We start from the raw sequence: 72,089 nt of genomic DNA, 5'->3' as shown, positions 1-72,089 counted from the left end.
AAAGAGAACATTTGCACTGAAATGAGAATTGACACATTGTTGGATGAACCATTCGCAGAAGTGTACCCGTGGAGGCCAATCAGCTGCTGATAGTGCCTGCACACGCTGTACATGGTACGGAAACAACTGGTTCTCCCGTAGCACACTCCATACAGTGACGTGGTCAACGTTATCTTGTACAGCAGCAACTTCTCTGACGCTGACATTAGGGTTATCGTCAACTGCACGAAGAATTGCCTCGTCCATTGCAAGTGTCCTCGTCGTTCTAGGTCTTACCCAGTCGCGAGTCATAGGCTGGAATGTTCCGTGCTCCATAAGACGCCGATCAATTGCTTCGAACGTCTTCCTGTCGGGACACCTTCGTTCTGGAAATCTGTCTCGATACAAACGTACCGCGCCACGGCTATTGCCCCGTGCTAATCCATACATCAAATGGGCATCTGCCAACTCCGCATTTGTAAACACCGCACTGACTGCAAAACCACGTTCGTGATGAACACTAACCTGTTGATGCTACGTACTGATGTGCTTGATGCTAGTACTGTAGAGCAATGAGTCGCATGTCAACACAAGCACCGAAGTCAACATTATCTTCCTTCAATTGGGCCAACTGGCGGTGAATCGAGGAGATACAGTACATACTGACGAAACTAAAATGAGCTCTAACATGGAAATTAAGCGTTTCCGGGCACATGTCCACATAACATCTTTTCTTTATTTGTGTGAGAGGAATGTTTCCTGAAAGTTTGGCCGTACCTTTTTGTAACACCTTGTATAGTTCACTAAAGGTAATCTAGTACATGCAGTCATGACATTCCTGCTACCCACCAAGTTAACTTTATGCTACTGAATGTAGGGTGTTATAGTTATGTATTGATGAAATGCAGGTAATTTGCTACTGAGTTAAGTTGCATCAAACTTCTAAAATAATTTTATCTGTCATATCTGATTTACTGCACATGTAAATAGTTGGGATATAAAGAGAATCGTTTCGTTTCATGGCTGTAGCGATTCTGAGTCAGTGACAGGATGTGATGAGGTTCTGTGACCGCTACACATACGTTTCTCGAGACACAATCAGCAGAATCGACGTTCTATATTCATACATAGTCGTGTCTGAATAGAGAGATGATTGTTGGATTTTGGGTGCTCGCCAAACAGTCCTGAAAATATTACAAATGCATCTGCCATTTAAACTCATCATAAACTCCTCGTCATCAAATAAAAGTTCCTCATCCCGCCAAACGATAATAATCACGAAAACTTTTCGCAGTTTCAATCCGTAAAGTAAAATTCTTATTGGAAAATGCTACGCATTACGAGGTGGAGTCTACGTTTTGTGTGTGAACTTCGGGACGTATCAATGCCATTCGTAACATTTTCATATTGAGTACGACAGAATCGACTCTAATGTATACCGATGAACTATTAAACAGTCAGTCCCATTTTTGACGAAGCGACAGTAAATCAAATATATTTTTGGATTTATGTACAAACGATTCCGCTTTGCTCGAGATATTTCGGCATATGACTTAGAAATCCAATGGAAACGTCTGCTTAAAACATGTTAAACCTTACAATGAAGAGAGTAAGTGTGAGAAAGTGATTGTGTGCTTCCGCACAATGGCGAAAAGAACGCCTGCGCGCCACTGAACTGTATCGATGTCTTCCTGAACTGATATGAAGTGTGGTGCTGCACAACGATTGTGTGGCATGGTTCTCCTCCGGGCTGTGTGGTCTAAGTCCTGCTGCGGCTGTGAATAGGCAGAAAGGCAGTCATTCGACTGTAACCACCTTTCTTTCTCAAATGTGCTTGATACATCGCTGCTGAATATAAGACCAACAAATTTACAGCAAAACTGGGGTTACAGGTTATGAGCATAGCTTCCATCATAGCTGCCATCCACCCTACAGAATTTTATAAACGAAGAACCTGTTTTTCAGCTTCTGAGCCACTAAACTAGTCTTGTCAGAAGAGGATAAGCTTACGCCTCCCTATTTTTTGTATTCCCCCTACACAATGTATGTTTGGAGCATAGATCATTTTAAACTTAGATGAATTTTGAATTTCCCCACCACTTTCAATATGGGAAAAGCTTAAGAGTGCTTCTTGCATTTCAAATCCCCCCTCCCCTCCTGCTGTCTTAACTTAGGGTATTTAGGATGTGAGAGCAGCACCATCACAAACAGCATACTAGTGGCAGGTTTTGTAACTATTATTCTGCACTTCGCATCAGGCTGCCAAACTGGCAGGTAAGGCGACCCTATACAGCATAGCACTCACGATGTGTGGTATTGCGCAGCTGACAGCCCAGCAGTGAGCTATGCAGCTGCGGTAGGTGGTTCTTCCCAGTGTGATGTTTATTTAAATACTAAATATGCAATTGTTTCTTCCCTACTCCCACTACTCACGATAATGACAATCACGTGTTTTGCAGCAGTATGCTTTACATTTTTAAAATTAGGACAAGTCAGCTCTTTATTGGTAGACTTAGGGTGAGAATTGTTTTAAACTGTGATGTTGGAGGGGTGGGGGAATTGCTTAAAAAGGGCACAAGTGAAGTTAAACTTAGATCGAGGGAACTGTAACATCAGGAGTGTGGAAAATCGATGACTTTTTAATTTCTCACTATTTTAAATTTGGGAACCGAACTCTGTACTCAACACAAGTGACCTGACAACCCTAGAGGCTGTCTCAATATCCCTAGGTCCGCCATCTTGGATAATGATGTCATACAGGCTTGTCCAGTATCCCAGAGTACTTCATTCAGGCTCACCGAGTATCCCAGGGTCACCATCTAGGATTCTGGCGTCACACAGGATGGCCCAATGTGGCAAGGTCGCCATCTAGAACTATGACGTCATATAGGCTGGCTCAGCATCCCAGGGTAGTATCCTCAGATTACAGATATCCGGTATCTCGCGCAAAATTTCATAGGTCATTTCATTAATACTGGTTATTTCAGTCTGCTTTGAATGACAAAAGTGGACTCTAGTAGAAAGCATACTGCCTAATAATGGAGAACATTTTATCTTTTTGTACATTACCAAATACATTATGCGATCAAAAGTATCCGGTCAGCTGGCTGAAAATGGCTTACAAGATCGTGGCGCCCTCCATCGGTAATGCTGGAATTCAATATGGTGTTGGTCCACCCTTAGCCTTGATGACAGCTTCCACTCTCGCAGGCATATGTTCAGACAGGTACTGGAATATTTCTCGGGCAATGGCAGCCCATTCTTCACGGAGTACTGCACTCAGGAGAGTTATCGATGTCGGTCGGTGAGGCCTGGCACGAAGTCGGCGTTCCAAAACATCCCAAAGGTGTTCTATAGGATTCAGGTCCCCAAATTGCTCAACAGTGGGACGCAAGAAGCTGCTTAAAACATCATTGTAGGCCTGTGCTGTGATAGTGCCACGCAAAACAACAAGGGGTGCAAGCCCCCTCCATGAACAACACGATCACACCACAAAATCACCGCCTCCGAATTTTATTGTTGACTCTACACACGCAGGCAGATGACGTTCACCGTGCATTTGCAATATTCACACCCTGCCATCAGATCGCCACATTGTATACTGTGATTTGTCACACCACACAACATTTTTCCACTGTTCAATCGTCTAATGTTTACGCTCCTTACATAAAGCGAGGCGTCGTTTAGCGTTTTCCGGCGTGATGTGTGGCTTATGAGCAGCCGCTCGACCATGAAATCCAAGTTTTCTCAACTCCCGCCTAACTGTCATAGTACTTGTAGTGGATCCTATGCACTTTGGAATTCCTGTGTTATAGTCTAGATAGAGGTCTGCCTATTACACATTACGACCCTTTCAGATGTCGGCGGTCTCTGTCAGTCAACAGATGTGGTCGGCCTTAACGCTTTTGTGCTGTACGTGTCCTTTCATGTTTCCACTTCACTATCACATCGGAAACAGTGGACCTAGGGATGTTTAGAAGTGTGAAATTCCCGATTACAGATGTATGACACAAGTGACACTCATACACTTGACCACGTTCGAAGTCCGTGAATTCCGCGGAGCGCCCCATTCTGCTCTCTCACGATGTCTAATGACTACTGAGGTCGCTGATATGGAGTACCTGGCAGTAGGTGGCAGCCCAATGCACCTAATATGAAAAACGTATGTTTCTGGTGGTGTCGCCAAATATGTGTTTATAGAGTCGACGCTATGACAAATATTGAAATAAGCGACGGTGATATAGAAAATCAACCAAATTCACTCAGCAGAGAAGAGGCGCTTCCACATAGAATTTGCCAAAGAATATGCTCCACTTGTCGCAGCAGGTCGCTTGGGGGAATGAGAAGTTGCAAAGAATTAGAAAAATGCTCAGGTGATGCGCAAAACTATAGGCATACGTCGCTGACGTCACTCTGTTGTAAAATTTTGGAACACGAATTATGTTCACGTATTGTGGCATTGCTGGAGGCCAAAGACCATATCCGTTGGAACTAATAAGGATAACGCAGAACAACGATCGAGTGGAATCATGTCCAAGAGACTCAGAAGGCAGTAGCAGCCGAAGGCAGGTTGATGTCGTGTTCCTTGACTTCTGGAAGGCATTCCGCATTGTGATCTAATGAACAAAATACGAACTAGCAGAATATCAGACCATGTTTGTGGTTTCTAATGATATCTCGATAAAATAAAAATGGGAACTGGAAATTGAATTGAAATGCTAGAGCTGCATTCTTCCGAAAACTTATTGTCCAGAAGTCGAGACATCACAGTGACCACAGCAGGAGCAGAAAATGGAACGACGTATTCAAATATTCTCAGTCTTGAATGCTTTAGTCTGCTTGCGGTCGAATAAATTCAGTTGGTTACGTGTTTTAGTTGTCGTCGTCAGACCCAGTGTCTTCGTTGGCGAGCAGGTAAGTTTGGTGACGGCGGACCGTGTTAACACGACGTATAATGCGATAAAACGTTTTGAATTATACTGTAAATACATTAATCGAACTTCTTAAAAGAAATATAGACTGCAAGGTCCGAATTTGGTGACACGAAAAACTTCACAAATGGTGCTCAGGTAGCGCGCAAATCGGCACGTTACCAAACTAATTGCTTCCCAACGTAATTCGAACTGAAACACACAGAATTGATGGACTTTTGATTAGCAGAGGATGTCAAGTGATTAAAATAAAATGAACAACGTATTTCAAACTAATTATTATGAATATTATTCAAATCAACAAGAGTAAAATGAAACTTTGTCCTTACATTGACATGGACAGATGAAGACAGACAAAAACTAGGTAGCTCTCCGTGCCTCATACATTTTTACAACTTGTTCAAATGGTTCAAATGGCTCTGAGCACTATGGGACTTAACATCTGAGGTCATCAGTCCCCTAGAACTTAGAACTACTTAAACCTAACTAACCTAAGGACATCACACACATCCATGCCCGAGGCAGGATTCGAACCTGCGACCGTAGCGGTCGCGCGGTTCCAGACTGTAGCGCCTAGAACAGCTCGGTCACCACGGCCGGCCTTTTACAACTGAAAATCGAATTTAGGCTCAGAGACTTTATACAGTGATAGCTTTACATAAGACTTCGCATCTTTGTTTTACATAAGACTTCGTATCTTTGTTTTGCTTACAATAAATTCATTTATTACAGATTGAACTGAAAAGTTCTTAACAAACAGACCATAGCACATTATTCATTACGGGGAGGGACCTTCAGACGAAAAGCAACAAAAGGCGTACCGCGAATGAGTATTACACGACCATTGCTTTTCCCAATACATGTCAATGAGGTAGTGGTGTACGTCGGGAGCTCCGTGAGGCCACTTCTGGATGAAGCTGTTGTGTACGGAGAAGTCGCAACGCTAGAAAATTGTAGCGAAACGCACGAACACTGCAGGGGACCGACACTTGACTCTCAACATAAACAAATGTAACGTATTACGCATAAATAGCCACGAATGTCCGTTGTTGGTATGATTATCGGACAGTCATCCTAAGCAGTCACATCCATAAATACCTGAGGTATGTGTACGGATCGACGTAAATTGGGACGACCCATAAGAATAACCGTTGAAGAGGCAGATGCCAGATTGGGATTCATTGAAAGAATCCTCGATAAGTGAAGTCCACCCTCGAAGAAGGTGGACTACACCAGCGATGGCGGTTATAGCTGAAACAATCGGTTTTCGGTTATAACGTCTTTTTCCACACCATTTTAACCTGAGTGTTAAAACCGATCTAAATAACCGGTTTCTGAAATAACCGATTTTCGGTCTTTTAGTCCTATTATTTCCTGTAATAAAGGTAGAAATCAAACAAAGATTAACAAATTCTGACTCAGTTTCAAGATACATAAAATCCATACAGTAAACTAAATATGTAAATAAAAGAAAGCTTTGTTCGTCCACTGCTCGCTGCTTTTCTCGAGTTCGTTGAATGCTATAAAAAATCACCAGTGTTCGCCTGTTGTGTAGTTTCTTGAAACTCTGTTCGAAAATCGCGTTTGGGAATTACGAATAGCCACAGCTAAACGGCGAAAACTGAGGTTGAAGAGCTCTGTTTTCTGCATTAATTTTTCTGTTCTCATGGGTTAAAAGCAGATAAAGGCGTACTATATAGACATAGGTAATAGATCAGCTACTTCCTATTCTTATAATATACTATGAATGAATTGTTAAGGTTTTAATTTATTACTGTTACCATAATTTCGTTCCTCTTTTATTATTTCATAGAAATATCAGACAAATGTTTAATCTTTTAAAGCAAATGAGGCAGTGGCGGCTGCTGCTAAGAGCACAAGAGCATGTGAACACCCTAACTTTCACCTTCTTGCGGATTTATTGGTTATTTTTCTTTGAATGATGGTAAACGTAACATAGATGCTGCAGTCTGAAAGATATGGCACATAATCTACCACGCTATTGCTGCTCTAGACTCAGTGAAATTTGGCAACAGAATCGTGAGCATACCTTCAGTTGTGCATATTTTAGGGAGCTTTTGCGCATACGCAATTGCGTTACAGGCCAAATACATACGAATCTGATAAACAAATGTGCACGGTTCACGAAGCCCCTGTCACTCAACTAGAAGTTTATCTCAATGCAACACGATGGTACCACACTGCGGCAGACTTTTATCCCCACTCGCTCGGCACAAATCCTGCTTGGTAATAGCGCACTCCTCAGATATGCTAATTCACTCACTGTATACTGTTGCAAAATTAGATCGGGTGTCAGTATATATTAAATTTGTACTGACAGTAAACCTATTTTGTGGGTTTCTGAGTGGGTTATAATATATTAAGTTACGAAATTTTATAATTCAGCAATCCATTTGAGGCGCTGAGAATTACAAGGGTTCGTTTAGTAAGGGCGAAAGTGTCACGGAGATAATAACCCAACTCCAATGGCAAACGCTACAAAAGAAGCATTGTACATCACGTTGTGGTTCACTGCAGAAATAGTGAGAGCGTACGTTCCTAAACGCGTTAACCACTATATTGCTCCGCCTAATGTTTATCTCGCGAAACTCCCGTGAAGGTAGAATTACAAAGATTAGAGCTCACACGGAAGCTTTTCAACAATTGTTCTTCTCACACACAGTGTTCGTGATTGAAAGAGGAAAGGGCTGAAGAGCCAGTACGTACAGAAAGTACCCTCGGTAACACACCATGAAGTGTGAGGAGTAGAGATGTTGATGCAGACGCTAAAACGGCACAATGAAGTACAGTAGGCCAGAAGGTGGGCCTGGCCGTATTGACTACGTCCGTTTTGCGCTGGCGACCTACGAGCAGATTTATCTGGACAGGTTTGCGACATCTTCTAATCCGTGCCCCCTGTCGTATGCTTTTAGAAGGCTAGCCGCATTACAAGATCAATGCCTTGTCGCAGTTAGCTTACTGTATTTTTAGCACGACCTCCTGGTCTATTAACGGCGGCGACAGAAGCTAGGCGTTTGTAAATGGCGAAAGAGGATGCCAGACATTGGCAGACGGGTGTGCGAGGGAAAAAAAGGATCTAGGCGCGGGAAAGCGACAAGCGGCGGCGTTTGGCATAAAAAAGTTTCCCGGTGGCTCGAACGGTGCAGTAAGCGTGGAGGTCACCCTCATGCTATTCGAAAGTCGCAAGCTCTGTGCCGACTCCGGGTTTCAGGCACTTTACTCCTCGGGATTAATCTTAGCCGCCTACGCTAAACAGTTATTTAAGACACAACACGATTTGCAAAGGGAAGGTGACCAATGGGAGCAAATAAGGGGTATTTGTTGTTGGGTGGTAAAACAATGAAAAACACAAATTGTGCGTCTCCTCGGTATTAATTTATCTCGTGGCCTATACCATTGTACAATAACTGGCTAGTATCTTCAAAGAGGATTAAATTCTCTCTAGCGTATGTAATTTCAAATATGTTACCATTGCACTGTAAAAGTTTTTTGTCACCACAGTCAACACATATAATACAAACTACATATATAATACCTTTTTCAGACTTGTTCACCAGTATTCTATCCTCTTATTACGTTATATGATCATAAACTACAACATGAAAACCAGTTCACGAAATATTTTTGTATCGTATAACATTCACAGTTTGTGTTTTTCATTGGTACAGTATATCACATCTAGGTGGCTTAGTCCATGGCAGCCAACATATCATACATTCAAATTTGATTCACAGTGGACAAAGTGTTATTTCTAACGGTGGTATTTTTTGTCTTACGTCTAGGCGGGCAGCTTTTATACTTTCAGTTTTTGTTTTTACGTTTTTGCAGTATTTGTGTGTCAACTCTACATCTACATCTACATCTACATTTATACTCCGCAAGCCACCCAACGGTGCGGGGCGGAGGGCACTTTACGTGCCACTGTCATTACTTCCCTTTCCTGTTCCAGTCGCGTATGGTTCGCGGGAAGAACGACTGTCTGAAAGCCTCCGTGCGCGCTCTAATCTCTCTAATTTACCATTCGTGATCTGCTCGGGAGATATAAGTAGGGGGAAGCAATATATTCGATACCTCATCCAGAAACGCACCCTCTCGAAACCTGGTGAGCAAGCTACACCGCGATGCAGAACGCCTCTCTTGCAGAGTCTGCCACTTGAGTTACATCTCCGTAACGCTATCACGGTTACCAAATAACCCTGTGACGAAACGCGCCGCTCTTCTTTGGATCTTCTCTATCTCCTCCGTCAACCCGATCTGGTACGGATCCCACACTGATGAGCAATACTCAAGTATAGGTCGAACGAGTGTTTTGTACGCCACCTCCTTTGTTGATGGACTACATTTTCTAAGGACTCTCCCAATGAATCTCAACCTGGTACCCGCCTTACCAACAATTAATTTTATATGATCATTCCACTTCAAATCGTTCCGCACGCATACTCCCAGATATTTTACAGAAGTAACTGCTACCAGTGTTTGTTCCGCTATCATATAATCATACAATACAGCATCCTTCTTTCTATGTATTCGCAATACATTACATTTGTCTATGCTAAGGGTCAGTTGCCACTCCCTGCACCAAGTGCCTATCTGCTGCAGATCTTCCTGCATTTCGCTACAATTTTCTAATGCTGCAACTTCTCTGTATACTACAGCATCATCCGCGAAAAGCCGTATGGCACTTCCAACACTATCTACTAGGTCATTTATATATATTGTGAAAAGCAATGGTCCCATAACACTCCCCTGTGGCACGCCAGAGGTTACTTTAACGTCTGTAGACGCCTCTCCATTGATAACAACATGCTGTGTTCTGTTTGCTAAAAACTCTTCAATCCAGTCACACAGCTGGTCTGATATTCCGTAGGCTCTTACTTTGTTTATCAGGCGACAGTGCGGAACTGTATCGAACGCCTTCCGGAAGTCAAGAAAAATATCATCTACAGATAGAATCCATACTTCTCTGTGTTCTGGTGGCTTTTATATTTTTATTTTTCGTGTTTATGTTTCTGCGGCATTTCTCTTATGACTGCAGTGAAGCAATCCCTCACGCCTCTCTGTGTTCTGTTAACGCCTTCATCTCTGCATATTTATAACAATTTCATCTGCTCCAATAACATTTCCGTCCGGTGTCGTTCCACTGCCGAGGAACTATTCTTGGACGTATAGCTGCTGAGGTACTGGGGTCACATTGGTGGTTCTGGGATTCAAATCCTCGTTCGAGACTTCAAATTTCATGGAATTCACACCCTCCTTCCTCCCTTAGCACATATCTCACTACGGCTTTTCGTTGGATTATTTCTCCTTATATTCTATCTGTTCACTTCATTTTAAACCCTCTTCTGTGAAATCACACTTTAAACTGTTGTGATTTCGCCTTTCCAGTTTCCTCAGGTGTCGCTGCATTGCACAAACACTAAAATGGAAAGTGAATAGATGTGCAGAAAACAATGAAAAATGATTAATTTGCTTTCATTTGTGGACCAAGCCCGAATGAATGTGGAACTTCATGATTCTAGTGGCCCGAGGGTACACTTTCTCAGGCAAAAAAGAGAAGTTAAATTACTGGGAGTATTTACAATTATACTAAATTATCCTCTCCGGAAAGAAATGACCCGTGCTCCTGCATTGACGATAGAGTTTGATCTTAAAGCCAGGCGTTTTGAATAGCTCGTAGGAGAGAGACGACACGTAGTACCTTTGGCGCGTTGCTACAGCTGCAGGTGTTTAGCCAAGACCTTAAAATATTAACACCGGCCGCCAAAACACACACATTGCGACGGCGAACGTTCTGCTGGTGGCCGAGCTGCTCATGCAAGAGAACGCTGTCGTGTCACCCTCACAAATGACGCTTCCAAGTAGAGGGGCACTTCTCTCCCTCACTGCCACACACACACACACACACACACACACACACGATCATCAGTTCAATTTTTGATCATCTGCATCAGTAAGATAAACTAAATTCCGTAATAAAAAAGATGTCTTTCGCATTAACTAGGGAAGATTTTAATAATATGGAGCCTCCACGGTGATGTTTAATGGCTTTCGTCGTTTACCTTCGAAATAGGCTTCCTAACTTTTAAATTTATATTTAATGTCAATAAATTCCTCTCTTTCACAAGTGTTTTTTGTGTTATAGCCAGTCTACGTTTTATGTCCTCATATCCTCTTTACTTCTCCTATCATCAGATTTTTTTCTGACCAAATAGCAAATTCATCTACTACGATAATATCTCATTTCCTAATCTAATTTCTTCAGCATCGCCTGATTTAATTCGGCTACAGTCTGTTACCCTCGTTTTACTTTTGTTGATGTTCATCATATAATCTCTCTCCAAGGCACTACCCATTCCATTCAACTGGTCTTGGGGTTTCTTTGCAGTCACTGACAGAACTACAACAGCATCGTTAAACCTCAAAGTTTTTACTTCCTCTCCCTGAACTTGTATTCCGTTTTCAAATTTGTCGTTGGCCTCCTGTACTGCTTGCTCAGTGTACAGACTGAATAACATTGGATACAGATTAAACTATGTCACACTCCCTTCTCCACCACTGCTTCCCTTCCATTTCCATTTACTGTTATAACGATTGTCTGGTTTCTGTACAAACTGTAAAGAATCTTTCGCTCTACTTTCTTCCTGCTACCTTCAGAATTTGAAAGAGTGTATTGCAATCAAATACGTCAAAAGCTCTCTCTAAGGCTACAAATAATATAATTGTGGGTTTGTCTTTCTTCAGTCTATATTCTAAGATAACTCGTAGAGTCAGTGTTGCTTTGCGTGTTCCTGCATTTCTGCGAAGCCAAACTTAACTTCCTGGTCTGCTTCTACCAGTTTTCCCATTCTTCTGTCGAAAACTAGTGTGTTTTTTGCAAGCTTGTCTTATTAAACTGATCGTTCGGTAATATCCACAATGTTTAACACCAGCCTTCTTTGGAACTGTAGTTATTTAATTTTTCTTGGAGTCTTTATTTCGTCTGACTACATCTTGAAACCTTGTGGAGTAGTTTTTTCATGTCTGGCTCTCGCAAGAATATCAATGATTGTCAGAGACTCTCATCTACTCTAGAATTACAGACCTATAATTCTCAACTGCGAACATAATGTTTTCAACTCAGTAAATTCTGCTCTAAGAAATTTCATACCTATGTTTTCAGCTATAGGGGGACGACCAGGGTGACAATCGATTTTCGAACCGATATTCATGATTTTTTTCAATAAAATAAGAAAGAAATTACAAAACTGATTTGAGACCTGTATTGTTCACTCATAAACCTTTATTATGTATTTTATAAGTAAAAAACTTGCACACCGAGGACACTGCACGACGTCGACCAAAGGCCTTTGTGGAGAGCGTGGGCGGTCGGTAGGAGCGGTGAACGCCACAGTTTTCAACCCAGCACAAAATTTCAAAGAGTGCATTGAAACCGATGATACTGTATATTGTAGTATGTCAAGACATTTAAAAAAATGTTTTGATAAAGCCGCGGCACTCCCAAATTAAAGTCAATTTTGTTGACAAATAAGTCGTTAAAACGCGCACCAAAAATCGAAATTAAAATATATCGTAAAAATCCTACCTACTACAGTAGAAAAAACGATGACTCACAAGTTACATAAAGGTATGCTGCAATGGGATACATATTTCGCGACTTATAGCGCCAGGAAACTTGAAAAATGTTGTTTTGAAAAAAATAAAATAAAAAAAAACAAGTATTTAAAGTTTCAATTTGTGTTTTTTAATACTGAAATTGAAGGAACCATTAATCGGTAATGCCAGCACCGTACAGTTGGCCTTTCTATCGCCTATGTCGAAACATAGGCCTTTTGACGAAATTGTATCGACTAACTGGCTTCCGCTTACCAATCGAAGCGTTTTTTGCATGATTGGGATTACTTTTCGAACCCTTTTGTACCATATAAAAACGGTTGTTTGTCATTTTCAAGCACTCACGTTTTACTTCGTACAAAAAACAAGCGAAATGACAAGTTAAGCACACGCGAAACAAGAACATGCTTTCAGACTGTTTACCGTAAACGAATCAACGAATTATTTAGGCGCTGACCGGAAAAAGGCAGGGGCGTCAGAATCAGAATCTTGTTCTTGTTGGCTACAGAGTCTTCACCTCTAGTACTCTCGTACAAGGCAGAATTGTAATTATAACGCCGTAAATATATCTTAAATTCATTCGTACGGAAAATAAACATAGTTGTGAAATTCAGGCGATAAAATAAAATGAACGCGTGTCTTTATAGTACACACAGGAACAAAGCTACCGGCCAAGGAAAAAATCCTCCCCTCCTCGTTCGGGTCGGACTCACGTCTCTCAGATGTCCATCAAACACCGAACGAGATGGCACGATGTTTACTACACTGGACTCGCATTCGGGAGAACGACGGTTCAAACCCGCGTTCGGCCATCCCAATTTAGGTTTTCCGTGATTTCCCTAAATCGATCCAGACAAACGTCAGGATGGTTCATTTGCTAGGGCACGACCGATTTCCTTCCCGATTCTTGACAAAATCCGAGCTCTAATGACCTCGATGTCGACGGGACGTTAAACGTAATCTTCCTTCGTCCGTCATAAGCCTGCCTGCTATTGTATGCAGTGGTACCAGAATGCGCCCCTTGCTGCCACCTTCCGTGACGCAGAATGTGCGTGGAACCACTCCCCGATACTGAAAACCGGATCGAGTAGACATATGCTTTTATGATCTCTATCAGCCAGGAAATGATGTGTTAACGCCATAGAATAGGAATATCGATTAAGTGAGCATAGCACACTGTTAATGCCACCGACATCAAGCCGGAATTTTGTAATTTCAGTATGGCACTGTTTTGCTTACATTTTAAACTTACTCCGACAGTTCAATATTAGACGCACTCACCCCTTTATACACATTTATTTATTAACAACAGCAATGGTGAACAATTATTGCTGCTTCTGACTGAAATAGAAATACATGAAAGAAGGAACAGGACTGAAATAGAAATACATGAAAGAAGGAACAGTTACTCTTAACAGGCAAGTACCGGGTGATCAAAAAGTCAGTATAAATTTGAAAACTGAATAAACCACGGAATAATGTAGATAGAGAGGTTCAAATTGACACACGTGCTTGGAATTACATGGGGTTTTATTAGAACCAAAAAAATACAAAAGTTCACAAAATGTCCGACAGATGGCGCTTCATCTGATCAGAATAGCAATAATTAGCATAACAAAGTAAGACAAAGCAATTATGATGTTCTGTACAGGAAATGCTCAATATGTCCACCATCTTTCCTCAACACTAGCTGTAGTCGAGGAATAATGTTGTGAAAAGGGCTGTAAAGCATGTCCAGAGTTATGGTGAGGCATTGGCGTCGGATGTTGTCTTTCAGCATCCCTAGAGATGTCGGTCGATCACGATACACTTGCGACTTCAGGTAACCCCAAAGACAATAATCGCACGGACTGAGGTCTGGGGACCTGGGAGGCCGAGCATGACGAAAGTGGCGGCTGAGCACAGGATCATCACCAAACGAAGCGCTCAAGAGATCTTTCACGCGTCTAGCAAATTTTTTTTGGTTCTAATAAAACCCCATGCCATTTCAAGCATGTGTGTCAATTTTTACCTCTCTATCTACATTATTCCGTGGCTTATTAAGTTTTCAAATTTATACTGACTTTTTGATCACCCGGTACTTTGCTGCTCTTTGTAAGGTCTGGTGATAGCTTTGATGGCTGGGGGAACTCGAAGTGCAGGTTCTGCCGTCTAATTGGAATGGTTTTGTGTATTTAAGTATAACTGATAAGTGTAAGTGTTGTAACACATGTGTGTAGTGTGGCGTCATGTTTGCACTGGTTGATGATGATGACAGAAGAGAGAGGGTGAAACCCAGTGGCGGCCCAAAGCCCACTCCTTTCGAATGATGTGAATTTATCAGGGAACAGATTAAATTTTAAATCACTATTTAGACCTTAAGTCACTGCCGTAGAATTCACAATCTTAGACGCGTTTTTACTTCTTTGAACACATACCCGATTTCGCTTTTAGAATCGTCATCCGTCAAGTTTAACGTTCCCATCTGATGGATGGAAGACGACGGAAAGTGTCCCGCACTTCTTGGGACACCGCGGGGAGGTTTAGAACTTAGCCCAGGACATTGGCGCAAAGTCTGGTCGTAAGGAACTACACGCCACACCACTCATACCCTTTGCTCTAGAGTCAAAGGGAAAGCAGTCAGCAGCTCGTGGTGTACCCAGACGGTTACCGATCTAAGTACTGGCCACTACCGATGTTGCTCAACTTCGGTAATTTGATGAGAACCGGTGTATTAAATGAGGCAAGGCCATTGCAATGAAACAATGATTTATGAAATGTAACGCGAACCTTTGGCTGAAACTGGTGACTTTGATATCTAAATTAACACGAGAATTCACAGTCTCTTTGTTACGACTACGTGACTTTTACTTTGCTGGTCTTTGTAGGGTCTGATGTGGCTTCATGGACGAATTCGGGTAACTGTTCAAAGAAATAAAAACGTGTCTAAGATTCTATATGCTATGGTAGTGAATTACGGTTCCGTGAGAAATTCATATCATTATTTGAAAACAGATTTCCGCCTAAACTAATCATAAATGACATTAAACAGTCACGTAAAACAAAGGCCGTGATTCACATGAGGGATTAAAGTATCTTGTGAAAGTAAAAGGGAATTCTATCTGTTGGCAAGACCAAATAAAGATGCTGCAGTAGCTGCACACTACAGAAACTAATAAAAAATAGTAAGAAAAGTTGTTAAAAATCAAGGAACATGCATATTATGTCAGAAATCTTTAATTCCGACAGCAGACTTACGGCTACATGGACTGTAGTGAAACGAGGGACGGGAGAACCGGTCAGAACAGGATAACATCACTATTAACTTAAATGGAAGGGGTTTAAATGTTGAGTCACCGGTAGCAAATGTTTTAGTAATCCTTTCCTAAATATAATAGAAAATTTGGGGACGAAGTGTTCAAGAGAAAGAGCACAGCAATCTGTTGAAAAAACAACTCTCCAAAAATTCAGCCATGTGAATGTATCACCACCTTCTCCCTCTGAAAATAAGAAAATTATATACTCCCTCAAAAGTAAAAGCTCATATAGACTTGCCGGTTTTTTCAATAGAATATTAAATATTTGCTGCTATATAATAGACCTGACATATCTGAAATATATAACACATCACTTACTCAAGGCGTTTCTCCAGAGGGATTGAAATATCCCTCAGTTATACTCTTTATAAGAAAGGTGATAGGAGGGATGTCACCAACCTTCGAGCTGTTCCACTGTTGAAATCATTTTTCAAATTTTTTGAGAGGTGGTGTATTCTGGAATAGCATCCCACCTGAACAACGATAATATCCTCAGCAAATCATAATTTGAATTTCACAAGAGTAGTTCTATTGAGAACGCCATTTACGCTTTCACTCACCAAGTTTTGCAATACGCATACACAGTTTATGCCGGAGAATGCGGCTTCTCTGATCGACTGTTTCGCGGCAATACGGGGGTCGTTTGTGCGCCGGCTCACGGTGCTAGATGCGCTGAAACCTTTTACGCATGCGCGGAGCGAGCTTTGTCGACCAATCAGCGAACAGTTTGAACGTGACGTTGATTGCTCTTGGAGGAAGGCAGCTCCAACGTGTGAAATGTCAAATACAAAGTAATTTTAATCTGGCTATAGTGTGTTGAAAAAAGAGAGTAAATCCACTAGCAAGTGTCTGGATACAGTGGGAATTCAAATTGGATCGTTAATTTCAAATTGTTTTCATTCATCTCTAAACCAAAGACTATTCATACTTCGGGGGGAGGGGGGGGGGGGGGGGAGGAGGAGGGTGTCATTTGGAACATGGCCTTGCATTAAGAAGCTTTCAGTTCCTATGGGTTTCGCTCTGAAAGTTAAAGTTACTGTGCTCTTAACTGATTAGGGGTCCGCCATGGATTTTCTACTGAAGAAGGGGTCCACCAGCTGAAAAGGTTGGGAAGCCTTGCTCTAAGTCTACAAATGCTAGAAACGTGGGTTTGCCTTTCCATAATCTATTTTCTAAGATAAGTCGTAGGGTCAGTATTGCGATATGAATGTAAAATGACTCGTTCCACATCATTACGATTTATCCTGGAAAGGATCCATGGAACATGAGACTAACTGACAGTTACGTCTATACACAGGAGCAGCATGTACGTGCAAGTGCGCTCGTAGGCAAGCTGGAGACGCATCCTGCAGAGTACTTTGTAAAGCTTGCTTCGTGCGTGCTTTACTGAGTTCCCATTTCGCGTGACCGCTGCTGCGGACGTTCCCCACGAACACTGCCGCACGCTGAACGAAAGAGACAGGCAGGGGCGGCGGGTGGTCGGAGCCCTGCCAGGCGTCTGTCACCGCCCTGTCGCCGTGCGTTCTACCGTGGCCGGCTTCCAAACGGACGGCTCTGCACTCGCCCTAACTTACACCCCGATAAACACCGGCGACGCGACGCGAGAAACAAATCCCAACGGAAATACATTCCATGAGGACTGTCGGTTTTATTACTTGTATTAACAGTAGTGAGCGTGGAAGGAGAAAAGTTTCACAAATACTGAAAGACGCCAACCTAGCTAGACATGTCTTCTTGCAGTCGCAATGATCCCCATCGGTTGGACCTCGCTATACGTAGATCCGTCCCCACGGATTCAGACGCGGTAAAGTAAAGTGTCGGGCATCGCAATAACGACATGAAATGGATGCTCCTGACAAATGAACCCGACCGTTGGTTACTTCAAAAAGCATTAATAATTTCGATAAAAGGGGCTTAATCAATCTACTGAAATAAAATATTGGTCCAAATCGACTTCAAAATATTACAAAATCTCTTCGCCAAATGTTCATAAAGTTTTCACGATTTCAAATTTGAGTCACACACAAACTAAACTCGAAACAAAGTTGAACATTTTACGCGAGGAACAACATTTATTCAAGTTTTCCTATGAAATATTATGTCGGACAAATGACGACCATTCGCGGCCAGACAATACTCTGAGGCGTTTCACCCAGTTTTTGAACATATCATTGGTAACTGCTGGAGGAATTCTGGAAATTTCATTGTGAATTCGTCCTTTAACTGTCACAAGCTTTTCGGCCTGTCGGTATATTCTTTCACCTTCTAATTACCCTGTGGGTAAAGGTCTGCCACGGTTAAATCAAGCGAGTGAGGCGGCCATTCGACACAAGCGCACTTGCAAATTATGCTTTTACTAAACGCTTCACGGAGAACTTGGAAGGTCTTGTTCGATGCGTGGCACGTCGCGCCGTCTTGTGGCAACCAAGTCTTCGTAAAGAACGACGGGAGCTTTCCTGTAAATTACTACGCACACACGTTCGATGTTCTCGGGAGTTCGGACGGTTTTCGGGGACCGGTTGACTCTCACTCCCACTTACTGGCAGTTGTGCGGAAGTTTCTTACCCAGTTCAATATTGTTCCACGAGCAGGAATTAGACATCGGGGCTGAATGTTGAAATGTTCACCAAAGGCACGTTGCACGCGAACGACAGTTTCGCCGTGGCGAAAATAGTACTCCACCGCGAATGTACGATGTTGCCTAGACCAGTCCGACATGATTACTGACCTGTATATGGGGTGAAACTTGACACTCCGCACTACTAATACACTCATGCTCATAAATTAAGGATAAATGCAGAATGTGGTGCCACACAACGTGGCACTACACAAAACTGGCGTTATGGATGTATGTGATGTCCTTAGCTTAGTTAGGTTTAGGTAGTTCTAAGTTCTAGGGGACTGATCACCTCAGATGTTAAGTCTCATAGTGCTCAGAGCCATTTGAACCATTTGAACACTTACACAATGCGCACAATGGGTTGGCGTACTCTGGATCAGGAGGTCGAGCAGCTGCTGGGGTATAGCTTCCCATTCTTGCACCAGTGCCTGACGGAGCTCCTGAAGTGTCCTAGGGGTTTGAAGACGTGCAGCGATACGTCGACCGAGAGCATCCCAGACGTGCTCGGTGTGGTTTAGGTCTGGAGAACAGGCAGGCCACTCCATTCGCCTGATATCTTCTGTTTCAAGGTACTCCTTCACGATGGCAGCTCGGTGGGGCCGTGTGTTATTATCCATCAGGAGGAAGGTGGGACCCACTGCACCCCTGAAAAGTCGGACATACTGGTGCAAAATGACGTCCCAATACACCTGACCTGTTACAGTTCCTCTGTCAAAGACATGCAGGGGTGTACGTGCACCAGTCACAATCCCACCCCACACCATCAAACCACGACCTCCATATAGGTCTCTTTCAAGGACATTAAGGGGTTGGTATCTGGTTCCTGGTTCACGCCAGATGAAAAACCGGTGAGAATCACTGTTCAGACTATACCTGGACTCATGCGTGAACATAACCTGGGACCACTGTTCCAATGACCATGTACTGTGTTCTTGAAACCAGGCTTTGCGGGCTCTCCTGTGAGCAGGGATCAGTGGAATGCACCTTGCAGGTCTCCGGGTGAATAAACCAAATCTGTTCAGTCGTCTGTAGACTGTGTGTCTGGAGACAACTGTTCCAGTGGCTGCAGTAAGGTCCCAAGCAAGGCTACCTGCAGTAATCCGTGGTCGACTGCGGGCGCTGATGGTGAGATATCGGTCTTTTTGTGGTGTTGTACACTGTGGCCGTCCCATACTGTAGCGCCTGGACACGTTTCCTGACTGCTGGAATCGTTGCCATAATCTTGAGATACACTTTGTGGCACACGGAGGGCCCGTGCTACGACCTGCTGTGTTTGACCAGCCTCCACTCGCCCGAGTATTCTACCCCTCATAACGTCATCAATATGTGTTATTTGAGACACAGTCACCATTGCACGTCTGAAAACGTCTGCACACTTACTCGCTGCACCGTACTCTGAAATGCACCAACACACTTCCGTGTATGTGGACTGCTGCCAGCGCTACAGTGCGACGACCGCAGGTCAAATGCACCGCATGGTCATACCCCGAGGTGATTTAAACCCGCAAACCGCCCACCAGAGCGTTGTTTCACCATGTATCAAATGGCTCTGAGCACTATGGGACTTAACATCTATGGTCATCAGTCCCCTAGAACTTAGAACTACTTAAACCTAACTCACCTAAGGACATCATCACACAACACCCAGCCATCACGAGGCAGAGAAAATCCCTGACCCCGCCGGGAATCGAACCCGGGAACCCGGGCGTGGGAAGCGAGAACGCTACCGCACGACCACGAGCTGCGGGCCACCATGTATCAGCATTATCCTTAATTTATGAGCATGAGTGTAGAAGGTGCCACCGACGCTGTGTCTTGTTTTTTAGGGCACATTATTCAAATCTGAAATCACCAAAACATTTTGAAATACCCAGTATATAACACGAATTTTCAGGCAAAATGATATTATGATTGACAGCACACAGAGCAAATACAACAACCATCCTTTATGGATGATGAGCAGTGTAAACTAATGATGAATTCAATCGACAATGGTCAAGGCGAATGACGAAGGAGAGAATAGTCCTCAGCTTACAAATCATTGATAAAAATAACCTATCGTGGTGCGCGTATAGTGCTTGCTACGATTTCACCAGAAGGAATAGGATGCCAGATGCAACTACGTTAACTAACCGTGCAATCACTGCGACGTGGAACGCCTAATAAATAGTATCGAGAATCCGGAACCTAACGTACTCCAAACCATGTCCTACCAAACGACTGATAAGTCTCATTGCCGGTCGCCTGTGCCGTGGATTCTCAACATGATTTAAGCTGCAGGGTGGAGCAGTGTGGGCATCTGCTGCAGACCGGCCTCTGAATACCGCCTCCATGCTCAGAAGTAGCTCCATCTCCAGACTCACAAGATGAGCTCGAGAACAGTGAGCACTTGCAGAGAGTTGTAGCAGCCGTGTGTTCCTGCTGGCCTGTCCCGAGTGCTCTTCCAGGTTTCTAGCCAGAGTGCCCTCGCAGAGCTATCTCCTCTTTGCAATTCTCGAAGTCCACATAAATTATGAAACTTCCTGGCAGATTAAAAGTGTGTGCCGGACCGAGACTCGAACTCGGGACCATTGCCTTTCGCGGGCAAGTGCTCTACCAACTGAGCTATCCAAGCACGACTCACGCACCGTCCTCACAGCTTTGCTTCTGCCAGTACCTCGTCTCCTACCTTCCAAACTTTACAGAAGCTCTCCTGCGAACCTTGCAGAACTAGCACTCCTAAAAGAAAGGATATTGCGGAGACATGGCTTAGCCACAGCCTGGGGCATGTTTCTAGAATGAAATTTTCACTCTACAGCGGAGTGTGCGCTGATATGAAACTTCCTGCCAGATTAAAACTGTAAAGTTCGGACGGTAGGAGACGAGGTACTGGCAGAAGTAAAGCTGTGAGGACGGGGCGTGAGTCGTGCTTGGATAGCTCAGTTGGTAGAGCACTTGCCCGCGAAAGGCAAAGGTCCCGAGTTCGAGTGTCGGTCCGGCACACAGTTTTAATCTGCCAGGAAGTTTCATATCAACACACACTCCGCTGTAGAGTGAAAATTTCATTCTAGACACAAAAATTATCTTTGCCAGTGGGAAGGCTCCGTTAAATTCGAGTCAACCATAATTTTCGTAATAATGCTGCCACAGTTCCGTCCTAGTTTGATCAACCAACAAATGGCTTGTGCTCCCGTGAGCACAGTTCCTAAAAGTTTAGCGCAGAATTCCCTCTCTTCAAAGATATTTTTATTTCAGCCAATCGACGGCTCTCCCACATATGTAATTCTTAGAAAGCGGCCTGCTATCTCCTACTCGCTGCTAGTCTTTTTAGGGAAAGCCAGTGGGGCTCTTTTCTGCTTTTTCTGCGGCAGAGGAGGCCGTTCATCCTGCATGGAGAAAGCGTCCGGCTGACAGCTCTTCAACTCCACAAAGGAGAAAAGAAATTCTAAAATAACCTTAACTATTGATCTTCCCACGAAAAAGACAGGGATCTTTATCTACGAGCCGCGTTCCACGCTGCTGCTGCTTCCTAGGAAGCCTGACAACCACAGCAAGCAACATTGCACAGAGCGGTTCTCTGATCTACACTGAGCTGACAACAGTCATGGGACACCTCCTAATATCTTACTGACATCCTTTTGCTCGGCGTAGTGCAGCTGATCGACATGGAATGAACTCAACAAGTCACTGGAAGTCCCCTACAGAAATATTGGGCCATGCTGCCTGCATAGTCATACGTAACTGCGGAAGTGTTGCCGGAGCAGGATTTTGTGCACGAACTGATCTCTGAGCCGGCCGGTGTGGCCGTGTGGTTCTAGGCGCTTCAGTCTAGAACCACGTGTCCACTACGGTCGCAGGTTCGAATCCTGCCTCGGGCATGGTTGTGTGTGATGTCCTTAGGTTAGTTAGGTTTAAGTAGTTCTAAGTTCTAGGGGCCTGATGACCATAGATGTTAAGTCCCATAGTGCTCAGAGCCATTTGAACCATTTTTTGAACTGATCTCTAGATGATGTCCCCTGAATGTTCCATGGGATTCATGTTCGGCGATCTGGGCGGCCAAATGATTCGCTCTAACTGTCCAGAATGTTCTTCAAACCAAATGCGAACAATTGTAGCCCAGTGACATGGCGCATTGTCATACTCCGTCTTTGTTCGCGAAGATGACGTCTATTAATGGCTGAAAATGGTCTCCAAGTAGCCAAACACCCAGAAGACCAAGTCCATTCCATGTAAACACAGCCCACACCATTATGGAGCCACCTCTAGCTTGCACAGTGCCTTGTTGACAACTTGCGTTCATGGCTTCGTGGGATCTGTGCCATATTCGAACCCTGCCATCAGCTCTTACCAACTGAAATCGGGACTCATCTGACCTGGCCACGGTTTTCCAGTCGTCTGGGGTCCCACTGATATGATCACGAGTTCAGGAGATGCGCTGCAGGCGATGTCGTGCTGTTAGCAAAGGCACTCTGTCGGGCGCCTGCTGCCGTAACCCATTAACGCCAAACCTGGTCGCTTACGTACGTGCCACATTGATTTCTGCGGTTACTTCACGCAGTGTTGCTTGGCTGTTAGCAATGTCAACTCTACGCAAACACCATTGCTCTCGGTCGTTAAGTGAAGACTGTTCGCCACTGCGTTGTCCATAGTAAGAGGTAATGTCTGAAATGTGATATTCTCGGCAGACTCTTGACGCTGTTGATCGCGGAGTATTGAATTTCCTGAAGATTTGCGAAATGAGATGTCCCATGCCTCAAATATCTCCAACTAAACTCATGTTCACAAGAAACAGAACGCCTTGACCGACTAGAGACAGGACGTTCATATTCACAGAGAAAGTACGTTAGCATGTCCTCCAGAAATGATTAGCATTTCAGCCACCTCGGTTCAGCAAGTGGCCTGTTGCCAAGTATACACAGTGTCCGCCATGGCCCTTAACAACTTGTTCCAGGCCTGATAGCATCGACGCATATAAGGCACAAATGGCGTACTGTGGCACAGCCATCTATGCTGCAGTCACCTGGTTCCAAATTTCATCTGTGGTGATTGGCGTTGGGTCACAGTAATGCACCCATCGTTTCACCATAATTTCCGATTAGCGACAACTCTAGTAATGTGACGGGTCAGGGCAAATGGCTGACACCCTGTGACACCAAGAGGGCGCGTGTTCGTGCAGCAGTATGTGGTCGTGTATTGTCTCGCTGAGAAATAGCGTCTGAGATGTTGTGCAGAAAGGGTATGGCTTCGGATCGCAGGACGTCATTCACTTAGGTCACACTGCTCACAGTGCCCTGAACACGCACAAACTGTGGTTTGTGATTGTATCCAACAGCACCCCCACCAAAAGGCCTTCAGTTGGTGCTGTGTGTCTTTTGTGAATGTAGTCACTGTGATGCAGCTCCCCTGCCTGCGGCGGACCAAAATGCTGTCATCGTTTTCAAACGAACATCTGATGCCATCCTGTCCCATTGACATCGTTCGATACACCACTATCGTCTAGCATGTTTCTGCACATTCGTCAAAGATAGACGGAGAAGTGGACGAAGCGCACGTAACCCATTCCGTAACAAACGGCGACGGACTATCACCCCTGATAGTGTACGATGTGTTCCACCGTTCTACTGTTGCGCCATAGCCGAGGAGAACGCAGATCTGTCCTGCAATGACAATCGGATGACGTGTCGATTTTGTAGGGGGCGGTCTGGGAGGTGCGAGCTGATCCATCTCGTCGTGTTCTAAGGCTTTCCGTGAACCAGTCTGCACACACCAGTTGTTCTGGCGAAAAGCTTCGTCCCACACGAGCAGCACTTTCCCGGATTGATGCATCACATTCCCTCATGTAAATAATGCGCCTTCTTTCAAACTCACTGATTTGACACTACGGTTCGCGAATACGTCTGCAAGGCATCCTGCACGTCTGCTCTACATGTACATCTACTCCGCTAGCCACCAAGCGGTGTGTGGCGGAGGGCACAATTCGCGCCAAAGTCATATTACCCCCCCCCCCCCCCCCCCTCCGTTCCACTCGCGGATCGCGCGAGGGAAAAACGACTGTCTGAACCCCTCAGTCCGAGCTCTTATTTCCCTTATCCTTGAATCGTGATCATTGCGCGATTTGAAAGTTGGTGGTAATAATATATGCTGTACATTCTCGGTGAAGATCGGATTTCGGAATTTAGTGAGCAGCCCCTTCTGTTTAGCGCACCGTCTATCTGCAAGTGTGTCACACTTCAAACTTTCTATGAGATTTGTAACACTCTCGCGATGGCTAAATGTACCTGTCACGAATCTTGCAACTCTTCTTTGGACCTTCTCAATCTCTTGAATCAGACCCAACTGGTAAGGGTCCCATACAGACGAACAATACTCCAAGACTGGACGAACTAATGTATTGTAAGCTATTTCCTTTGTTGAAGGACTGCATCGCTTCACGATTCTACCAATAAACCACAATCTAGAGTTCGCCTTACCCGTTACTTGTGTAATCTGATCATTCCATTTGAGATCGTTTCGAATAGTCACACCCAGCTACTTGACGGACGTTACTGCTTCCAAAGACTGGGCATTTATTTTGTACTCGTACATTAATGGGAATTTTCGCCTTGTTATACGCAGTAGGTTACACTTATTAATATTGAGAGATAATTGTCAGTCATTACACCACGCATTTATTTTCTCCAAATGCTCATTGATTTGTTCACAACTTTCGTGTGATCTACTTTCCTGTAGACTACAGCATCATCGGCAAACAGTCTAAGGCCGCTGTCAATACCATCAACCAGATTGTTTATGTAAATCGTAAAAAGCAGAGGACCTATTACGCTGCCCTGGGGCACATCTGTAGCTACTCTCGTTTCTGTTGAAGTTACCCCGTTCAGGACAGCATACTGCTCCCTGTCTGTTAGAAAACTTTCTATCCAACCGCATATGTCATTGGATAGACCGTAAGCGCGCACTTTTTGTGGCAAGCGACAGTGCGGAACTGAGTCGAACGCCTTTCGAAAGTCGAGAAATATGGCATCAACCTGGGAGCCGGTATCTAGAGCCTGTTGTATATCATGCACGAAAAGGGCCAGCTGTGTCTCGCATGACCGCTGTTTCCTAAGACCGTGCCGGTTTCTGCAGATGAGCTTCTGAGAGTCCCGTGGAACTTTCCGCCTTTCCAATGCTCAGGTCACATTGAGCCAATACTTTCGGTTCACAGAGACAACGAGAGCTGTAGGCACATTTTACCGGTAGGTTATGTTGCGCCGAGATATCAATGTTGACCTCGAACCCGCGGGCCGACATGGTTCAAAGGCTAATCATTTCTGCAGAACGCACTAATGTACATGTCCTGTAAATATGAACGTCCTATCTCTAGTCATTGAATATGTTCTGTTTTTTTTTCTGAAGATGAGTGTACCATTCCAAGTTCAAAGTCCAGTGACCTGAGTACAAATGACAGTTCCACCAGTGCACTGCCCTTTTGTACTACAGTCGGTTCGAGTGCATATCTCTAGCCCATGACTTTTGCCACCGAATCTGCAGCTTTGGCTTGTAAAAATGGGCAGTATTTTGCACAGGGCCAAGTTTTCGTTGCAGGTCATTATACATTCACTGAAATTCCGTGCGCTTTGCGTTAGGATCCGATCGTGTACAATCACGTATTGCCTACTCCACATGAAAGCATATCAGCATAAGACAGCAGGCTGCGGCGCTGAAGGAACGACGCTGCCATTCGCTTGACGTGAAAATCCCACATCAGGACGATTGCTGGTAGATATTAAACGCGACGAGCGGCAGCCATATGGTTTTTGTTATCACCACGTGAAAATCAAGCTGCCACCACGACACTTGTTGATGGTCTTAGAACCTCTCTACAACTTCATTCGTTAATGCAACACATCTTTGTGATATTACAGTGCCTGTGTTGTTAAGAAGCACTATGCAATGTTCTTTCGGACATGCATGCACGACCGAAGTAACACTGGCACTTTAATATCGCATTTATCCGCCGATGCCAGGCAGTCACTTTCAAATAAAATGTCCTCCCCATGTAGGGGAATTACATAATGTGCACGAGAGCGGACTGTGACGCATGAACGACGACATATGGTTTTTGGGTTTCGCTGTGAGTCATGCACGGATAGCCAAAGCGTCTAACGCAACCGCTCGCGTAAAGTGGGGTATCCGGGTTCGAGTCCCGGCACAGATTTTCACTGTTGTCCTTCCATTATACGGCTAATGGTTGTCCGTATTCGCAGCTGCGAATACATTTTATGTACAACACTTTTTTCTCTACAGTAGATGACTTGGCGGAGACGTGGGTTGGAGAAGTCTGCTTTTCTTGGCTGTTCAGATGATAACAGTCAACCTGGAAAATCACCTCTTGCTCCTTCTGAAAATGAGTGTCATGTAACAGTTTCTTCATCCGATGAAATAAGAGGAAGCCACTGGGTGCCAAGTAAGTTGGACGAGTGAAAATTTGGTAGCACAAAGAAGCAACCTGAGTGATTGTGTCATCACAGAATGAGAAGGGATGTTGTTATGGAGTAAAAATGCCATATTTGACAGCTTGACAGCCTGACATAACCTTGTAAGACCGCTTCGGCAGTATGTCTTCGTAGCGGTTTTCCCTTTACGAGCATTACCTGTTGGAACCAAATCGTGGCACTCCCATGAAAAGAGAATCACCTGGAGCGATGATGGTCGGATCTTCGTCTTTTTCGGAGATGGTGAATTTACCACCAATTTCATTGCGTCTTTTTTCTCCTTCGTCTCTTATGTCATAGTGGTGCACTCAGGTCTTGTCCGTGTTGATTAGGTGCCTAAAGAAGTTTTAGATGAGATTCTTGAATGGTTGTCAGCAGTCGCAAGCCCACTGGGTGGTGACCTGTGACTTGCTTAAAATGCCGTGAAGGATGCTGGAAACTGATCCATGAGTCATTTTCAATTTTCCACTCTCGCCTTGGTCGTGAAACGCCGATCTTCCAGCAACAGGGCCTCGACTTGAAGTGTTTTTCTTGTTGGTTTACGGTTTTATGTAGATGCTGACTAGCTTCCTGTAGTTGAAGCTAAGTCAGAACAATTCATGAGCTTCTTTTCCAGACATAATATCTGACATATTTACCTTTTTTTTTTTAGTCCGGTCGTCGTAGTTGATTCTCTTGAAGTAGAGGTCCTGCTAATCAGTGCCTCTGAAATCCCGTGTGTAGCCGAGGAATGGGTTGACTCCTTCACGTTCTGCAGTTGCTAATGGAGCAAAAGAAGATAACTCTACTCACATCACGAAAAAGCACGTCCACTGCTTTCCTTTTACACACATATGTTTCCTGGAATGGGTGAAGGGTCATTAGAATGCCTCAAGAGTTAGAGTAGAACACAACCTTTCGTACGACGTACGCGAAGGCTTAACATGATATCCAAGATTACATTATATTTTACCTCTCACAAAATCAACTTGTCTTCTTTTTTCCATTCTTGGTGGGTATGGCTGCTCCTTGACGGTCAAGCCATCGCCAAGCCGCGACGCCAAAATGTAAAAGGCCCCGGCCACAGCAGGTGAAGCCGCTTACTTGTCGTCACGCTTTCCGTTTTCTTGTACCCCACACTTCCCGTTAATGTCTGCACATACGAAAACAAACGCCCTCACACAGTATTTGTTCGGCGTCTTACTTCCTGCTTAATATTATTCTGTCACAATCATTTTTCCCTGTATTACACAAGGAGTGTGAACTGTTTTCCTAAACGGCACGTAACAGTTCAGACTTTGCTTGCAATATTTGGTAACATCTTTGGGAAATCAGCTATCTTGTAATCTACGTAAAATCAGCAAAAATACAATTTTCATCGCGCTGGTTATTTTACTAAAATGACCGGTTTCGGCCTAGGCTTAGCCCATCTTCAGACAGCATCAGCTGAAGTTGATGATGCGTATAACAGTCAGTTGACCTCTGTCGCTGGAGCTGCTCGGTCTTCACAGCGAGATGGTCTGTCATTTCGTTCTTCGCCATTCAGACTTGTTTACCAACAATGTATGTATCAAAGAAATGGTTCAAATGGCTCTAAGCAGTAGGGGACTTAACATCTGAGGTCATCAGTCCCCTAGACTTAGAACTACTTAAACCTAACTAACCTTATGGCATCACACACATCCATGCCCGAGGCGGGATTCGAACCTGCGACCGTAGCAGCAGCGCGGTTCCAGTCTGAAGCGCCTAGAACCACTCGGTCACAGCGGCCGGCATGAAAGTATCTTTGCCACCAAATTGGCATGGATTGTTGTAGCATGGTTCCCCTTCAAACGTGGAAAACGAATAACTGCTCAATACTCCCAATTTTTCACAGGACTGCGCCATTTTGGTTTCGTTTCTCTAGCGGGCACTTCTACGTGGGCCACGACTGCACAAAAAAAGTGTCCAAATCTGTGTGAAATCGCATGGGACTTAACTGCTAAGGTCATCAGTCCCTAAGCTTACACACTACTTAACCTAAATGATCCTAAGGACAAACACACACACCCATGCCCGAGGGAGGACTCGAACCTCCGCCGGGACCAGCCGCACAGTCCACGACTGCAGCGCCTAAGACCGCTCGGCTAACCTTGCGCGGTACGACTGCAGAAATGTACCTGCATCTCAACAAAAGATTAATTGCGTAACTTTATTTTTTGAAGATGAAAATTAAAACTTTATGATTCCAGTGTGAGGTCATTTGAGACGGAGCACTAATAGAGATGGCCAAGGATGCAGGAGAAAGACGACCGTGTCATTGACAAAGGAACCGCTTCCGCAGTCGTTTCAGTTTGCATGGGGACGCGATGGAAATTCTGAACATAAAAGATGAACAGTAGTTTGAAATGACAGTTGTAATGTCTGAATCACCGCTCTACTTGGCACTGGCCTAGAGCTGAGACGCTGGAGGTAGCGCAAGTTAAGTGAGTGGCGACACTAACGGCAAGCGACGGCAGACGCGGCGTGGGCAGCTGCGGCAGTGCTGTGTCTCGTGGGATTAAGCCTAAAATACCCGACCACGAAATCACCATCCTCCACGGCAGGTACGAGGCAGCGTGCCATGGCATGCGAATCAGTACGTATGCGTCCACTGTTACTCACAATTTCATCAACACTTGGCTCTGCCCTCGCACACCTACTGAAGCAAAGAGAAAGTATTGCCTACATCAAAGGCTATGCAGAGTAATAGTATGTCTGTTGTTAACAGTAGCAGAAAGTAAATAATTTTATAATAAATAGTAATAAGTAGAACAGAAAATATATAGTCCAAGACAAGCCTCTAGGTTTAGGAGATGGTGTAACGTGTCAGACGAGTCGGGTTATACCTGAATGGAAAACAGAAGACATAGGCAGGCAAAGAAGAAGAACGGAGGGCCAGTCAAGTAAAGGCCCTTAACTAACGCATCGCTATTATCCATTCAACCTACCGCCTTTCTCTGACCGGCAGTCATCTGTCTACCTAACCACGCGCAACCATCCCAGTTATTCCTAAACGTCCCAGCATGCTTTCAATCCATCCAAAGTGGAGTAAATGCCTAATGACAACAGACTCCTCTCTTAGCTTCCTCAAGAAGAGGAATTCAAGTGCGAAGAGAGAGGCAACCGCTCACATTCTGCCTCCGTCAGTTTCCCTGCGTGGTTGATTGCGTGTTCTTGTGCCAATTTGTTTCTTCGGGTAAAAAGAACTGAAGCGTTCAAATTCCAGCGACAGCATTTGCAGCAGCAAACCCCTTCGCCAGGACAGTCTACCGTGTAAGTTAATTGTTCTAATCACTCATTATACCTGTGTGCCCCGTAATTTTAGTAGCTATCACAGCACTTGTTTAGGCTGTAGTCAGCAGAGGCATAGCACCATACTGCCGAGCTTTTGAACGGTTCATTGCCGTAATTTTAGTGTGTGACGAATTTTTATTCCGTATCCATCATCCCTGAGATGTTGGCTGATATAGATCGGCAGCTGAAGGCTGAGAGACTACTGCAGCAATATTAACGTAGACGGTGCAGCAAGAACCTATGGGGATTTATTTTCTATTTATTTTTTTAATGTAGGGATTAGGGAAAAATTTTTGCTCACGTAATTTATTGTGGTTCTATTAAAGAAGGCTGGGGGACGTATATACGTATATTTTACGTAAAATTATGCATTAAGTTGTCTTTGTTTCCCTAGGTGTTTCTATGGATGAGGAAGGAGACGTAGAGGTATACGTCGAGGCTGACAGCCAGCAGTGATCGATTCAATTGTAGGACGTATACACACCCATTTCGGTTGCACAAAATTTTGTCAGTTGACAACGGTCTCGATTGCACTAGGGTAAACGTCATCAGAATAAAAAGTTACATGGAATACCTAAAATACTTTTAAGTTGTCTGTATTTCTATTACTTCCTGCTAGATGCCGCGAATCTGTTTTCGTGTCCACCTCGTGGCTGCCTCGGCGTGTTAGCCGTTTAGTCTGACGTTAGCGGCTCTGTTATGCCGCTCTTGGTCCTAAGCGATTTTGTGGTTGTCATTATATTCCATGGAGTATTTTATCTGGTTGACAATCATGTTATACTTTTACATTTTAGTTTTTATTCCCATGACATTTTTTTTTAACGAGAGCACTTTTTCTCAGACGTTTTAAACCATGGTGCGATTACATGTAAGTACATTTTGCTTGTACGTAATTTGAGGAGGTAATCCTATTAAGTGTAAATTATTTCAATCCATGTCATTATATTTTTAGGTATTCCATGTAACTTTTTATTCTGATGAAGTTTGCCCTAGTGCAATCGAAACCGTGGTCAACTGACAAAATTTTGTGCAACCGAAACGGCTGTATATACGTCCTGGAATTAAATAGCGTACGGTTGCTCGATCACAGCGAGTCAGATACTAAAAATTTCAATGATCGACTCAGTCTTGTAAGTAGCAGAGTACGATTTTCAAATTCAGTGTGTTTCATATATGAGTAATTCAGTAAACTAGATAGTATGATTTTCTTTTTATATTTCAGTGAGTTAACGAAAACGATTTCAGTACGATTTTCTGTGTGTATATATCTAACATTCAAGTCCGTGGGTGATACAGAGACATATGTTTTAAGGATCGATGTTATGCCGAAACTGTGTGTATAGTTCATCTCAGAACCACTGAGTTCACAGCGTATCTCTTGGAACAGGAATGCTAAAGCGTTGCGTATACGCTTGTACCCACTGTGGCGCTGCCGTAGGTTTTCTTGAATGATCCCTCCAAATATATGAAACTCTTGCATGGAAGCGTCAGCGCGTCTTGGAATTGGATGACAATCCTAATTTCATCTTTCTTATTAAATGCGGTTGAAGCATAAGGTTTATACGAGAAGTATTCTTGACCTATAATCCGCTCATCAAGTATACTGGACTGGTTACATTGAGTAAGGACGTCAATACGAGGTTTCAAACCAACTGATTTAAGAAAGTAGAAGTTCTCACGTGTTATCACTTTGTGGTTCCGCAGTGAAGTGACGTGCAATGGAGTGCGTGCACTGGTTTTATACCGTACGCCCATCCTGCCTTATATGTAATCGTACAATGATTTCCTCACCACGAAAGTCAACAAGTTGATTATTCTGGCCCATAATACGCAACTCCAAATAGTCCAATGTCTGAAATGTCACAGGAAGTTATGTTGCATTGGCGGTAGTTTCAACAATCTCACATGCTGTTTCAGCTGAGGGAAAGAATCCGTAAATAGTGTGAATGAGACTGTCATTGAGAGGGAAGTTCGTTGCAATGTTACACTCGACTCGGATTGTGCTGACGAGCAGTATGTTCACAGTCTGATCTGACCTGTAAAATTTACTTGGGTACTTCTTCAAAACCTATCGAACCTTTCTGGCTAAAGTGAATCTTTGCATTTACAGTCCTTATTTCAGGTTTGAGTGTATTGATGTTTGTATGTAGCTCAATACCTTACCCAGACTGTTTTAAGACTTCGTTCAAATCGTCGATATCGTATGTACCAGGTTCTATTTCCACAATGTCACCATTAACATTCAGATGCAGTTTGTTGTCAGCCTCGGTGATGTATGGGTTGCTGTTGTACGTCTCCAGCCCAATCAATGCAATACTCCATTCATCAATGCTCAAATCAAATGGCGGGAAGTAATTTGCACGTAATACAGATGATCGTTCTTTTAAAGTCAGTGTGTACCACATTGCATCTGAACCTCAACTGACGAAGCAATGTTTAAAGCTCTTCGTTATATAAATTCTTCTGCTTTGTAAAGATCAAGAGAAACATGCATAGATGTCCGCAGAGGTCTGTATTAAAGTTGTAGAACGAACGTCGTCTGTAAGTGAAGTATCGTTGTAATTCTTCTGGCGGTTGCAGATGACCAAACGAGTGAGAACAGCAGACGATATTTTCATTTTTCATAACATATGATACCCAGTAGATGCCGGGACCTCCAGCGACATCTAGATTCAGAATACCACATTCACCACTTTTCCAAACAGTCTTCAGTAATGTCTCTAGCATACACACACCACGGAATCTTCGAATATTGAATTTTTTTTCTAACAAACATAATAACATCAGTATTTGTGAGTGCCCTATCTGGTAGGACTGCTAATGAGCTTTTTTTTATTTATGAGTAGACCAAGCCCTTTCCTGTACCGTTTCAAGTATAGTCCTTTTCCAATGGCTGTGGCTTCCATCAAGCGGTTACGTCTTGCTTTTTCTAACTGCGCTTGGGAGTTTTTCGCAGTCTTGACTGTTCGAGCAATAGCTGCAGCACCACCAGCGAGGGACCTTACCACCGAGAGAGCGGAGAAGACTAGGATGAGGAATGGAAGAAAACCACCAAACGTCTTGGGTATTGACAGAATTCGAGGAGCTTTAACCGATCCTCTTCTTCTTCCTGCACTCTTCTGCTTCAGAGCGTTTCTAGCTGCATACATCGCTGTCAGGATACAGTTCTTCAAACAGCTCTGCTTCCCACTGTTCTTCTTCTTGTTTAGTGCACAACGTGCAGCATTCATAACTCGCTTGAAATTCATCCCTCCCAAACTCAACTTAATTTTTCCAAGCATGGTTTTATAAGTTTCAAATGCTGCAATGTGTTGACCTATACCAGTATCATTTCTTCTGCCCATCGCCTTACCATTATCAGCTGATATCCTATCTGAATGTGACGGCGTGGGAGACTTATTTGCAGCATATGCAATGTCGTGTTCCATACACACTTAGTCGAGCAGATTAATCCCCTTATCACCTCGTGCCAAGCGTTTTTGAAGATTTATTCCAGGTACACCGTAGTTACATTCCGGAATGTGTAATTACACTGGCAGTTTGTCTAGAACAACACCACGTCCTCTAATGCATATCCTCGTACGCATTTTATGCTACGGCGGCGGCTGTGGACTGTGCGCCCCATTGTACAGCACCTTGTTAGCATCAATCCAATTGTTTTGTGCTCTGACAAAACAAAGTCATTAGACTAGCGCTCTGTTTCCCCGACGTCTTATGACTCTCTCCACGAGAAACACACCCGGTTCTAAGCTTTTTTGCAGTTCCTCGGTGTAGCAGCAACCTGCAATTTCTTCACCTTTACTATCCTTCAATATATAAGCTCTAGGATTCGTTCTTTGCACCTTTAAAACTGTAAATATCTCTGTTGACCAGTTTGGTAGGTATGTTTTCTCAAATACTGTCTTGTATTCAGAGATAGGTACCAAATCACCTACATTAGATCTCTGTTTGCGTAGATCCAGCATTTTAATGCGACGTACACCGTATCAGTGAGTTCATTATCACGAACATTCATTGGCCTCATATTTATTGTGCTATGTTTGGTTCGATAATACTGAGCAATTATTTCTGGGAGGATATCTGTCCGTTTGCATGAGTCGCGAAGATTAAAACGCATCCACATTTGACCTTTTATTGTTCTGTTCAGACTTTCCACGATCCGCGCCTTCAGGTGAGTGAATGCTGAGTAGTGATGTATTCCATAATGCTGGATCACGATCTTGAAATACCTATTGTAAAACTCTCCACTGTGATCACTTTGGAGGCTGTCTGGGTAGCGATTTGACCCTGTCTGCAGCGAATGCTCAAACTCATCTGCAACATTTCTCTCCTTTTTTGTTTTAACAGGCAATGCCCAGGCAGATTTTGTGTATGTATCAATAGCCATTAAACTATATTTGAATCAATTATTCTCATGTGAATGTTCCATCATATCTAGAAGCTCAGCTGGCCATAAGTCATCCAAACCTTTAATCATAACATGCCTACAAGGGTATGTTTTGCGTGCTGGTTTGTGCAGTTCACGAGCTACTGCCTCGATACTTATTCGACATACCTCTCTCTCTAAGCTCAGAGATTATTGAAACAGCATTAGAATGAGTTGTATTACCTACAGCAGCCATGAGCAGCCATAGTCGGTCTATCAGCTCGTTGGGGTCGTCATAAAATACATATATATATATATATATATATATATATATATATATATATATATATATATATATATATACTGCGGGATTCGATTGTTCGCTGCTTTCCGCTTAAAGCTGCTGCTGCGGTTGTTATTTTCACCATCAAGTATTGGTTTGAGAATGGTTTTATGTTTCTTGGTGGTGGTGGTGGTTAGTGTTTAACGTCCCGTCGACAACGAGGTCATTAGAGACGGAGCGCAAGCTCGGGTTAGGGAAGGATTGGGAAGGAAATCGGCCGTGCCCTTTCAAAGGAACCATCCCGGCATTTGCCTGAAACGATTTAGGGAAATCACGGAAAACCTAAATCAGCCACTCCTCCCGAGTGCGAGTCCAGTGTGCTAGCCACTGCGCCACCTCGCTCGGTTATGTTTCTTGCTGCCGTGGCTTGTTGCGGTCTTATGTGCATCAGCCAAATGCTGTATTTCACAGTACATTTCCCTATCATTAACTGAATAATGTATGGGTATTACGAAAATAAGATTCATTAAGCCTGATGTTCTCTCATTCCGCCTATCACCAATCTGTATAGTGTCATTACTCACATCATAGGCTGCATAGCCGGCCCGAGTGGCCGAGCGGTTCTAGGCGCTTCAGTCTACGGTCGCAGGTTCGAATCCTGCCTCGGACATGGATGTGTGTGATGTCCTTAGGTTAGTTAGGATTAAGTAGTTCTAAGTTCTAGGGGAGCGCTCAGAGCCATAGGCTGCAAACCCAGCTTGTACGGTCTTCCCCAGCTGACGCCAATGTCCTAACTATCTGGCCAGGGGCGTTATGGATAACGAATCCGTCAATGGTAACACCATCGTTATCACGTGGTTTCGTTTTTTCCGAGAGCTGCTTTAGAGAGTCAGTAACCGGCTTAAAGGTCTCTCTTAGTGTTTGCTGTCGATCCATAAGCCCTAACCTTAGCAGCCTTAATTACTCTCTAACGGCTTCCGCGCCTGAATGACTTTCTGCTTCGTTGCCATCTCGGTGTATTCTAAGCATGAGGCTTTATATATCCGCTCATCTTCCTCCTATTACGTGCCTGCTCCCCCTTCTCAACAACAAGGGCCTCTATATCTATTTTCCCCTCAATATCCTCGACCTTTTCAACTAAATCGGTTACTTTCTTACCAATTCATTAACTTAGTCATTTAACGCGTTGATCATTCTCAGAAGAGTCGGGTAATATGTCTCTAGCTCCCTGCACATACCTCCAACTTCATGCACGATAGCCTGAATTTTCGCATTCATGTACAATCGAATCTTCTGTCTATGTACACCCATTCTCTCAGGTTGAGAGCCGGTCATGTGAGAGAATTTATCCCTCTGTTTTCTGATGAGAGACAGAGCCGGATTCCAAGCAGCATTTAAACAAAATCCACGATCTCTGTTAATAAGGTTGCTTGAAGCTGTTGAAATCAGACTATCAAGCAACCTTATTAACAGAGATGGTGGATTTTGTTGAAATGCTGCTTGGAATCCGGCTCTGTCTCTCATCAAAAAACAGAGGGACAGAATTAGTGCTACCTCGCCTGTCGATTAATTGTAACTATCGATATTTCTGATGTTGGTTATCTTTGGTTGTGTTGACACTTGTTCTGTGTGTGGTGTCTTCCTTGTTTCTCCTCTGTGAACCGAGGTATTAAATTTGCTTGCACATTTCTTCTTCCTTGCGTTTGTGCCTTGAGAATGGCAGGGTGTGCTCCTGTCGAAATATCGGCGGTGTTCGACGACGTCACCCGGCAGCAAACCCGTAAGTTATTTGAACATTCGATTCGCCGGGAAAAGTTAAGGACTCACATGAATGTTTTAGTTGGACCACATTTTTCACTTTGTGATAGATGGCGCTGTAATAGTCACAAACGTATAAGTACGTGGTATGACGTAACATTCCGCCAGTGCGGACGGTATTTGCTTCGTGATACATTACCCGTGTTAAAATGGACCGTTTACCAATTGCGGAAAAGGTCGATATCGTGTTAATGTATGGCTATTGTCACCAAAATGCCCAACGGGCGTGTGATATGTATGCTGCTCGGTATCCTGGACGACATCATCCAAGTGTCCGGACCGTTCGCCGGGTAGTTACGTTATTTAAGGAAACAGGAAGTCTTCAGCCACATGTGAAACGTCAACCACGACCTGCAACAAATGATGATGCCCAAGTAGGTGCTTTAGCCGCTGTTGCGGCTAATCCGCACTTCAGTAGCGGACAAATTGCGCGAGAATCGGGAATCTCAAAAGCGTCGGTATTGAGAATGATACATCAACATCGATTGCACCCGTACCATATTTCTATGCACCAGGAATTGCATTGCGAGCCGGCCGGTGTGGCCGTGTGGTTCTAGGCGCTTCAGTTTGGAACTGCGTGACCGCTACGGTCGCAGGTTCGAATCCTGCCTCGGGCATGGATGTGTGTGATGACCTTAGGTTAGTTAGGTTTAAGTAGTTCTAAGTTCTAGGGGACTGATGACCACAGATGTTAAGTCCCATAGTGCTCAGAGCCATTTGAACCATTTTTGAATTGAATGGCGACTTCTTTGAATTTCATGTACAGTTCTGCCAGTGGGCACGGGACGATGACAGATTTTTTGCGCGTTTTCTATTTAGCGACGAAGCGTCATTCACCAACAGCGGAAACGTAAACCGGCATAATATGCACTTTGGGCAACGGAAAATCCACGATGGCTGCGACAAGTGGAACATCAGCGTCTGGCGGGTTAATGTATGGTGCGGCATTATGGGAGGAAGGATAATTGGCCCCCATTTTATCGATGGCAATCTAAATGGTGCAATGTATGCTGATTTCCTACGTAATGTTCTACCGATGTTACTACAAGATGTTTCACTGCATGACAGAATGGCGATGTACTTCCAACATGATGGATGTCCAGCACGTAGCTCGCGTGCGGTTGAAGCTGTATTGAATAGAATATTTCATGACAGGTGGATTGGTCGCCGAAGCACCATACCATGGCCCGCACGTTCACCGGATCTAACGTCCCCGGATTTCTTTCTGTGGGGAAGTTGAGGGATATTTGCTATCGTGACCCACCGACAACGCCTAACATGCGTCAGCGCATTGTCAATGCATGTGCGAACATTACGGAAGGCGAACTACTCGCTGTTGAGATGAATGTCGTTACACTTATTGCAAAATGCACTGAGGTTGGCGGAGATCATTTTGAGCATTTATTGCATTAATGTGCTATTTACAGGTAATCACGCTGTAACAGCATGCGTTCTCAGAAATAATAAGTTCACAGAGGTACATGTATCACATTGGAACAACCGAAATAGAATGTTCAAACGTACCTACGTTTTGTATTTTAATTTAAAAAACCTACCTGTTACCAACTGTTCGTATAAAATTGTGAACCATATGTTTGTGACTATTACAGCGCCATCTATTACAAAGCGAAAAAAGTGGTCCAACTAAAACATTCATATTTCTTTAATTACTACACGAATATGTAATAAAAATGGGGGGTTCCTATTTAAAAAATTACAGTCTATATCCGTCTGACCTATGGCAGCGCCATCTAGCGGGCCAACCATAGCGCCATCTGGTTTCCCCCTTCAAGCTAGACAAGTTTCGTTCTTCGTAGTTTTTTCGTTTGACGCTTATTTCGTGAGATATTTGGCCTGGTCACGATCAATGGACCACCCTGTACACATTATTTATTTAAATATTGCATATTGGATGTAGTATTTAAAAAAATTATCAGACTGCATTTCTAAAGTATTTCCCAAATAAAGATTTTTGATATACAATAAATTCTGTGCGTATCTCCTTCAAACCGATGGTTACCTCACAGTACTCTGGTTTTTCACACACACATGTACACTATGCACACGTAGAAAGTTTACAACATCATTGTATGAGGAGTCTATGCTCGTCAACCAACGACTCAGTCACTCCAATGCAAGGTTAGTGCAGTATCCACATCGTATAAGCTCAGGATTGAGGTGTGTCATGGATAAACACACTTGCCACCCGATTTCACACGTAGTGCAGAGTCATCATACACTGTTGTAATAGACAGTTTCACACCAATATGGCGAATGTCCAGGGGGGTGCCGAGGGGGGGGGGGGTACAAGTTGGACAATACTCTGTAGTCACCTGCTGATTGATGTAGCGCTCTGCATGACACATTTCATCCCAGTCGAACTCAGGAATAGACACTTTATCACACTTCGATGCATTTTAAATTTCTGTCTTTGCATGCAAGCTCCTGTCATGATGTGCTTATATACCCATATTTACACATTTCGTTCCTCTAGTAGTTAAAGTGTATGTAGAATTTAAAAGCACAGGCACATTTGATACCATCTTATCCACAGGATCTGCACTCTGTCCCTGTGCTAACACAGAGATGTTCTGCTGGGATGGGTCGTACATCAGTGACCAGTACTGCCCTCCATGTTGCTGTCGTTTACGACCACCAGGAGCATTTGAAATGTTAGGAGCAGACTGGGCATCCTCATCGCCCAAATCGATGAGTGGGACAGACAAAAACAGCTTCTTGTCCTGGTCCAGCAAGTAAGTTATGTGCGCTACAGGATCCCAAGTGGTCGCCAGAATTTCAGACATGCTGGAGGTCGGTACAGGTCTCCACAAGATGGCTGCTGAGGTTGCTGCAGGTCTGGACGCAGCAGAGGTCGACATGTTTGTGCTCGCCCGTGCAGCCTTCGGCATGTCGAAGGCTACTGCTGAACAAAGAGGAGGAGTAAGCATAACATAAGGACCAAGGCACGAAAACAACCAATAATAATAATAATGCTAACTACAGGCAAATGCATGATATGAGATGCTTACTTTTCCGTTTCTTCCTTTCTGCAGGGGTGAGCTGGATCTCGACTGCTGATGACACTTCATGGTTATCCTTCTTCTTCTTCTACTTCTGCTTATAAAGGAACTTAATATTTTTTTTCTTATTGATAAATGTATAGATAATTATTCGACTTTCATACCAAAGATTAGTGTGAAAAGTATTTAACACTGATGGACAAAAGAAGATTTACGCTCTTTGTTTATTAGTTTTAGTGTTAGTTACCTTTTTGTTGTTCTCATGTCCTGGTGATAAGACGTGCTGCGTGATTTTAAAGTGAAACTGTGCTAAATAATGAAAGCAATTTCGAAACAGAACGACTTTCTCACTTGCGATACCATGGATCCCAGCTTCTGTAACTCTGGAAGGTTATTATTATTCGAATTCTGTATGGAGAATTTAGATGGAGGGGACGATCTTCACAACGGTGCTGTTCAACAATAGAGACACCTGAATGTGTTCATCTCTTTCCCTTTGTGGCCGCCAATGTCAGTTTTAATATTTAGGTCATAAGCCTATTTGCTGCGACATTCAGAACCTGCAGTCTTTCTTTTCATTTAATTAGGAAGTCCGATAATTTTCTTTCTTAGATGAATAAATGCATTTTAATCACAATTATTTTTACCTAGGCACGGGGAATGATAGTACTTAGAACGTACGTGCCTCTATCCCGATCGTACTTTCGCATACAACTGAGTGTGTACCGACGTAATTATACTTATGACTCATTTCCCTTACAGTATTAATTCATATTTAATACCACTCACTCGCGAATGTACATGCCCACTTGTTTTGTGTAATCAGTCTGGTGTATTCCCTAATACCACTACTTTTAACATTCAGTAGCTTAGTTTCCACAAATGTCCTTTGCCTGTGTCGCAACTGAGCTTCACGCGAAATATTTATTACGCGACATGCACACGAACTCACATTTCAAAAGTACGACATCGGCTGACTAAGCCTCTAACAATTTAACAGCGCAGAGAGCAGTTACATGCTGCTGCTGTTGGCTGACAGAGAGACTGAGGCTGCAGAGCTGCTGAACCTGCCCTATGTCCCCTCCAATGATGTTACCATCCTATTGGCCAAAGCCTATCACATGCCCGGATTCAGGGCTCCTATTGGTCCCCCCCCCCCCTTTTTTTTCAGAACCACCATCTTGGATTACATCATGAGAGGGGAGTGAGGGAGATCCGAAAGTGCATTGTGGTGGTGGTGTTGTGGAATAGGGTGAAGTTGATGTGGCCTGTTATGCAGTTTCAAAAAATGTAGGCAGTTCCAGCACAAGCATCTATCTGCATGAGTACTGAAATGCATCTTCATGCCATCCCGCTGCATTGCCATTATTTGTCGAAAAGTATTCACCACCTGCTCATCCATTATCTTTTCTTGCCCCTCATTGTGTAGGAGGTTATAGGTACAGTTCTCAGCTGTGTGCTTGCAAACAGTACACTTTTTAAATTCATCCCTGCTTGTCTCCAGCATTTCCTCAATTGTGCATACAGATGCTTCCACTGGAGTGGGTAAAGATCTTGCCTCTTGCACTTTGGAAGGCTGACTGTACTTTTATCGAATGATCTACAGTTACAGCACACGCATTTATCAGCATATGTTAAGAAGTTTAACTTACCCCATCCTGCTGCATCTTTATTATTTGATGAAGCTTATTTTCCTTCTTCATCAAATAGCATTGCTTTCCAAATGTTGTACATGTTGCTATTGACACAGGCCTCAGCTGCATGATTACAGCTAATATAACTGTTAAACTCCTCCTTCTTCAACACAGACGTCGCATCCATTTAACACAGTAAACAATTACGTCTGTCCTCGATGTCCAGCAGCTACACATAGATTGAGTCCTTTTTCTGTCATTCTTTCCCCAGACTGCCATCCTGGATTATGTCATGGGAGGGTAGGGGGAGGGCCAACAACGCATTGTGGTGGTGGTGTTGTGGAATAGGCTAGTTAGTCTCCAAACCGCAAGGCGAACACCTATGGTTCATTGTGGAATAGGGTGAAGTTGATGTGGGCTGTTATGCTATCTGCGTGAGTACTGTCGGTTGGACTCTGGACCTAATTGTGAATGCACTGGATGGAACTAGTGCCTACAACAAATCAAATTGTTTAAATAATCAATGCATACAACATAAAGATTCACAGCTGTCGTTTCCAGCAGCCCAGCATAGAATGAGTCCTTTTCCTGACTATTTCCAGATGGGGGAGGGGAGGTGAGAGTCTAGGGGAGAGGGAAGGAGAGGGGGAAGGGGAGTAGAAGGGAGGGGTATGGGGTTAAGTTAGTGAAGGTACACCAACTGACCTATTTTCCCGCCAAAATTTGAACTTCCCACCCTGACGTCACTGCGAGGTTGCCACATCTGTGGCCGCCATCTTGTATCCGCTATATTGAATAAAGCTGTCAACAATGCAAAGTGGGGTGATGCCTCCTTTGCCAGAAATAAGACATACATTATATCATAAAATTATTTCGACTGTTATTACAAGCAGCCTTCATCAGGGTAAGTAACATTACTGGGTCAGTGGAACAAAAACTCTAATATTTTTTCTTAACTTGTCATAAATTGCGTATCATGAGTGAGGAGGAATGGAGATGACATTCTGTATGGACTGAAACTTGTGATGGAACATTATTGGCAAATCAAGAGCATTGCTGCTTTTATGGTGCGACAATGCTCTAGCATTGCCCTATATTGGTTTGGTTTGATCAGTACATCGTGCGCCTTCTGCCGTAGTGTTTACAGCTGCGCAGGATAGCACAGCACTGCGAGCACACACTGTCTGAATGCTGGCTACTGCTGGTAGTCAAGACGAGGGAAACCTGTATCCATCACTGCAGTTCACGCTGAAGGGCCCCTTCACTGTATCGATCACTTATCCTATACAAGGTGTACCACCTAACTCTACTACCTCATATACACTGATGAAGCAAAACATTATGACGACCGCCCACTGGGAGGCTGTGTGCTGCCTGATGATGCTGCTGGCACGTGACGCGTTAAGAAAAGTACATGAGCGGAGCAGACACGAATGGTGAATCATTCTAACGGCGATAAGTGGCGCATATGCAGGAATCCACTGACATAAGCGACTTTGACAAAATCCAGATTGTCGTGGCCGTGTGCCCGGGAGCGAGCAACTCGAACGGCGGAGCTCGTCGGCTGTTCGCGTGCTACAGTCGTGAGCATCTATGGAAAAAGGTTGAAGAATGCTGAAACCGCGAGTAGGCGACAAGAAGTTGGATGCCCGTTCCTCATCAGAACACAGGGATCGGAGCTCTCTAGAGCTGGATGGGCGGCATTCTGCGGCAGGTCTGACGACAGAGTACAGTGCTGGCGTTGGCACTAGTGTTTTGGAGCACACTGTTTAGTTCAAAGCGTTAAACATGGCGTTCCGCAGCAGAGGACCCCTACGTGTTCCACGCTGACACAACATCGTCAGTTGTGATTACAGTGGGGACAGAATCATCGAGATTGGACCGCGATTCGATGGAATCGTATCGTCTGGACGGATGAATACCGTTTATTGTTAAACCAGGTCGACGGTTGTGTCCAGATACGCCACCATCCAGGCGAATGGCTGCCCAAAACTTACAGTGCGCCAAGGGCGCAGGCTGGTGGGACTAGTATTATGTTTGGGGGGTCATTCACGTGGGCTTTCATGGGACCTGCGGTAGTTATCGAAGATACCGTGACAGCTGTGGATCACGTGAACATTATTGTGGATCACATTAATCCCTTATGCTTGATGTCTTCCTCAACAGCGATTCCTTCATCAAGCAGGATACCTGTCTGTATCACAAGGCCAGAATCGTGCTCCAGTGGTTTGAGGAGCATGATAGTGAACTCACGTTGGTGTCTTGGCCATCAGATTCGGCTTATGTGAATCCGATGAAACCCATCAGGGACACTATCATGCGCCAGTTTCGCATCCACAAACCAACCGCCCGTAAATTACGGGAAGTGTGTCAGCTGTGCGCACGTATCTGGCGCCACAAATCTCTGGAAACCTATAAAGTACTTGTCGAATCCACGGCACGCAGAATCCCTTCTGAACTGCTTTCCAGAAATGAAACAACATGCTTTTAAGTAGATGGTCATAATGTTTGGCTCATCAGTATATTTCCAAAATGAAACAAAATGTGAAAAATGCTATTGTCTGCCGGCCGGAGTGGCCGTGCGGTTCTAGGCGCTACAGTCTGGAGCCGAGCAACCGCTACGGTCGCAGGTTCGAATCCTGTCTCGGGCATGGATGTGTGTGATGTCCTTAGGTTAGTTAGGTTTAATTAGTTCTAAGTTCTAGGCGACTGATGACCTCAGAAGTTAAGTCGCATAGTGCTCAGAACCATTTGAACCATTTTTTGCTATTGCCTAGGGATGTAACTCTGTCAGGGGCTCACGCAATGGGCAGGAATACATTGTCCATAAAGGTCAACGAACACTACTTTCAACATAAAAGTATGTTTTTTAAATGATATGTATGTTGAATGTTAACCGGGGACCTAGAAACGACAGAGGCTCTGTCCCCGCCACAGCCGCAGTGGTCCACAACCCCACGACGACTACCGCAGTCCATTTCACCCCTCCGCCACCCCACACTGAACCCAGGGTTATTGTGCGGTTCGGCCCCCGGTGGAACCCCCCCACCCCGCCCCCCGTCAGGGAACGTCTCACAGCAGACGAGTGTAACCCCTATGGTTGCGCGGTAGGGTAATGGTGATGTACGCGTACGTGGAGAACTTGTTTGCGCAGCAGTCGCCGACATAGTGTAGCTGAAGTTTTTTTAAATGGTACATGTAAGTTTTTTTCTGAAGAAGTGAAAACTAGAGGTGCAATTTAATGATAATGACGTGGTTCTACAATTCTAAACACAGTTATTAGTGGTATGTAGCCCACAGACATCCAGCACGGAAGACGCACTCACAAATAACTTCCAACATCACGTCCGATAAATCTGGATCACCTCAATGAATGTTCGAAGTGCCCATCGTTTACATAAACACACTTGAGAACAGTGAACAAGTGAAGTTTGCACAGATTGTAGTGTTTCCACACGTACTGTCGCACACGCAGCGGTAACACGTTGTTGCACATTCTCTGGTATCGTTGGAGGTTCGTGGTACACACACTCTTTCACTGCGATCCAGAGAAAGAAGGCTAACGGCACCACGACGGGGGAATGAGCTGGCCAGTTCACAGGATTTCCCTGTCCTATACACCTATCTGGACACACTGCATTCATAACTTTCTTGGAAACACTTGCGTAATGCGCGGGGCATCCATCATGATGGAAGCACGTTGATAGACGCGGTTCCATTGCCACGTCCTCCATGAGATGGGGCAGCGTGTCTTGCAGAAACTGTAATATTTGCAGTTTGACAGCCACATAATCAGGTACAAGAAGCTCTTCTTAGAGCAGTTGAGGAGGCAGCAGTGGCAAGATGACGCAATGTGGTGTAAGGTACCGATGACAGACGGTTTGTTCGGTGCAGTATTGTGAGAAAGACCGCTTAAATTGTGGACCTTCTCCGCGATTGGCTGCCGCGTTCGGAAGTTGCGTGCCAAAATGATAATCTTCTGTTATCAATATTGGAAAAACTAAATAGCGTATTTACTTGGATTTCATGTTACAGCATCTCTCAATAGCGTGCATTACTTCATAAGAATAACCAGCAGAATAATAAACAACTGCTATGTGAAGACGAAGCACTTCGATGATCTTCGGACCGCGCCTAACTCGGATGGCGGGCAAAGTGGTTCGGATGTATGATCAGGCTACGCTGATTCGGCAGTATCGGAGGACTCACATGCTGTCTGCCGCGGTCGGTGTCCATTAAGACTTTATTAGCAATCTATGGTTCTTAAATATAGTTGGTTTGGCAGTCTCGGGGGACAAATTTGTTGTCTGCCGCGGTCGGCGTACATTAGCAATGTATGGTTACATGGACACGTAGTTGAGAACGGTGTGATCTGTCCTGTATTCACCTCAGGATTGTGCCCTACGTTGTCAATGTTAGTTGCTGTGTTTGTTCGTTGACGCTCTCTGTGTGTCTAGCTGCATGTTTCCACAAATCTTTCCCTGATGTTGGAAACAGTACAACGTGAAGGACGCCGTCGATATGGCTAGCGTTCAGCGCACGCTGCTGCAGCTGTGGTTACATGTCTGTGGCATTCGCCGTAAATTAACATCATATCTAATTTTTCTTCATTACTGAAGACGGGCATGTCGACGACGAGACGGCCGCGAGTGTCACAAGCCCCACCAAAACAGGGAAAGGACTGTCCGATACGTACGTGAAATGTCTCACAGTGTATTTTTCTGTTTGACACCGACAGCAGTACAATAGAGCCGAGCAGGAGACACTAGTAGACTGAACACTGTGGGTAGAGCGTGCACACTTATAGTGTGGTCTGTTAACAGCAGGCTGCAAGACGGTGGAGGCAACCCTTGGCCTGCGCGGTAACTACGGCGCCGTAGCAATCTTTTACAGTCTAATATTTCAAAACATGCGAGGTATAGAACAGTGAAACCAAGTCTGCCATTGCTAGTTGTACCTCTAGTTTTCATTATTGTAGATATAACATATGTGAACCAAAAAACTTTGTGCTCAAAGTGGTGTTCGTTGTCCTTGATGAATAATGCATTCCTGCCCATTCTGTGACTTCCTGACATGGGTGCATCCCTGAGCTATTGCATTTTTCACATTTTGTTTTATTCCAAAAATGAGGTGCCGAAGTTAGGTGGGTCACCCTGTATATTTCAGTTTAATGCAAGTGTCTGCCTAGCTATTGCCCAAGCTTTCTTTACCATTCTTCTGTAAATAATTCATCTCAGTTTTTTATAAACATGACTCATCAACAGAGGGTTCGGTAATATTCACACTTGTCGGCAACTGCCTTCTTTGGAACTGAAATTATTTCATTCTTTTTTAAGTCTGAGAGTATCTTGTCTGTGCCGTGTATCTTCAATATCATGTGAGATAGTTTAGCGATGGCTGGCTCTCTCATGGATCTCAGTAATTCAACGGGAATGTCGTCTACTCCATTTGCCTTGTCGCTTACGTCTTTCAGCGCTGTGTCAAAGTCCTCCCCGCCCCCCCCCCCAAAAAAAAAAAAAAAAAAAAAAAAAAAAAAAAAAAAAACACACAACTGCTAAGGTCATCAGTCCCTAAGCTTACACACTACTTAACCTAAATTATCCTAAGGACAAACACACACACCCATGCCCGAGGTAGGACTCGAACCTCCGCCGGGACCAGCCGCACAGTCCACGACTGCAGCGCCTAAGACCGCTCGGCTAACCTTGCGCGGCACGACTGCAGAAATGTACCTGCATCTCAACAAAAGATTAATTGCGTAACTTTGTTTTTTGAAGATGAAAATTAAAATTTTATGATTCCAGTGTGAGGTCATTTGAGACGGAGCACTAATACAGATGGCCAAGGATGCAGGAGAAAGACGACCGTGTCATTGACAAAGGAACCGTTTCCGCAGTTGCCTCAGTTTTGGTGGGGACGCGATGGAAACTCTGAACATAAAAGATGAACAGTAGTTTGCAATGACAGTTGTAATGTCTGAATCACCGCTCTACTTGGCACTGGCCTAGAGCTGAGACGCTGGAGGTAGCGCAAGTTAAGTGAGTGGCGACACTAACGCCAAGCGACGGCAGACGCCGCGTGGGCAGCTGCGGCAGTGCTGTGTCTCGTGGGATTAAGCCTAAAATACCCGACCACGAAATCACCATCCTCCACGGCAGGTACGAGGCAGCGTGCCATGGCATGCGAATCAGTAGGTGTGCGTCCACTGTTACTCACAATTTCATCAACACTTGGCTCTGCACTCGCACGCCTACTGAAGCAAAGAGAAAGTATTGCCGACATCAAAGGCTATGCAGAGTAACAGTATGTCTGTTGTTAACAGTAGCAGAAAGTAAATAATTTTATAATAAACAGTAATAAGTAGAACAGAAAATATATAGTCCAAGACGGCCACTAGGTTTAGGAGATGGTGTAACGTGACAGACGAGTCGGGTCATACCTGAATGAAAAACAGAAGACAGGACTGGCAGTGAAAAAGGACATAGGCAAGCAAAGAGGAAGAACGGAATTTGCCTCGGTACGTTCGAATATAATGGAAGCCACAATGGCTTACCTGTAGTTGGCGGTTATGGCGTCGTGGTTTCAACAAAAGTAGAGTTGCGCCCATCATGATATGACAATGACTGATGCATCATGGAGTTGGAAAAGCTGTAAAAATTTTCATTTAATAAACCCTTGACGGTGATGGATAACGAAGACGACCAATAAATACATAAATGGAGAATCTTATGATAAAAACGTTCACTTAGTAAACCATGTATTAGAGCATTTAATTATTAAATTTATTGACTATTTTATATGTAACCACTAAACTAGCAGCAGTAAAAATTAGGTAACTGAAAAGGGAATAAATTACAGCACTGGTGGAAAATACATAAAAACTACATTTCATGTTTACGTTCTACTGAAAAGACTTGATATATGATTGACTGCCGACTTATAAACACTACCAAGCAAGATTGTAAGCACTACAATGCACTTAAGAATCCTACAGTACATCAGTTAACAGAGAGAGGGATGTTACTATTGGGATAAAGGGAACATCATCCCACTCTGCAGTGTTGTTAAATTTATTCAAGATGGTGGATCCAAAATGGTGGCCATAGATATGACAATGTCACAGTGATGTCATGGCGGAAAGTTCAGATTTTGGGGGGAAAATAGGTCAATTGGGCTACCTCGACTAGCCTAAACCCCCCTCCCCTCCCCCATCTGGCGGGAAAAGGACTCAGTCTGTACTGAGCTGCTGGATAGAATGGCTGTGAGTCTGTATTTTGAATGCATTGTTTCTTTAAACAATTTGAGTTATCATAGGGAGTAGTTCCATCTGCTGTGTTCACCATAAGGCCAAGATTGTCACCAGAGGGCACTGTTGGCCCTCCCTCCTCCCCTCCCGTGACGTAATCCAAGATGACGGTCTGGGGAAAAATAGGACTCTGTCTACGTGTAGCTGCTGTACTATGAAGACAGATGTAATTGTTTACTGTGTTGAATGGATGGAATGGTCACCTCTGGTGGCGGTTCTGTGAACTATGTCGGCTGGAATTTGTACCTCATTGTGAATGCACTGGATGGAACTACTGCCTAAAACAACTCAAATTGTTTAAATAATCAATGCATACAAAATAAAGATTCAGAGCTGTCGTATCCAGCAGCCCAGCATACAATGAGTCCTTTTCCCGACTATTTGCTTTACGTGGTACATTCTTATATCTTCTCCTTTCGTCAATTACATTCACTCTCTCTTGTGTCGTCCAAGGATTTCTACTAAGCCTTATCTTTTATCCTGCGTGATTCTCTGCCGCTTTCACTATTTCATCTCTCAAAGCTACCCATGCGTCTTTTATTGAATTGATTTCCCCTCTTTCAGTCAAATGTTGCTATTGCTTCCTCTAAAACTCTCAACAACACCTGACTCCTTCAGCCTATCCAGGTCTCATTGCCGTAATTTCCTACCGTTTTTCAGTTTCTTAAGTTTTGATCTGAAGTTCATAACCAATAAATTATGGCCAGAGTCCACCTCTACTCTTGCAAATGACTTATAGTTTAAAATATGGTTTCTAAATGTCTTACAATGTACAATTAGTCGATGTCGCCTAGTGTCCACAGGCACCTTCTTACATGCTTCTTAAACTGAGTCCTGGCGACGATTAAATTATGGTCTTTGTCGAAATCTATCAGGTGGCTTCCTCTTTCATTCCTCTTCCCCACTCCACATTCTTATGGCATACAAGGAAACAATAATATATACTATATGATCGAAAGTATCCGGACATCTGGCTGAAAATGACTTACAAGTTCGTGGCGCCCTCCGTCGGTAATCCTGGAATTCAATATTGTGTTGGCCCACCATTAGCCTTGATGAGAGCTTCCACTCTCGCAGGCACACGTTCCATCAGGTGCCGGAAGGTTTCTCGGGGAATGGCAGCACGTTCCTCACGGAGTGCTGCACTGAGGAGAGGTATCGATGTCGGTCGGTGAGACCTGGCACGAAGTCGGCGTTCCAAAGCATCCCAAAGTTGTTCTATAGGATTCAGGTCAGGACTGATCAGGCCAGTCCATTATAGGGATGTTATTGTCGTGTAACCACTCCTCCACAGGCCGTGAATTATGAACAGGTGCTCGATAGTGTTGAAAGATGCAATCGCCATCCCCGAAGTGCTCTTCAAAAGTGGAAAGCAAGTAGGCGCTTAAAACATTAATGTAGGCCTTTGCTGTTATAGTGCCCCGCAAAACAAAGGCTGCAAGCCCCCTCCATGAAAAACATGACCACACCATAACACCACCACCTCCGAATTTTAGTGTTGGCACTACACACACTGACAGATGGCGCTCACGGCGCATTCGCCATGCACACACCCTGCCATCGTATCGCCACATTGTGTACCGTAATTCGTCACTCTACACAATGTTTTTCCACTGTTACATCGTCCAATGTTTACGCTCCTTACGCCAAGCGAGGCGTCGTTTGGCATTTACGTGCGTGATGTGTAGCTTATGAGCAGCCGCTCGACCATTAAATCCAAGTTTCCTCACCTCTCGCCTAACTGTCATAGTATGTGCAGTGGATACTGATATAGTTTGGAATTCCTGTGTGATGATCTGGATAGATGTCTGCGTATTACACATTACGACTCTCTTCAATTGTCAGCCGTCCCTACCAGTAAAAAGACGAGGTCGGCGTGTACGCTTTTGTGCTGTATGTGTCCCTTCACGTTTCGTATTCACTGTTACATCGGAAACAGTGGACCTAGGGATGTTTAGGAGCGTGTAAATCTGGCGTACAGACGTATGACAGAAGTGACATCAAATCGCCTGACCACGTTCGAAATCCGTGAGTTCCGCGGAGCGCCCCATTCTGCTCTCTGACGATGTCTAATGACTACTGAGGTCGCTGATATGGAGTACCTGGCAGCAGGTGGCAGCACAATGCTCCTAATATGACAGACGTTTATTTTTGGGGGTGTCCGTATACTTTTGACCACACAGTGTATACCCAAATTCGAATTTGCCTAAGAGATTACATACTTGATTGGTGGATACGTTCTGTGAAATTACAAAATGTTTCCATGTAGTTGGAATGTAAATGGTACAAACAAAGTAAAGATGTTTAGGTAAACAGGTTATGGACCGTGTTACATTGGACAGTGGACCACACTCTGACGCCGAAGTAAGGAAGGTTCGGGTTTAATGTTCCGTCGTCGACCAGATAATTAGAAACGCAAGGCCGTAGACAGGGAACGAGTGGGAATGAAAATCAGTCACTTCCTTGTCAAAGCAACCAACATGGCATGTATCTTAATCGTTTTAATTAAATCACAGAAGAACTATCTGGATCTTAGCCCCCCCTCCCCCGCCCCCCCCCCCCCCCCCCCCCAATCTCCCAAATGTCATTCCAGTGTCTTTACAGCTGCGCCACTTCTGTCGGTGTCTTGCCTGCGGTTAAGGGTAGGCGATTAGAGCTACCACTACCAAAAACAGCTGGTCTCCTCTTAACCAGAACCGTTTTTCTAGTTGTGCTGCGCATCCGCTTCGTAGTTTTCAGATTTAGTCTTGTAAATAATTACTTGAGATTTTGTCATGTCCCGTTTGCGGAGCCAGTAGAATGCTGCGTGGCATCTTACCGTAATGTTCCGAAGGGTTACCGGTATAATATCGAATATTGCAGTTACAAAGTCCTGTGTAAGTATGAGGAGCACACTCCGCGTTACTGCTTCACAAGAACTGTTTCGTACACACAGAAATCTTTGCGCACAGGCACTCAGCAGAAGCCGATTATGATGATAAAAGTGCTGTCATGATATGTCCTTATAGCAAATGGCGGTGCCTGCCCACACAGTTTTGTGTAATAAGTTATCACGTAAAGGCCTAGTGAGAAATGTGTCGTTGAAACTACGTTTTCCATTGGATTCCAACGTTGCGCGTAAATGTTTTGTGCTGGAAGTGTTTTCAAGTTTAACGGCGGGTTTAGCCTTCACCTCTCAACGATATGAGGAATCATCAGTCCGGATGCCACGTTAAACTGTAGGTCCCCTTTCCCAGGTTGTGTAACTGGGGTAAGTTAAGGACACACAAGTCGCTGAAGTGGCGTCCAGTTGAAAGAATTGTAACAGGCCACTGAGTCACGCTAAATTATTGTTATTATTATGGCGGGATTTCTTGTCGACAGGGTGGTCCTTTTAAGAGTACATATGTTTTCTGTGTGGCTGTAGTTACCTTATTGCCCACGAACAATAGGTGCACTTGGGAAATACGACATTTTCCACACTGTCCAGCTCAGCACTTGTGTTTCCGGGCCCAACCGCCAGCATGCCGTCAGCATACGCCACTGCCATGTCGATGTGATCATCCTCTTACACGTGGCACAGGAGACGTTGGAAGATCTCGTTCCAGGACGCAGATCTACATATTTTTTGCCAGCTTTTCGCATCGTCACTATACATCTTAAGTAATCTGTGAGACTGCGGTATAAATATTAGGGTAGCTATAATTCTCATTTCCACGCTAATATTGCAGTCTTTGGAAATTTTGTGCTGCAAAATTCTCTATCCAAGTGAAGCCACGTATCTTATTATCTAAGGAAGACATGATCATCATGTCAATCCGATATCGTAGATTAAGCCTGAGTTTACACAACCTTCGAGGCATGCGTCTGTCTGTCCATAAATAAACTTCTCGTAGACAAAAGAGATCGAGAATATTAATACCCGTCGTGTGGACAAGTGAGATATCCTCGGAATAGCCCACAGCCAGAGCGCGCGTGGCCGCACCTGTGCTGGGCGCCACTCATCTGTCATACGGCGACGATGGAGACCGCAGCCGGTCCGCACCGCCTGCCGTACGTCGCGCGTACGCGTCTGAAGGCTTCTGGCGACCGCGCCATCTGACGTCATTTGTCGAGAGGCGGAACGTGTCGCACGGCCGGTAGAGACAGTCAGGTGTGCAGCAGGCACTGTGAACACGTGGTGAGCGTTGGTAAAATTCCATCTATTACCACCGAGGAGATTTTTAAGGTTCAGTACGTAAGCTGGTAAAAACGGAACCCATACAGGCTCACTTTGATGTCCGTCTCTCTCTCTGTCTGCCCGACTGTTAAAAACCATTTTCTCAGGAGCGGGTAGATGTATCAAGTTGAAATTTGTGTCACATATTATAGTCTACGGAAAATTTTAAGCTTCCAAGTCAATGCACTCAGAAGATACGGGCATTTATGTCACATGTTTCGAAACTCGTAAATTCACTAATCAACACTTACATGGTACTTCCCATTGGCCTAGAAACATGACATCTGGCAGACGCAACGTTACACAGCCCAAGTAAATGAAAAATAAATAAATAAACTGTTAATTTGCGATTACACTACTGGCCATTAAAATTGCTACACCACGAAGATGACATGCTACAGACCCGAAATTTATCCGACAGGAGGAAGATGCTGTGATATGCAAATTATTGGCTTTCCAGAGGATTCATACAAGCTTGGCGCCGGTGGCGAGACCTACAACGTGCTGGCATGAGGAATGTTTCCAACCGATTTCTAATACACAAACAGCAGTTGACCGGCGTTGCCTGGTGAAACGTTGTTATGATGCCTCGTGTAAGGAGGAGAAATGCGTACCATCACGTTTCCGACTTTGATAAAGGTCGGGTTGTAGCCTATCGCGATTGCGGCTTATCGTATCGCGACATTGCTTTTCGCGTTGGTCGAGATCCGATGACTGTTAGCAGAATATGGAATCGGTGGGTTCAGGAGGGTAATACGGAAAGGCCGTGCTGGTTCCCAACGGCCTCTTATCACTAGCAGTCGAGATGACAGGCATCTTATCCGCATGTGTGTAACGGATCGTGCAGCCACGTCTCGATCCCTGAGTCAACAGATGGGGACGTTTGCAAGACAACAACCATCTGCACGAACAGTTCGACGACGTTTGCAGCAGTATGGACTATCAGCTCGGAGACCATGCCTGCGGTTACCCTTGACGCTGCATCACAGACAGGAGCACCTGCGATGGTGTACTCAACGACGAACCTGGGTGCACGAATGGCAAAACGTCATTTTTTCGGATGAATCCAGGTTCTTTTTACAGCACCATGATGGTCGCATCCGTGTTTGGCGACATCACGGTGAAAGCACATTGGAAGCGTGTATTCGTCATCGTCATACTGGCGGATCACCCGGCGTGATGGTGCGGGGTGCCATTGGTTACAAGTCTCGGTCACCTCTTGTTCGCACTTACGGCACTTTGAACAGTGGACGTTACATTTCAGATGTGTTACGACCCGTGGCTCTACCGTTCATTCGATCCCTGCGAAACGCTACATTTCAGCAGGATAATGAACGACCGCATGTTGCAGGTCCTGTACGGACCTTTCTGGATACAGAAAATGTTCTACTGCTGCCCTGGCCAGCACATTTTCCAGATCTCTCACCAACTGAAAACGTCTGGTCAATGGTGGACGAGCAACTGGCTCGTCACAATACGCCAGTCACTACTGTTGATGAACTGTGGTATCGTGTTGAAGCTTCAAGGGCAGCTGTACCTGTACTCGCCATCCAAGCTCTGTTTGACCCAATGCCGAGGTGTATCAAGGTCGTTATTACGACCAGAGACGATTGTTCTGGGTACTGATTTCTCAGGATCTATGCACTCAAATTGAGTGAAAATGTAATCTCATGTCAGTTCTAGTATAATATATTTGTCCAATGAATACCCGTTTATCATCTTCATTTCTTCTTGGTGTAGCAATTTTAATAGCCAGTAGTGTATATAAAACGAAAAAACATTTTTTGTCATTTGTTATTCGACTTCAAACTTAAAATCGATACATTCCAGAAAGTGCAGACACCTTTGTAGGTAGGGCAACCACAGCTATGAGTAATCATCTTGGATACTAATAAACAGCTTCGGCTGTATTTAGTCCATTATTTTTAGATCACTGCCGGTTTCACGGCACTAAAAGCCATATCTTCAGGTGAATGTATAACTAAAACATAAGAGATAAATAGCTCGGAACTTTGTACCCAACGGTCGTTTTCCGTCAGAAAAAACATCGCTAAAAGCGGATATGTCGTTGAACAAAACAGCCAAATTCCAATCCAGTATTGCGGAACGGTCCGCTTCCCCGGTCTAAAGGTAGTCAATGACACATTGTCTTTTAGCGGTATTTTGTTATGACGGACAACGAATATTGGGTACAAGGTTTCAACCTTTTCAGCTCTAATGTTTTAGTTATATATTCTCCTGAAGATGTTTCTTTTAGTTCCATGAAACCGGTAGTGATCTAAAAATAAAGGATTAAATACACCTGAAGCGGTTTGTTAGTACCCAAGATCATTGTTGAAAGTCTTGGGACTTCCGGGACTGATATCTTGCCATTAGCAGTGTCGATAAGAGGCAAAAATCAAGATTTTCGATCCCTGCGGTTGATCAACTGTCTATATTCATAACAAAGTTCGTACGGAATCGTTAGAGCTCGAGTCCTTCTCACACCTGGCAGTTCTTTTTTCTGTACCTAATGTCATTTAGAGCTATCTGTAGCATCATAAATGGTCTTATTCTCCTGGGGATCGATGAATAAAATTTCTGATGGCAATCCGTGTTATTAGCTCCAAAAAACATTTAATAGAGAGAATACTTTGTTTCAGTATTACGCAGATACGACGATTGAGGAACCGGGAAAAACGTTTTCTTTTGTCCTCTTCATCATCAAATCAGTGTCGACGTTCAAGCATAATCGTTTTGTGAAGTAAATACGCTACTGGGAACAATATCTGAGCCATTCAATGATCATTCTGTTCTAAACAGCTTTTGTTGACATCATTCTCCTTTCTTTCCAGTATGCTCACAGAATACAGTGCCAACCAGAATAACACCACTCAAATTACTATGGAATGTCACCCACAATCCAGTGTAGGGTAAAGACAATTTGGACTTTATCCATGTACAATAGGTGGTCATCAAATTGTAATTATCACTTTGAGAAAAAAAAGCTTGGCAGACACCTTCGTTGTGGAGTCTGCAATTTGGGTGTTCAGGAAAGTCACCTTGTCGTCATTTTGGCCAGAAAAAAACAAACTCTTTGTCATCTTCGGCTCAACACCGTCCCGTAAGCTCATAAGGAGATTTTAATAGCTTGCCCCTGTGACGGCCTGTCCCTTACGAGTATTATTTTTTAGCACCATACCATGGCAGTTAAAATAATTAAATACATTCAGTGTTACATTGCCAGATGATGGATGGGTCATGGGTCTTCGTTTCCTTTTTTTTGCGATGATGAACTGATATTTTCCCACTACATGGTCTGCTTCTTCTTCTGCGGGTCATAGTCATATAACAATTGACATTTCCGCTGCTGCTTTGGTTAGACGTGCTTTCCGAATGTGTGTGAACAGTTGTGGAACTAGCAGACGGCTTCCTCTGATGTATTCAAAATTTCGTGAAAGATGTTGAAATTTTATCTACCAGTGACTTTCATTTTTCCCTCCTTATCGCCTCCATAAGATGTGCCGATTTTCCAGCATCAGGGCCTCTATTTCTCTTGCGATGTTCGGTTTTTCACGGTTAGTTGGTCGGCCACTTTGTTCTTCACCATCCGGACTTTTGTGGCAACACTGGATGAGTCTGCGACAGCTGAACGCGACGTCATGTGATGGTGGACTTGAAGTGCACTTTCGCCATCTTATGGTGGACTACTGCAGCGTCGCTCCTTTTCAAATGCAGGAAAAGAATTAACGTAGGATACTCCTCTTAATAAATGGGCTGCATCATTTTGTTTTGGATCCTGTAACACTGTGTAGGTAAGTATGGACTGGGGGAAAGAATGAAAGAGGAAGCCACCTGGTACAATTTTGTACAGAGCATAAAATTAATTAATCATAGCTAACACTTGGTTTCAGAATCATGAAATAAGGTTGTATATGTGGAAGAGACCTGGAGACAGCGGAACGTTTCAGACTGATTATACAGGTTGGTCCATTGATCGCGACCGGGCCAAATATCTCACGAAATAAGCGTCAAATGAAAAAATTACAAAGAACGAAACTTGTCTAGCTTGAAGGGGGAAACCAGATGGCGCTATGGTTGGCCCGCTAGATGGCGCTGCCATAGTTCAAACGGATATCAACTGCGTTTTTAAAAAAATAGGAACCCCTATTTTTATTACATATTCGTGTAGTAAAGAAATATGAATGTTTTAGTTGGACCACTTTCATCGCTTTGTGATAGATGGCGCTGTAATATCACAAACATATGGCTCACGATTTTAGACGAACAGATGGTAACAAATAAGTGGTTCAAATGGTTCTGAGCACTATGGGACTTAACATCTGAGGTCATCAGTCCCCTAGAACTTAGAACCACTTAAACCTAACTAACCTAAGGACATCACACACATCCATGCCCGCGGCAGGATTCGAACCTACGACCGTAGCAGCCACGTGGTGCCAGACTGAAGCGCCTAGAACCGCCCGGCCACCGCGGCCGGCACTTGGTAACAGGTAGGTTTTTTAAATTAAGGTACAGAACTTAGGTACATTTCAACATTTTATTTTGGTTGTTCCACAGTGATCCGGGGACGTCAGATCCGGTGAACGTGCGGGCCATGGTTTGGTGCTTCGACGACCAATCCACCTGTCATGAAATATGCTATCAATACCGCTTCAACCGCACGCGAGCTATGTGCCGGACATTAATCATGTTGGAAGTACATCGCCATTCTGTCATGCAGTGAAACATCTTGTAGTAACATCGGTAGAACATTTCGTAGGAAATCAGCATACGTTGCATCATTTAGATTGCCATCGATAAAAAGGGGGCCAATTATCCTTCCTCCCATAATGCCCCACCATACATTAACCCGCCAAGGTCGCTGATGTTCCACTTGTCACAGCCATCGTGGATTTTCCGTTGCCCAATAGAGCATATTATGCCGGTTTACGTTTCCGTTGTTGGTTAATGACGTTTCGTCGCTAAATAGAACGCGTGCAAAAAATCTGTCATTGTCCCGTAATTTCTCTTGTTCCGAGTGGCAGAACTGTACACGACGTTCAAAGTCATCGCCAAGCAATTACTGGTGCATAGAAATATGGTACGGGTGCAATCGATGTTAATGTATCATTCTCAACACCGACGTTTTTGAGATTCCCGATTCTTGCGCAATTTGTCTGCTACTAATGTGCGGATTAGCCGCGACAGAAGCTAAAACACCTACGTGGGCATCACCATTTGTTGCAGGTCGTAGTTGACGTTTCACATGTGGCTGAACATTTCCTGTTTCCTTAAATAACGTTAACTATCCGGCGAACGGTCCGGACATTTGGATGATGTCGTCCAGGATACCGAGCAGCATACATATCACACGCCCGTTGGGCATTTTGATCACAATAGTCGCACATGAACACGATATCGACCTTTTCCACAATCTGTAAGCGGTCCATTTTTACACGGGTAATGTATCACGAAGCAAATACCGTCCGCACTGTCGGAATGTTACGTGATACCACGTACTTATACGTTTGTGACTATTACAGCGCCATCTATCACAAAGGGAAAAAAGTGGTCAAACTAAAACATTCATATTTCTTTACGTACTACACGAATATGTAATTAAAAAATGGGGGTTCCTATTTTTTAAAAAACGCAGTTGATATCCGTTCGACCTATGGCAGCGCCATCTAGCGGGCCCACCATAGCGCCATCTGGTTTCCCCCTTCAAGCTAGACGATTTTCGTTCTTTGTAGTTTTTTCGTTTGTCGCTTATTTCGTGAAATATTTGGCCCGATCACTATCAATGGACCACCCTGATAAGACAGAGATTTCGGATTCGGATTTTAAATTGTAACATATTCCCAGTGGGCAGATGTGGACTCTGTTCACAATTTATTGGTTGTGAACTGTGGATTAAAACTGTAGAAACTGCAAAAAGTAAGAAAATTAATGGGATGGAACTTGAATATTTTGAAAGACCCAGATGTTGAGAATTTCAGAGGAAGCATTAGGCAGTGGTTGACTAGAACAGGAGAGAGAAATGCACTATAAGTCGAATGGGTAGCTTTGAAAGATGAAATAGTGAAGACAGCAGAGAATTAAATAGGTTAAAAGACAAGACATAGTAGAAATCCTTGGATAACACAGGAGATATTGAGTTTAATTCATGAAAGGAGAAAATACAAAAAATACGACAGGCGGAAAGGAACAAAGAGTCTGAAAAATGACATTGACAGGAACTGCAAAATAGCTATGCAGGAATGGCCTAAGGAGAAATGTAAGGCTCTAGAAGCATATATCACTAGGGGAAAGATAGATATCGCCTACAGAAAAATTAAAGAGGCCTTCTGCGAAAAGAGAGGCAGCTGTATGAATATCAGGAGCTCAGATGGAAAACCAGTACTAAGCATACAACGGAAAGCTGGAAGGTGTATGGAATTTATGGAGGGTCTATGTAAGAGAAATTATATCGACGACAATATTATAGAAATGGAAGAGGAAGTAGGTGGTAGCTGAGATGAGAGATACAACACTGTGAGAAGGATTTGACAGAACATTAAAAGATCTTCGGACATACCGGAAACTTGCATCTTCATTCAGAACAACACAGGTATTGCAATATCGTATAAAAACTTTGAAGTTATAACATTGTAATTCTGTCAGAGGCAGCAAAGGACCTGGAAAACCAGTAGAACGGAATGGACAGTGTCTTGAAAGGAGGATATAAGATTAACATCAGAAAAAGCAAAACAAGGATAATGGAATGTAATCGAATTAAATTAGGTGACGCTGAGGGAATTAGATTAGGAAAGTAGACACTTAAAGTAGCAGATACGTTTTCTTATTTGGGCAGCAAAATGGCTGATGATGACCGAAGTAGAGAGGATATAAAATGTAGAGGGGCAATGGCAAGGAAAGCGTTTTTGGAAGAAGATAAATTTGTTAACATCGAGTATAGATTTAAATGTTACGAAGTCGTTTCTGAAAGTATTTGTAAGGATTGTAGCCATGTATGGAAGTGAAACATGGGTGACAAACAGTTTAGACAAGAAGAGTTTAGAAATTTCGAAATGTTATATTACAGAAGAATGCTGAAGATTTTATGGGTATATCGGGTAACTAATGGGGAAGTACTGAAAAGATACGAAATGTGAGGCACAACTTGACTAAAGGGCGGGATCGGTTGATAGGATGCATTCTGAAACATCGAGGGATAAACAGTTTACTATTGGCTAAAAGACGGGATCGGTTGATAGGATACATTCTGAAACATCGAGGTATCGCCAGTTTACTATTGGAGGGTAGTAAAAATGGTAGAGGAAGACAAACTACAGACGTACCTGCAAGAAGTGTAACAAAGCCTACCCTACACCACTTTGTTTGTGTGGGTTGCATATATTCCGGGCCACGTGAGGTAGCCGCGTAGTCTGCGGCGCGTTGTCACAGTCTGCGCGGCTCCCCCCTGTCGGAGGTTAGAGTCCTCCCTCGAGCATGGGTGTGTGTGTGTTGTCCTTAGTGTAAGTTACTTTAAGCTAGATTAAGTAGTGTGTAAGCTTAGGGACCGATGACCTCAGCAGTTTGAAGAGCACAAGAGCAATTACAGAAGATGGAAGATAGACAAATCAGCTGTTGCAGCACATGCTTTCCAGCCAGAGGACCACCTCATTCGATAGGACTCAGGTTCTGGCAGCCACAAGCGGATACCATGAAAGGTTATACAGAGGGGCCATAGTGATTGTAGAACGCCCCAGTAATTTCATTATGAAGGAGGAGGGCGTGAAATTGAATATCTTGATTCTGTTGCTGAATAAGTAATGTACCAGTCTTCCAACAATGGAGTGATTGCAACAGCGGACGACGGCAGTCGACAACGGCCAAATGTGTTCGCACATTCAAAACGTGACATTACGCCGCTGCCCAGAAGCACGCGGAAGTGGAATTTCGCTGTAGTCAGTAGCAAGCCAGGGTATGAATTGGACATTCAAAGAAGCTATGACCCCCCTTGATAAGTCCTCTGAAAATGGGGACTAAACGTTTGGTTTTAAGGTGAAATCCATTCCACCCCAGCATAATAGCCTGGCACATTTTGTTAATTGAAAAAGCCCAACTGCACTACCTCAACTCTTATGGTGGATACTGGTGCAGTTACATCAAAATCCCTACTGCATTGATCCTACAAGTCATCAGTACCCTGGAAATAATGAGGCATTTTTGATTGATCGCTGCAGGTCATTTGCATATTCAGCAGGAATATATCTCATCAGATTGATTAACTTTGTGAAATATTCAATTAGTGGGAAAAATACTGATCATTTATCCGAAGTCTTGTATGCATCAACAAGTGATTACACAAGCTCCCTCCTCCACCACCACAACCGATATCCAGAGAAAAAAACCTCCTGAATGCATCTTCTTACCGACCCCACAGGACACACTACACCAGCGGGGACATTGCCTCATAGTGCACTCAACGCGCTTTCTGCTTTGCCACAACCATAACACGTGCCACTGCGGCTTGCCAGGACAGGACTGGGAGTCTGCATGTGTGTCAATCCTTCTCAAGTGGCTACTTCCTGTCGAACAAAGCATCAGGTGGCGGCAACTCTTTCATATTTAATACCTAGGGAATTCCCACCAAATCACCACAGCTCTCTCTCAAGTGGCTACTTCTTGTTTGTGTGTCAACCGGCGTCTCCAAACTTGCAGATGGAGGTTTTCATCCCTCCTCAGAATACTGTGTTCCTGTTGACTAATGCTGGGGATAAAGGGAGAGGTTACAGAATTTTGATACAAAAAATGAGGGAAATAGTCCATTTGCGCTGCACCATCAAATTTATTGTTTAACAGTTTAGAGGAGTCAAATAGATCTCTTAAATACTCACCACCACCTTACAGTGATCCTTCTTGCCAACAATGTTTGAGAGGCACATGCAAACATTATGCCAATGAAGTAATTACACTACTGGCCATTAAAATGGCTACACCAAGAAGAAATGCAGATGTTAAACATTTTCTGTGTCCAGAAAGGTCAGTGCAGGACCTGCAACATGCGGTCGTGCATTATCCTGCTGAAATGTAGGGTTTCGCAGGGATCGAATGAACGGTAGAGCCACGGGTCGTAACACATCTGAAATGTAACGTCCACTGTTCAAAGTGCCGTCAATGCGAACAAGAGCTGAGCGAGACGTGTAACCAATGCCACCCCATACCATCACGCCGGGTGATACGCCAGTATGGCGATGACGAACACACGCTTCCAATGTGCGTTCACCGCGATGTCGCCAAACACGGATGCGACCATCACGATGCTGTCAACAGAACTTGCATTCATCCGACAAAATGACGTTTTGCCATTCGTGCACCCAGGTTCGTCATTGAGTACACCATCGCAGGCGCTCCTGTCTGTGATGTAGCGTCAAGGGTAACCGCAGTCATGGTCTCCGAGCTGATAGTCCATGCTGCTGCAAACGTCGTCGAACTGTTCGTGCAGATGGTTGTTGACTCAGGGATCGAGACGTGGTTGCACGATCCGTTACAGCCATGTGGATAAGATGCCTGTCATCTCGACTGCTAGTGATACGAGGCCGTTGAGATCATGCACGGCGTTCCGTATTACCCTCCTGAACCCACCGATTCCATATTCTGCTAACAGTCATTGGATCTCGACCAACGCGAGCAGCAATGTCGCGATACGATAAACCGCAATCGCGATAGGCTACAATCCGACCTTTATCAAAGTCGGAAACGTGATGGTACGCATTTCTCCTCCTTACACGAGGCATCACAACAACATTTCACCAGGTAACGCCGGTCAACTGCTGTTTGTGTATGAGAAATCGGTTGGAAACTTTCCTCATGTCAGCACGTTGTAGGTGTCGCCACCGGCGCCAACCTTGTGTGAATGCTCTGAAAAGCTATTCATTTGCATATCACAGTATGTTCTTCCTGTCGGTTAAATTTCACGTCTGTAGCACGTCATCTTCGTGGTGTAGCAATTTTAATGGCCAGTAGTATAAATTTCCACCACAAATGGATTGTAGTGTTAAATATGTGCGAGATCTTGTATGGACTAACGTTTGAGAACATAATCACCCTCCTCCAGCACAAAATTTCCTCTAAACATATGTGACGAAGACAGCCTCCTATTGCACACACTCTCTTCTTGAAGTATATGCTGTCCGCCGACTGCTGGAGAGCCGTGCCTGCGCTGGCCATGCCAGTAGTTGTGAGCTCATTTCCAGGTATCCAGACGCCGGCCTTGCCAGGGGTCAGAGAGACTGTCACCGTGGCCACCCAACCATCAACCGATCAGTTTACATGAGTGGGAATAATCGTCCAGCGTAAACACTTGCCAAATTAAATCTTTTCACACAACACACACTTCCGCTTCTGTTACCACTCTACCAGCGCTGTTTAGCCACCCAGAGGACGCCGCAACTGAGACTTGTCCCCACCACTGAGGTTAAGAGCCGACAGCTTGGAGCATTCGTTGTACCCGCAGCTCACGCGAGCCCAAGGCTTCCGGTCGGCTACTGGCTGTGGACGCCGTGGGACAAGCAGGTGCAGGGCTTCCGGTCGGCTACAGGCTGTGGACGCCGTGGGACAAGCAGGTGCAGCTTGGATGTATAGTTCTAGCTGCAAATTCCACCTCGACATAGACTCCCCAGTTTAAAATATCCGCTTTACACAATCCAAAAAGAGGATGTTGTTGTCCATACATCTCGCATTTCTCATTTCTCACGCTAAATGTGGATTCCCTTCCTTTTAAACGAGTTATTTCCGAAGACCGAAGAAATCGCACCATACACGCATTTTCATGTCGCTAAAGCATCGTTACTTGTTATGAAAATCCAGTACGACAGTACGGTGTAGGCTATATTTCCTCTAAGTATTTTCTCATCAAGTAAAAAGAATCTGTTCTTATCACCTCAATATCTGTTACATCCTGCATCATAGGACTAGAATATTAAACTAATTTTTGGCTCATACCCGAGTGCTAAGAGCTTGCTCTACTTCCTGGATAATACTATATATAACTTTATAAATTCGGTAATATAGCTGATTTTATTGCGATGGTTAGCTCTCTCTGGGTACGTGGGAGATTGAAATTTCGTTAAAAGATCTCGCCACAATGTAAAAATGCCTGATCACGAATCCAACTGACGAATCATATCAGTAGTACTCTCGCCCGCGCTTCCACCTGCCTGGCGACACTTCATTGATATCAAATCGATTGACTAATTCATGAAACTTATCATGAGAGTTCCATTGCAGCGTGAGTAAGTTTTTTTCTTGCAGTCGGATTATACTCTCCCAGTAACTCAAATGAAAATTTTACGAAAGGACCACGAAGATGAGATACGAGTCATGCTGACCTCCACATCTCTGGACACTACATCTTTCGTTTTTTATTACTTACAGTGCATAACTGCATATGGAACAAAACCTTATTCTGCAGGACGTATACCCACAGAGCACAGATAGCATGCACCATCAGTTGTCAATCCCACCTGTGGACAAATGGAATAATTTTTATACACCCAGACGAGCATGCAAGTATCATCATTCCGTCATATTTTGGTCATCTTTCCATCACTTTTACGTATTTTCCTTCACTTTTCGTAATTTCACCAGGTTTTCCGTAATTTCAACGCATTTTACCAAGCTAGTTGAGGTCCAAACCACTCTTGACGACTTGTCACGTCAACAAAAAGTCTCATGGGGGTCGATCTTGTGACGCTATCAGCCAATGAAATTGCAGCATGGTTATCATTGCTAAACCACCCCCTCCAAAACTTTGCTAGGGCCATATAGTAGAAGTGGACATATCGCTAACCCTACATCACATGAGATGTCTTTTCTTGGTGTAGGAAATAGCCATCAGCAGAGAGGAGGTACAAAAGTTACGTTCCTTAGCGCAACACTTTATAGATTCGATAAGATTTTATTACGATTTGCCATCTCCCCCTACTTGGATGGGAGTCACAAAGTATTCTAGCATTCGTTGGATAAAGTTGGAGAATTTGAACTCACCAACACCTTTGATGATTACCACCAAAACAAACGAATCATATCCATAGCAGCACTCTGCCATCTATTTAGAAATGAACTGCCTCTTCGTTGAACCAATCAGCTAAGGATCTTGATCAAAACTCTTGATGGTCCCTCTATGCATCTTGTAACTGGTTCCCTGTCGTTAACCAGCTTTCCCTACAACATTGTCTCCGATTTGATTTTCAACTGACCAGAAGTAACAAAGGCACTATATCCACTACATTTGATGTCTTGTGAAGGAGCAGAACAAGACAAGTTCCATGTAATCCATACACTTCAATATTTCGCTTTCGGAAAGAGCATAACATGTGTTCCAGACTTCCACAACCGACCGAGACCAGTGATATAGACCGGTATTCTCGTTCCAATACAGTAATTACAGTTCTGTGAAGACTTTTCCGTACCAATCTTACTCACATCACCCGTCCAATTATCCCCGACCTCTCTAGATGTTTGCGTGCTGAGGACCTTTGAAATCCTTATTGTTGTATAATAGATGGGAGGCTGACACATTTGAGAATATTGTGGTGAAACAACAGACGGTTAATAGTAAGAAGAAATATAAGGTTTATGCATGATGAACCTCCAGACGGAGGGAGTTTGAAGCATTTTATGTAAATCAGTTGTGCTATTATGTAGTATTTTTGTAGTGTTTGGATCTCATATCAAGAAGGTACTGGAAAGAAAGAAATGATTGTAGAACATAAATACACACAGCTAAGGCTGCGCAGTTCTGCACTTAAACGTGATATATTGTTAAAGCAGTATGGTTTCTGTTCTATTAGTCACATGGAATGCAACACTGTCAATTCTCCAATGGAGAAAATGAAGGCCTGTTTCCAATACGTGACATATATTCACTCTGCAAGTTTTCTATTTCACTCACTACGGTGAGAAACTTTAAAATGATAAAACTACTACCTTATACAGCGAAGTAAAAAAACCATATGGTTTTTGTGATACATGCACAATATAGTTTTCTGTAGGTGTATAGCACCCACTGTTCACATTCGATTATGGTTAGGAAATTGTACTATGCCAAATCAGTCCTGCAAAATGATCGTCATCAATGGAAAATGTACAAAATAATGACATCTTATGAGGAAATAGACAAATGCTTGGACATGGTGTCTGACATGTGAAACTACACACCGTGCAGCACTAACTCCGTGAATAGAACACCGTCTCTTCCACACACAACTGTCAAGCATATGTACACACAGGGATGGCAGTACCTCACAAATCCGTGCCACCGACTTAGGATCACTGCAATTGTGAAACTGAAGACTCTATTTATGTCCAAGATTATTTCAGGGAAATGGAGTACTTCGCTTACATCTTCGTTCGTCTAGAGGAGGGTGCCAAAATAGGTTTTCCATCTGTTTGGAGAACATGATCCCGCACACAGGCTTTGGAAGTCCTCTGATGACTGTTTGTATGGAGAGGCTGGCTGTTAGCAATTGCAGGTAGATAGCACTAGAACACACAGTTGTATAAGAGTTGAATGCAGGTTATACCACACAACTGATACAGCTTGAGAGAATAACGGAAAATGGTTAAATATGCGATAAGTGACCTGCTACAACATCTCCCAGTCTCTAGAATGCATCATCAGTCTACCTCGTTACAACCCGTCTCAACCGATTGCTCTATCTGCTTTGTATCACCAATAATGCAGATCCATGTCAATTTAGAAGCAGATACATCTCTTTCCTAGGAAAGCACCAAAGGCAGTATACAACTTGCATTTATTCCTATTATTCAGTAGACATACTGCAGAATATTACTGAAACCGCACAGCAACTGTTCCTTAAGGTATTTGTTAGCTGGCATTGCATGGTTGTGACTGGTAGAGAGTACAGAGAAGCACACTATAAATACTGTTTTTTAGAGTTTAAAACACTTAAACAGTCTTGCACAGGATCAAACACATGATCCATTCAGTATCTGTATATTGTAATCCCCAAGTTAGTAATGTAGTGCTCTTTAGTTAAGGAGGACGTAAAGTTTATCTTAGTAACTTGTTGAGACACTTTATAAAAATCTGTATGTGGTTGCTGATAACTTTGGGGTCACACCTGGGCTTGTGATCCGATATATATTTGTGGTCATCCAGGTTAAGCAATCTATTCCAGCCATCTTATTGCTGCCCACAATCAGTTACTGTTGTCCTGGTTCTCAGTACTTCCATGTCGACTTTTTTCATATTCCTATTGCTGTCACATACTCGTTATCATATACAAGAATTTTCCTGCACCAAGCAGACATGTAAGTACTCTCTCATTCTCCCTCGATTTTCCTGAAATTTGTCGCATTTTCCCTACATTTATATACGTTTTCCATCAATTTTCGTAATTTTACCGATTTTTTGTCACTTCTGCCCCCATGATCATGATTTCACTTCTGACCACGTATTCTAAATTTGCACGTAAATGTAGTACATTTATCAACGCCTAGCGCAATACTCTATTGGCGCGTGGGCGCCTGGAGATTAGCTTGCAACTTCCAGTACGGCCGGTGCAGCTGCGGCTCCCCAGCAGCTGGCGGACGGTGTGTGCTTCACAATCACGAGTGTGTGCGTTCGGCAGGTTTATCCACCAAATATTTTTAGTGGAAACATTGTGGTGGAGGAGGGAGCTTGTGTTCTCAAATGTCGCTGCAGACACGTCCTCGGGTATATTTAACAATGCGATCTTTTTGTGGCCGAAATTTATTTACATGATTTGCATAATGTCTGTATGTGATTCTCAAATGCTGGAAATATGTTTTATTACGAAGAAGGATCATCACGATGAGTATTCCAAGAGATATACTGGACTCCTGTAAATTGTTATATAATTAATTTGATAGGGTAGTTCAAATGGACTGTTTTCCGCCGTTGTTTATAACCCAATTGCGTCCCCGGCAATAACCAACAGGAGGGATGAAAATTCTCTCTGCACGTTTGGAGACTTTGGTTCATACACAAACTGCGAGAGAGTGGCGGTGGTTTGGTGGTAAATCCCCAGGTCAAATATCAAAGTGTTGCCGCCATCTGATGCTTTGTTCGACAGGAAGTAACCACTTGAGAGAGGCTGACACATGTGTAGACCTGCAGTCCCGTCCCGGTTGGCAGCAGGGGCACAGGGTGTGCTCGTGGTAAAGTGACCGGCACATGGGCGAGTGATGATCCAATGTCCTAGCCATCACAATCCCTGGCACGTCTCTCCTGTGGTCGGTGAAACGACGCGATTGGAAGGTTTTTCGCAGGATATGCGTTGTGGTGATGGAGGACAGTGTGTCTGTAATCACATGTCGGTACAATTAGAGATGGGTAGTTCGCCAACGAACGGTTGCAAAGGAACGGTTCACCAAATTGAACGAAAGGACCGAGGAACGAATTCCAAGGAACGATCGGTTTATAGTTCACTTCGGTCGCGGCGGTCTACTTATAGTTCCCGGGAACGAGGAGCGATCGGTTCATAGTTCACTTCGGTCGCGGCGGTCTACTTATAGTTCCCGGGAACGAGGAACGATCGGTTCATAGTTCACTTCGGTCGCGGCGGTCTACTTATAGTTCCCGGGAACGAGGAACGATCGGTTCATAGTTCACTTCGGTCGCGGTGGTCACTTCGGCAGTTCCAGCCTCGGTCGCGTGCTCGTCTCAGTCTCGGTCTCCCTCGACCGCACTCGTCGTTCTTCGCATGACCACCTGTCTCAGTTCCACTGTCGACTGCACCTAGTTAGTTCAGTATTCATTTGTTCGTTTCGTTCACTGCGCTCGCCTATTTTACATGTGTTCCAAACTGTTCTTGCACTTGGTTCTGGCTGTTCAGCGTTCACGACCGGTAATCAAAAAGTATTTTATAGTTACGCAAATTACATAAGAATTACGTTGTATGTAGTAGGTACGTATTTTCAGGTAACAAATGGGCATATCAGCTCACTTCATTATTTCGATGAACAGCAGAAGACATACTTATAACAAGGCAAGTTTTTTTTGTTATTCATGTATTTTTTGGTTTCATCGACTTGATGTAGTACCTAACTTTCAATAATTTGCTTAATTCTTAGTGTAAAAAAATTCATATAAAACGATTTTCGTGTATCTTTCATATACAGAACATTACATTTAGGAAGGCTCTAAGTATTTTTAAGTTTGATTGTTTCCAATTTGCATTACCTGCTAGTTTGATTTCTTCGAAAAAAAAAAAGTGGGTTGTGGGTCATTTTGGCTCAGTAGGAAAAGCGATGCCTCTCCATTTGAAAAGACATAATTCCCATAAAATCTTATTTACTTATTATCTCAAAACATTTGCTCAGAAGGAGCTTTCAAACCAAAAACTTTTTACTGCGAACTTTATTATTATTATTATTATTGCTGCATTAACTTTAATAATGCAACATAAAAACTTAATTTTTACTAAGCGTGTGACGCAAGTATGAGAAAATCACATTTCATTTTATGCTCTAATAAAGTATCTACTTCGCCAACGAACTCAGAGACAACGTGAAGTATGTATAGGGTGTAAACGATTATTGTTTACAATGTAGCATAGCTATGTATTGGAAGTCGAAACGAAGAATTTTATACAAGACACCTGTGGTCTATTAAGTTGGGAAACAGCCACCAACTGGTTTACAAGACTACATGTCGCGTGAGATTTTCATGTTCTCTTCTCCAGCTCTCTACACATCGTCATCGATTGTTTCGCAATTGTTGCTTACATTAGCTTGTTATTTCTTCACTGTCTAATTATTACATGTTTGTCTGTCTGTTGTATCTGCTCGTAACGGGCAACACATCGCCCGTAATTGGCGAGCAGTCTTTACTCGGGGCCAGTTTTCCGTGCGCCACCCTATATTATTTCCCTGCGATCAGCCAGACAAGGCTACGGTTGGCTAAACGAGAGGTGCTGCAGAATCACAGAAATTACTTCTAAAAGTGTGTAAGAATTCTGTAATGAATAAAAACTCTGTACTCCAGGGGGGAGGCAAGTGCCCCCTCTTGGCGCCCTCCACCTTCAGTCACCTACACTACTAGTTTTCAGTTTTTCATAAGAACCATATACCAAGCACAAATGAACGGTGAACGAGTAAAAATGAACGGTTCCCAACAAAGAACGATCAGCAGTGAACTAGTTCTCAAGGATGAACGAGTTTGCCCATCTCTAGGTACAAACAAGACCTCGGATATATGACGAGAATTTTTCCCACAAACTGCAAAATTCCACACAGTCAATCAATTTGATGAGATATTTCCCACCAAATATGTAGATGAGCTTTAGTCATCAACCAAAAGTGCCTCAACTATTTTGGGAAACCAGTGGGTTGTGGGATCAATACGGTAAGTATTTTGACCTAACTTCACCAGTACCCACCAGTAGGATGTGAGGTGATGTCATAAGAGTGGAGGTACTGAAATTGGGCTATTGACCACCAGGGAGAAGCCCTGCCTCCCACAAACTGATCAAATAAAGAATATGCAAATTTAATTGAAAAATATGTTATTACTGACACTGATCTGAATTTTGTACCATGAAATCCTTCCCCTCCAGCACGGACTGAGAATGTTTACTGAGAATTTACAGATGGGACATGGGGGAGGTGAGGGCTGGCGGATTTCCCAGAGGGAGGGTGTAATTAATTGATCAATTTAATTAACTAGTCAATTATTTTCATTTCAAAACTGCGCTTGTATCGGCGAGGAGGTTGGTTGGGGAGGGAAGTGTGAGGAGGAGGTGGAGGGAGAGGTTGGGGGGTTTCTCCAAAGGATGGATTATCCCCTGGATACTATAAATCAACCCACTGAGGCATCGTAAATCAGCTAGTGTAACAAAAGTTTAAGGGAGGCTTGAGGGGGATAATTTACCCCTGAATGTATGTCTGTCCCTGAATATATGCAACCCATGCAAACAAACTGGCGCTATATTGGCTTTGTGCATTTACTCCTGCACACAAACAAAAAAATAATTATCAAACTATTGGTAGAGGTGATATTTCAAACTATATGACTCCCACTTTTACAGTCTAAATCAGTCATCTGACCCCACTGCATGGTCACATTTGCTGGGTATCCAGGTTCAGTGTTCCTTTCATCATTGAAGCCTTTCCTTTGCACTGACCTGTTTTACAAAACAGTGAAACAAGAGGTATTGTTCCTGTCAACCTGCTTTCATTTAAACTGTATTTATTAGGTGCTTGCTGACTTAAATAGTCCATTTCAGTCAGTGGTCTTGTTACAATAAAAAATTTGACTTAATGACTAATTGTAAATTTAATTATCCTTCCATTATTATTTCTTAGGGAATTTTTTCTCGGATGAAGCAGATGAGATAACAGAGATTGCTACATATAGCATGTATGTCTCGTGTACGTGATACTACTGTCATCTGTATATGTGAATGTCGCTATCCCATGAGTTTTATCACCCCACAGAGCAAGCCGGACAGACGGAAAGTACGCGGCTGTCGAGTACACCAATGCGAATTCCGATAATCGAAGAGTGTCTGCTGACTATCCTAAGCTGGTGCCACGGAGCACATGAAGAATGTTATTTCTGCTTTTGAACGTAGCAGATGTCCAGATCAAGCGCAAGCGCTTTTTCAATAAAATGCCCCGTCCAAGGTGATCCCAAGATGTGTTGGTTGCGTTGAAAGGAAAGCTTTCTCAAAAACAAGGTTTTTTTTTTGGAGTATGCATTGTTGTCACATCTGGCAATAAATACAGTAAAGAAGCTTTCCATTTTCAACACAGTGGAAGCCTGGTTTTGAAAAATATTTGTTTCACCAACAGCGCCGTTGCTTCTCTTATTCTGTTTACTCCTTTTGAAGTTTTCCGATTCGTTGTTTTCACCTTCCCTAAATGCAGAAACTCGTCAACTAGTGCTACGATTTCGTTATTAATTTCCATTCTTTTCATATATACATTTTCATATAGTCTGATTCAACATTTCAATTCGCAAAAATACCAGTGCAGGTTTTGTTGAAACTGAGAGGAAAGCTTTCTCGAATACAATGAATCCTATGCAAAATGTTAGTCATTTATATAATTCCGTTCACTATTTGATTACACTCCATTGTACTTTATCGAGAATAAAACAAATTGTTTCTTTGCTCGATTAAAATGCTATCTTCTTTATACAGTTGGCTATGATTTTACTTATGATTATGATAAATATCTTGTACAATACGCAGAGGAGACTGGAAGATCTACTGCTGCTTATGTCTTGTCTGTAATTTTTC

General features: G+C 43.7%; 1 non-coding gene and 1 pseudogene across 1 annotated transcript; one reads left to right on the top strand and one right to left on the bottom strand.

The window, feature by feature from the left end:
- Positions 1–20,998: 20,998 nt before the first annotated feature.
- On the bottom strand, positions 20,999–21,073 carry Trnas-cga. Its single transcript has one exon. It is a non-coding gene; the product is annotated as a tRNA-Ser (tRNA).
- A 42,616-nt stretch (positions 21,074–63,689) lies between these two features.
- LOC124554713 lies at positions 63,690–63,871 on the top strand (annotated as a pseudogene).
- The last annotated feature ends 8,218 nt before the right edge of the window (positions 63,872–72,089 follow it).

This window comes from Schistocerca americana, chromosome 1 (genome assembly GCF_021461395.2).
Source record: "Schistocerca americana isolate TAMUIC-IGC-003095 chromosome 1, iqSchAmer2.1, whole genome shotgun sequence".
Classification (NCBI taxonomy): domain Eukaryota; kingdom Metazoa; phylum Arthropoda; class Insecta; order Orthoptera; family Acrididae; genus Schistocerca; species Schistocerca americana.
This window is presented reverse-complemented; position numbering and strand designations above follow the sequence as displayed.